General features: G+C 37.3%; 1 protein-coding gene across 1 annotated transcript; it reads left to right on the top strand.

The window, feature by feature from the left end:
• The first annotated feature begins 16,206 nt into the window (after positions 1 to 16,206).
• PCDH20 (protocadherin 20) lies at positions 16,207 to 21,568 on the top strand. Its single transcript, XM_050978864.1, has 2 exons — positions 16,207 to 16,269; positions 17,367 to 21,568. Exons 1-2 carry the CDS (start codon positions 16,219 to 16,221, stop codon positions 20,061 to 20,063), a joined length of 2,748 nt encoding a protein of 915 aa, XP_050834821.1. The 5' UTR covers positions 16,207 to 16,218; the 3' UTR covers positions 20,064 to 21,568.
• The last annotated feature ends 50,521 nt before the right edge of the window (positions 21,569 to 72,089 follow it).

Below are 72,089 nucleotides of genomic sequence, written 5' to 3'. Positions count from 1 at the left end.
CAAACTACCTGATGTTGGGAATTAATCAAGTAAGAGAAAACATTTTGTAAAACCAAATGTATAAATATAATAAATCTTTGTCCACAAATACACCCAGCAATCGCATTTTTTCTAACACATGTATCTTTACCAAACTGGGTCATTACAACTCATATGGTATTCATAGCTGTTATTATGAGCTGTAATGGCCACAAAAACCAAAGCATTCAAATGCACTGGAATTTTCTATTCAGTGATCCAGTTAAAAGTACCTTGAGTCCTGAGTGATTCAGTAAATTATATATGATACTGTTCACTATTGAACATGGCTTTGCCAACAGCATCTACCATGGAAGGCATAATTTTCAGTATTATCTGCATGTAGTCCTCTCCCATCTGAAGTGTTGATGCTGCAAATGGATGGAGAAAATTCCCAAAGGATAAAAATAGTTGCTCACATAGCAAATGCCAATAATAACTATAAAACTACTGCATAAGTAAAAACACTGTTAGAAAATAAAGAAATCAAAGTAAACAAAAAACTGTAGACTTTTTTTTTTTCCAAAAATATTAACATGTTTCATCACTGCCTTAGTTAAACTGACTCTGACATAAAAAAAAAAATTATAGGAAGAATTCATTAAAAAGATTTTCAGGGCAGGAGAATAATATGAACTAAAATGAATATCTGTGCTAGTTTTGTACAGGGTAGAGTTGACTTTCTACACAGTGGCTGGTATGGGGCTGTGTTTTGGATTTCTGCTGAACATAGGGCTGATAACATAAAGATGTTTTTGTTATTGCTGAGAAGGGCTTGCACAGAGCCAAGTCCTTTTCTGCTTTTCCTGCTGGCAAGGAAGTTGGGGGTGCCTGGAAGGCTGAGAGGGGACAAAGCCAGGACAGGTGATCCAAACTGAGCAAAGGAAGAAGAGGGGAACAATTGGAGTAACAGCTGCTGTCTTTCCAAGTCACCATCACGTGAGATGGTGCCTGCTCTCCTGGACATGGCTGAACACCTGCCTGCCCATGGGAAGCACTGAACCAATTCCTTGTTTTATTTTGCTCGTGTATGCTGCTTTTGGCTTTCTTATTAAACTGTCTTCATCTCAAATAATGATTTTTCTGGCTTTTACACTTCTGATTCTCTCTCCAGATCTGCTGGTGAGGCAGTGAATGAGTGGCTGTGCTGGGCTTGATAGCTGGCTGCAGTTAAAGCCACAACACCAGCTAAAACAATCTTTAAGAGGTGGAGAATAAAAATGCAAGAACAAAAGTGTGAATTTTCTATAAGTAACCTAAAAAAAGGCTGAAATTCAAAATAAAATACATTTAGGAGAAGGAAAAATAGAAATATATAGCTATCCAGTTGAGGTATCAAAGTATATTAATGTAAAACATTACTCTTGTTAGAAACTGGTACAGTAAAAATCAGTGTCCTTAAATGAGAAACAAAAAAAAAAAGGGGGTAGGGGGAGAAATTACAGAAGAGAGAAAAAAGAAGCAAAAAGCAGAAAGAAAAGGAACAAAAAGAAACAAGAAAAAAAATAGACAAATAGACTAGATAGCAAAACCTTCCCTGACAGCAAAATCAACTGCTACTAAACTAAATTACATTTATGTCTGAATGATTATTAAATATCACCCATATACCCTATCATGAAAAAAAAGCATGGCATGAGTTTGTCTCACAGAAGAGGAATATTTGCACCCCTTAGGTACCTCACTGATATAACTTGATATGTGCAGAATGTGCTCAAGAAACAGCCTTAGCCTCATGCATCTGAAGAGAAAACTTTCAACTGATATTTTGCCAGAAGAAGAGTTCAGTGAGAGCGTTTATCACTGTATTCATCAAAATAGCCAATACTACAGCAAGGAAAATCTGTAAATCCAAGCTACTTTGACACAGCTGGGATCATTCTGCAGTATAAACTGAGATATTATGCTGAAGATTTATGAGGAAAACATTATGCAATGCATTTCAGGACCTTTCAAAAACATTATACAAAAATTAGAAATGTAAAAGAGGAAGAGTGTGAATTTCAGTCTCTGTATTGAAATATGACTCGGCATTTGGCAAAAGAAAAAAGAAATAATAGACTGTCTCAAACTAAATCTATGCTACTATAACTAACCATTGTTAACTGTAGTAAATTGGAATGACACCTTATCTTTATTTTTGCTCTTCCTTTCTGAGAGCTTCGGTAGAAGGAATGTCTGGAGCAATGAATCTTGATAGAAATCAAACTTCGAAGTCCCATTTCTGTATATTTAAACATATAAACTATCACATATATCTGGCTTCATGTTTGACATCTTTATCTCTCAGCATGGTTCAAGAAAAAGCAATTCTGAGAAATTCTTTGCGTTTTTTAAAAGCTTACCTACACATTTAATTTCAGTATTTTAGCACATGTTAAAATTAGCTATTTTACAGAGGTAGGTGAGGGAGTTATAAGTGTTTCCACCAAAGTAATTATGAAGTTTTCATGGTCTTCTTGTCACAAACAGTCCCCAAAGTGCATGTAGAAAACTACTAATGAAAATAACAAACAAATAACTTTAATTAAGAGAAAAATGGAATCATGGGACAGTAGCTCACTCTTTTAACCCAGCTTTAATGCTGGGGAAGAAAAGTAATTTTATGTATGTATATGTTCTGATTTAATAGTCAGTGTGTTGCTAGTTATGCCACTGAATCCTCAGTCTTCAAATGGGTGGCACTGGCATCAATTCTCTTATCACTTATGGACTCATGAACTTGACTAAACTCACAGGGACCTATTTGGAAATAGGGTTCATATCTTGAAACCTCCATGTTTTTTCATGTGAAACATTTTGCAGAGTTTGAAAACAGTTGAGAGATAAGCCATAGGCAGTACTGTTTAAAGGGCAAATGGAGATGTCAAGACTGTATCAGCCCAAATGCAAAGTGAAGGAGGTGAAGAGAGAAGAATTTTGGCTATATGTAAATTGTCACCTCTCTGAGGAGACTTCAGGCTTTATGTAAGGGAGGTTATTACTTGGGTTTTGGTGTCTGCTGCAGCATCCTGAATAAATAATAACTTTTAATTTTAAGAAGCTTTTCTCTACTATTGAAATCTGCTGCTGTCATAATGTGTCTAAAGGAAAATTAAACAGATGCAAAATACCAAGCCAAAAGTGCAATGAATAATCATGAGTATGGTAACCTGATAAGCCAGAGTGAGGATAATTAATATAATTCCTTTGTAATAGTGTACAGCCTTGGATTCACCACTTGGAAAAAACACATACAAAGTCAGGGAAGAAGCACAGCTCACACAAAAAAAGGGTGGAGAAAAATATACTGACTGATAATGAAAAGGTTTGCCTTCTAATTTGTGTCCAGACACCAGTTCCACGAATGCTTAGAGCTGGGCAAATCATCTTTATGGTCAAACCAGAGAAACAGACAAACACAGAAGTGTGGGTCTGTTTCTAGATGGTTCCTAAGGGTCAAATGGATCATACTTCAGAACTGAAAAGTTCTGAGAGAGGAATCCTACCCCTAGAAGTTAGACATCTTGGTAAAATCTTGGAACAATGCCATGCCACAGTTTCCCATTACTTAAAACAGAATAATATATCATTGTTAGAATAATGCACTAAAGCTCTTCCAGCATGAAGATGCTGTAAACAGTAGAATATTATTAATTGTCTTTATAAATATTAAAAACTGTGTATCTTTCTTTAACCTATCAAGCTCTTTTAACTGCCTTACACCCACTGCACAAATACCATAAGAAAAGAGATGTGGAATGAAATCAAAAAACAATAGGGTGCTAGGTGAATCAAAATATCAGTACTTAGCCTCTGACTCATTATCTCATTAAGTACACTGTTAAACACATGTTGCATGTCAGTAAAAAGATTTAAAATTAACTCATTTGTTGGAATTTCTGCTAAGGTTTACACTGATATTTGAGACATTAAATTTACTGACTTTGATGAACACACAGAATAAAAATGTAAGGAAAATAATAGGCATTTTCAAAAAAGGACTGACAAAAATACAGTGGATATTAAAAATTATCTTTTACTTTAAGAAACTGAATGAATCATAGAACAGTCTTGTTATATAAATATAAATCATATTTGACTTTTTACAAGTAAAAACTGAGGTCAGGAATCATGTGAGCAATTTCTGTAACCTTTTTTAAGCAAAATAAGGTGAACCCAAGCGACACACAAAATATAAAAATGGCTATTATTACATTAGAGTCATCAGAGATATGATCCCTTTAACTTAGAGATGGTTTTTAAGATGGATAGATCCTCTGCTCCAAGCTGTCTGAGTAAAGTGCAAGCAGTCAAACCATTTTTGAATCATAACCTCCAAAGCTACTTTTGTCTTGGATGCCTATAAATAAACACACCAGTATTGTAAGAAGTCACAACCTTTCTCTGAAAATCACAATATTTTCCCTACATGTAACTCAAAGTTTTCAAAAAAGTTTAATTTACTAGTGTATGCAGGTAGTATAGGTTTATCCACCAGAGTGCTTTCCCCCAGTGCAAAGAGGAATAGAGTTCTCCTTCTGGTGTACAGCATGAGTGGAACAGATAAACATGTTTTTTATCTTCATATTTATTTTCAGGAAACGTTGTATATGAGGCTTTAGATTATCTGAAAAATGAATTATGCATGTGACAATATGGCACATTTCTCAGTCAGACAATTTCTAATGTCTACTCTGCCTCTTCTGACATCACATGCTGTGATCAAAAATAATCCTGTTTTTGTGCAGTTACTTTGTTTTGGGGTTTTTTCTATTATCCCTGTGAAGGAATTACTTTAACTTTCTCCTTCTCCCTAACAAATACTATTTCCAAACACAATGAAGTTATATTTAAATCACAAAAGATTAAATGAAGCAGCAGGAGGCCAAGAAAAGGTGCTATCTCTTCAGAAAGCAAGATAACAGCTTGAGAAAGATGAGGAATTTGCAGGCTTTGGATTTCTTTTTTTTTTTAATTTTTGTTTAAGTGTACCAAAGGTCAGAATTTAGTAATGTAAAGATATTTTTTAGTGCCTGTCTTTCTCTGTTTGACCCCTGTGTTAGCTCTGGTGTTTATTTCATACTGGTGATTGTCCTTATGGATGGGTTAATATTGAAGCTGGTCAGCTTCAGCCAACTCCTACTACAGCAGGACATTAAGGTGGCTCTTTTCAGATCAGGCATTTTAACACCATAGCAAATTCTTTAGCTCACCTGACACCAAACCCCATTCTTTGTCCTGAAGCTTTCTAGATAGGGCCAGAGCACTTGTTAACACAGCATAGCATACTGGCAAAGATGGCAGCCTTTTTAATTGGCCTCCTCATGCTTCTAATGAGGGGAGTTTCTCTGCCTGTTTCCCAACATATGAAGTTTCCATCTCTGTATGGAGGTCTGTGGAATAGCACATATGCTGCTTTGAGTCAGCTTAGAACCACTCCTCCTCCCACATGCCCAGTCCTTTGAAGAGGAAGTGAACTGAGTGCCTCCATCTGTGCTGATAAATACAGAAAGACAAGGGAACAATCAAAGTTCTATTCCCCATCATGTAGCACCAACTTTATGTTAATTATCCCCAGCAGCATCAGAGTTATCTTTTCAGTTCCAGTAGCTCAAATCAGAGCCAATATGTTGATTTTAGGGTGGAGCGTTAAGTTCACCCACTGAACCTCCTGGGAACCCAGTAACACCCAGCTCTGAGACTAAAGGCACAGCCATGTGAGGTGCTGTGTTGGGTTTGCAAGGCAAGATTTTGGCAGTGGGCATCTACAGCAGGAGCTTCCACTAAAAGCTGCCAGGAGCTCCCTCCATGTGCAGCAGAGACAATGCAGTCAGCCCCAGGATGGGCCCACTGCTGGCCATCAGTGGTGGTGGAAGTACCTCTGGGATAACAGATTTAACATGAAGGGGAAAAACCTGCCCAACAGCAACTTCAGCCAGTAGAAAAGAGTGAGAATGTGCAAGAGAAACAGCCCTGCAGAAACCAAGGCTGTTGCATAAGGGGGAAGAGGTGCTTCAGGCTCTGGAGCAGAGATTCTCCTGCAACCCATGGTGCAGACCATGGTGAGCCAGCTGTGTCCCTGCAGCCCATGGAAGGGACCCACTCTGGAGCAGCTCATGAAGAACTGCAGCCTGTGGGAGGGAGTCACACTGAAGAAGTTCGTGGAGAACTGTCTCCTGTGGAAGGGGCCTCCACGATGGAGCAGGGGAAGGGTGTGAGAAGTCCTCCTAGTAAAAAGGAAGGTGTGGCAGAGACAACGTGTGATGAACTGACTGCAGCTCCCATTTTCCATGCCCTGGGCTGCTGGAGGGGAGCAGGTAGAGAATTCAGGAGTGAAGGTGAACCCAGGAAGAAGAAAGGGGTAGGGGAAGGTGTTTTAAGATTAGGCATTTATTTTTCTTTTCCTTAGTCTGAATATATTGGTAATATATTAAATTAATTTTCCCCAAGCTGAATCTGTTTAGCATACAATGGCAACTGGTGAGTGACCTCTGCCTGTCTTCATCTTGACTCACAAACCTTTTTTTTACATCCATTTTCCCTTGTCCAGCTGAGGAGGGGAAAGATAGAGCAGTTTTGGTAGGCATCTGGCATTTAGACAACATAAATTCACCATAGTTGCTTAGGTCTTGATCAAGAAATGTAATAATTAGGTGTCTGCCCAGACCATGTGTGAAGAATACATGGTCTACAAGTAAAAAGTTAGGAAACTCAGAAAGGAATCTAATCTGACAAGCCCACTGAGTAGCAAAATTTTACGTATAATTCTACCTAAAATCTACATATAATGTGGAACTAGCCAAATCTAACTAAACAATAACAGTTAAGGCTTTGTTAACTCCTAGGCACTCTGCCTCATACATCCTCATTACATTCCTGTGACGTTTCTCTTGGTTTAAATCACTGTCTCAGAAGAAAGTCCTGAAAGTATATCCTTAGTAAAGCTCTAACATCAGCCTATTTTACAAAAATGGATTGGTAGCTCATCTGCCCTTACTGGAGTCTTAAAAAAAAAGATATTTCCTAATCCTTGATCCCTCAGGTAAAGTTGAGGTCTCCTTGCTGAGTCAAAGGCTCTTTTGATACTTCAATGTCCAGTCATAGCAATCTGTGGCTTTAAGTAAACAAAGCCAGTTGCAAGACATATTTGGTGAGTAAAATTGTGTGATATTTCTCTCAAGTGAGCTTTGGATACTTTGCAGAGACTATGATCATTTTAAGTGACACCCTGATCAATTAACAAGCTGTTTTGAATCCTACCCTTTGGCATGAACAACTTCTCAAGTACAGTAAAGGGAGAAAAAGCATTCATTCTAAGTTGGTGGGAGGTCTTGACACTGTAAGGTTCTCCCTGTAGCTTTCACTTTGAAATGACAACAACCTTGAAATCTGCAGTGGGTAAAAATTACTGAAGAAAAAAGTTCATGAACTTGAACTCCTTTTATAAATTCTAAAAATAGCTTCTGAACAGTGCAAAGCCACTGATGTTACAAAGTTCAGTGACCTGTAATAACTATTATTATTTCCATTGACCCATAGTAATGATTGACCTGCAGTGGAACTGGCAACACTCAAGAGCACATTTTCAATTTTTTTTTTTTTTTTTTTTTATGTTCCATTTTCCAAGACACACAGACACACAAATATCAGCCTGCGTCAGACAGGCCAGATTTTAATCTGGTTATGCTTTTGGTGACAATAAAGCTATAATCATAAAACAAGAAGGTAATGCATGAATGTTAATAACTAAATACAAATCAATAGACCATTGTGAAGTAAAAACAAGGATTATTTTATGTCTTTAAAAAAACAAAAAAAAATCAATATTCATTACATTATTTTATATGGAAACAACTGTTTATGTTTACAAAAACTAGTATCAGGTTGTGCTGAAAGGTGAGAGATGGATGTTACTGTTGCAGAAGGACAAGCATGGCAATCCAGGTCTGAGGAGGAAATTTGCTCACTAAAAATTGTTAACATATGAGCTGGATACATAGATAACATACATATCAGACATTTTAACACTTAAGGGTCTTAATACATCCACACAATGGTTTCAACATTAAAGCATTTGTATTTAACGCAGTGGTGACCATGTCTTTTTCAGAAGCTGATCTTTCTACTTTCACTCATTAAAAGAGTAGATATAATCCTTAAAATTTCAGACTGATCAGAACAAGAAATGAGTTAATATTGGATAGAGGGAAAAAAATGTTTCTTTTCAATTGTTCAGTTTGCAAGTATCTCCTGCTGCATTGCCTAATATTTTAAAAAGGTATATAAATCACTTATTATCAAATGAAGGATTAATTCAGAAAAAGTATTTTATTTTCAGTGACCCTATGCAGACAACTACCTTGAATAACACACAGACAATACAGCAGAGACATTTTAATTTTTCTGTCTTTGCAGCACAATGCACACAATTCAAATCAGGATGTATTCAGTTCCCATTACTGTTGGGTTCCTTGGATTGTTAATTTTTGCTCTGCTTTAAGATCTTCTCAGTCAATTTACTTACAATCCATATTCTATACATAGGTGTTCTATTTATGCACATATCAATTTTTGAAGAGATGTACCAGAAAAGCAATCTCCCATGTAAAAGCTATTCCAGCTAGCAGTTCTATGCTCTTGTTCATTGGGTAGACAATTGAAATTGAGCTTTTTATATCCCTAAGGAATAGGGAAAACACTAATATGCTGGTTATGTTGTTGACACTCTAACATTAGACAGTACATTACTACAATAAAATCTGAAATAGAAATTTGCATGAATTGGTGTTTCCTTCACAATCCCATATTACCATAAATAAAGAGAAAAAGGTTTTACCCTTGCATAGAGGCTGCACATTTTTCCACAAATTATTCATTTGCATTTTCCAACAGAAAAAATAAATTCTTTTTTTTCCTTGAACAAAGTCACTGTATGAAGAAGTAAAGTGCTAGATAATTTTATTCTATGCTGAAGGAAATGCCTTTTGACTTTTATTGAACTTCTTGCTGAGTTTTTGATTTCTTGAACCAAATGATTTTTACATGGAGTCGTAGACATGTGCAGAACTAGGAATAGAGAAGTTGTCAAACATTCGATATTTCAGTGCTGCTTAAAGAAATATAATCTCAAATTAGTCAAATGAAAGTGCTATCTTATTGTGCATTAAAACTTCAAACATCCCCTTCCTACAAATAGTTTTCTTCACTATCTGAGCTACACTGCATAATTATGAAGAAAAGTGATGTCTGGTGAATAAAGCTAGTACTTAAAAATAATGGATATAATGGATTTTACTTTCTGAAACTCTGTTAGGGATAGATCACCTTTTTTTTTCTCAGTCAGATGTAATTATTGTGTAAGATGTTGCATCTGTAAATATGTCTTGATTGATAACTTGTGAGAAGCGAGGTGCTGGTGTCCTACATTTAGGCTTTTTAGACTTAACAGTAGTCTCAAAGAATATTGCTGATTATTTTAAGAGTACGGTTTAAGGTCACATCAGTAATATAACTACTGTACCTGCACACTCAGCCTTCTCTTTCTCCATAATCAACTTTTAAACAGATAAAATTTAAGCATCTGTATTAAAGCTTCTCACTCTAGCCTGAATTTTTAGTTGAGAGAGGAACAGAAAACAATTTGTCTCACTTGTTTTAGACACCTCTGCTTTTCACTTACATACCCTGGAAATGTCTACATCTCAGGAAGAAAAAAATGCCCTAGACTGGATGCCTGATTTTGAGACAAAAAGTCAGAGCAAGCAAATCCCACTCTTTCTAACAAATACTCTCTTTTCACTACATACAAAATTTGAACAAGACAGAAGTACAGTTTGATCTGACTGATGGCTTTTACAAACTCAGGAAAATCTGTATTTGGAAGAAACTCAGAACAGGTTTGGCTCCAACCATTTGTTCAGCTCTGCCAAGGGAAACCAGGGCCTCTGCAGAGAAAACACTATTGTCTCTTATCTCAGGATAGGACCTGAGTGGTCAGAGTGACAACATGAATAATAAAGATTCTATCAGCTGCAGGATTTCTGAAGCATACAGCCAGAATGTTTTCCTATTATCTAAAAAGTAGCTTAAGCATTAAGTTGTTTGGTTTTACTATCTTCGATTCATTACAGACATAAAAATGTGTTAAATCCCACTGGGAGTTGGTCAATCCACTTGTTGAAATAAAAGATGCAATTTGGGCCAAATCCCAGAACACATAGTAATTATCCTGCATTCATTAAAAAACTTTTTGGGTTATTTATTAATTTTGGTGAGAAAGGAATAAGCTAACATTAGGGAATTGAAGCTAACAGCTAATTAAGAATTTTTACCTGCATATAGACTGAGGGAAGATGACAGAATCTGGCCCTTGGAAAATTCATGTAATAATTTATTGTCAAGGAAGCAAACATCCATCACCCTATTGCCAAAGAGCTCAGATTAAGCTACAACATATGGTATGTTTTTCAGAGCAGAGCAGTTCAGAAAAAATGTACATACTGAGAAGGAAAAATACAAGGAAACACACAACTGCCTATTTCATAGGAACAAAGAAAGGCTGAAAAATCATTGGAGCTGCTGCAATCAGAGGAAAAATGCTCTGTATTACTGCACTGTCTAACCATTTCCACCACAGAAAACTGAATGGGATTGCAGACTGTTGGTAGCTGGCTTAGAAGAACTCTGTGACACTCGTGTCTTGATGTCTTGGCTACCTGGCATATCACAGGGCTTCTTCAGTGCATTGTCCTCCATTGCTGTGAGCAGTGTTCTCCCCTCAGAGGTGGCTTCTGGCACTAAAAGGTTGCCACTTCAGCTCAGAAGCCGTGGCTTAATGTCAATGAGAAGTCAATTAAGGAATATCTACATATTCATGACATTCTCATAATTTACAGACATTATGTACACAGTGAGCTGGCAGAAGCTGAAATGCTGTCCCTGAACTAATGTGATAAGGACTGTAACGAAACACTTATGGTATTAATAATTTTTAGGAGTGTCATATTAGTACTATAGCTCAGCTTGTGCTTTGGCTTTTACTAAACAAGAGTTGTTTCATTATTATTTTAAGCCTTACACAAGAAGTCAGTGAAAGCAAATGTTCATATGCTGTATAACACAGTATTAAAAACTCTGGTAAAAAGATGTGCTGGAATATAATCTGAGTTAAAGTCTTCCTTCCTCTTGCATTTTTAGAAAACTATACTTAATTAACAAACTTTGAATTAGGTTTTCTTTTGAAAATAAAGTTGTGATCAGACTAAAAATATATTGAATATATCTATAGATAGATAGATAGATAGATAGATAGATAGATAGATAGATAGATAGATAGATAGATAGATAGATAAATATCTTTCTCACTGCTGGACTATATTGACATTTTTTCAGATAAAAAGAAAAGCACAAAATGAGTGGAGACATATACAAAACATCATAACCAAAGAACACGTACTTCTATGAAACCTCAAAAGAAACTGAGGAAGTTGGTCAAATGTGTCAAATACTTGGTTTAGAGACTGCAGGAGTTTTTTTGGTTTTTTTTTCTCAAGTCTCTTTTCTCTGCCTCTGTTTATCAGTTCTGATTTGTGATACCTCAACACAAATCCCCAACAGGCACTAAGCTAACCAGACGGGAAAATCTCATCCACCTTTGTCAGCTTTCCTTTCAAACACCGCTTTGCCTCTTGGGGTATTCCTTCGTAAGTTTAGAAACTGCTTTCACAAGTTAGCTGCTTTCTTGTAAGGTTGCCATGACCGCAGCAGAGTTTTGTTCATGAAAAGCTGTTGAGCAGAACCTTGCAGGTTCACCTTGCAAGAGCTTCCAAGAAGCAGCCCTTTGAAAGGGTAACTGGAGATTTGAGTGACACAAATCCCAAAGAGTCGTCCACTTTCCAGCTCGACTGTTGCTTTATTCAAGCTGGACCCAGAGTTTCTGCAGCCTCACAGTGACACAAGGGAAAGCACTGCCAGGGTCCCTCTCCTGCTCTGTGCTGAGAATGGAATGATCATGCTAGGTCTGATCTACAGTGACACAGAATGATCACAGCTTTCAGTAAAGCGCGAGTGCCAGATGCTCAGCACTTCTGCGAGAAAGGTCACTATCTAATATTCATAAGAGTCTTTCACACTGTAATCCACCACCCTGCACAGGAAGTTCAGCATGTAAGGCATTTTCCTTACTGAGCAGCAAAACAATAAAACATGTATATTGCTAAAAGTTAAAAAGATCTCTTTTACTTGCCCTGCAACTCCTGCAGTTTAAAATCTTCAGTGAAGTGGCAGTCTGTCAGTCATCTGCTTTTCTTAGAGTTCCTGTGACTAGAAATCAATACTCACACCAGGGCTTTCACTGCAAAATGGTACTGTTTCCCCACTGAAGAGTACCCGTCTCAAAGTATCCCACTGACTGGAATCTAAAAATAATTGTTGTTCGAATCAGTTAATTTTCCCTGACGGGGAAATCTCATGCCACAATCATTCTCTGTACAACCACAGGTTATAGCAGAGAGTTTTTTGCTAGATTGAGGGGGCAACATGTCCCTGGATCCCTGTCTCTTCTAAAAGTTGTCCACAGTTGCCAGCCATGCCAAAAGATACTATTTGATATTCTCTTTCAGGAGTGATGGTCCTGAATGAATCACCTGGGAAGGCTCCCATCTGCCACTGGAACTCTGCACTCTCACAAAAACAAGGCATTTCAATTCAGTATCAATACCTGTGTTCTTTATTCAGGATAAAGTAAAATAAATACTCTATTTTTACCATACCAATAATGTACTTTTTCTGTCTGATCTATTTACCAATAACTATGACACTTCTCAGAGGGCTTGTCACTCGATCGCAGACTTGCAGTTTGTGACATACTTGAGGAAATCAGGAATCCCACAGAAATGGTCTTATTTGCTCCTTCTCAATCACTAATTGCAACATGAATATTGGATGCAGTGATAACCAAATTTTCTGTAGTATGATGCAAGTTAAAAAGCTATGTTTAACTACATGCGGTTGAATGGCTTTAGGCACATAAGTTGCTAACATCTTTGTCTCAGAAAACATAACTCGGCATAGAAACATAATTAAATCAGTTCAATGTTTTCCTGCAACTTTGGAAGGAGTTCTTCCCCCAAAATAATGAGTGAAGGAGTAAGTTTGGTATCTTTTCTATACTGCTGTTTCTCTCACAACCCTCATTTCATATCCCACACACAGCTGGAGTACTTCTCCTTAAACAGGCTGGAGTACTTCTTAACCAGGAGATTTATTAGACACATTAGTCTTTAAGGAGCCTTTAAGACTTACTAGATGATTCTGATGCCTAACAAAATAAAATATTATAGAGGTACCAGATGTTCCACAAAGCTTTTAATTCTACTGATACACCTGTGCTTTAATAAAACAAAAGTCATCAAGTATAATGAAAACCTGAATACTATAATAGTAAAGTCACCATTCACCCTGTCAGTGGCCCAAGGGAACTGCAGTGGCTGTAATAGTGTGAAAAATGGTGTAGGAATAGGTCAGTAATTCCAAAAGCATAAGAGGAAGAAATACCATAAGAGGAAACTGTGACATCAGAGAAACAAAACCCAAAACTTAACGGTAGAATTTTGTAGGGACTTCAGACTCATTCATGAGTAGACTACCAATTTACTAAAACTTAAATTATAGTGTTTATGAATTCTAACTCCACATAAATCAGTGTCAAAATCTGACTGAAATCCAAATGAGTCAATATTTCTGTTGAACTGAATAAAATTAGAGCAGATGTGAATCAACTAAAAGCATCTGCCAGACATGTCCAGTCAAACTGTCTTAAACAGGATTGAGTTTGTGGGCACATTTAACACCAAGCAATGTTCAGAACAGGGCATATAGATGAGAATTTAGTAAAGGACTTGAGTAGTTTGATTTCTTTCTTGAATTATAAATGTTCACTCTGAACTGTATACACTGCATTGTCTGTTCTATTTGTGCTAGAAATGAATGGCAAAGATATAAACAATTTATAAGGGCGGTCCATACTGAGTGGTTTCAAAACCCTAGAGATTAATGAATAATAAATAAACCCAAACCTTTTTTTAGTACCATAATGCTTTACTGTTTAGCTCACATATGATTACTGTGCTAGTGTCATTTTTGGGATGAAGTGGTTATTAAAATCACAGTGTATTTCCAAGAGTTTCACTGAATAAAGCAGAGTCTGATTCCACTGCCATTTACTTTAGCAAGAATGGGGTAAAGCTCTAATTCAGACAAACAGTATTGCACTATTTATATTTCAAGGATGGAGAATATGGGACAAAGGAATTAATATGATTTGTTTACAGTCCCAGAGAAAGTCAGTCTTGGAAGATTTTGTTTCTATTCTGTTCTGTTCTATTCTATTCTATGCTATGAAGTTTGTGCCACAGCTCTCATCCTCACAACACCCGAGAACATCCCAAGAGTTGCTAGTCAATATGTTTCACTTATTATTTTCTTTTGAAAAATGCAGTTTTACAAAAGACCCAGGCATTGAGTCAGTTTTGGACTGGGATTCCAATTACACTGGGTTTTGCTTCTTTGCTTTGGATTGGACATGGAGTTTGTCTCATGGAATTGGAAAAGGAAAAGGGAGAGTAATTTTTCTTTTAACTGAAGGAAAATGTTTTGCTGTGCTCTATGTTTTAGTGCCTAGCTGAGAAGAAATGCCTGCCCGCTGTGCTTGCTACGGAGCATGGAGACACTTAAGGTGGTCTTCAGGCCCTGTGATTTAGTGAGTTTCAACTCCCACACAAACATTACCTTCGCAAAGGACAGCTCCACTGTGCTTGAGAGTCCCAGTACTCAAGCTTTCAGCAGTAGCCTGGATTCAGACCATTGAGTACTTTCAGGCTAAAGATGGACATCAAAAATTCTATTTTAGCTGTTTCAGACAGAAAATGTAAGTAATGCTGGGGAGGTTAGCAATCCTTTTGATAGTCCAACATGTTAAATGAATGTGTAATTGGTCTTGCGCTCTCTAAAGTTTCCTGAGTTTTGATAATTTCACATCTAGTTCTATGGCAGGCTTATAGTCTAGCCAATAGTGACTGGAGACTATAAAATGAAAACACATAATTTTCTGCCGCAGAGATCCTTTGAGTTCTTAGCCAGAAGCAAATCATAGTTGCTGCTCTAATTCAGCAGGACACTCTTTCCACCAATCAAATGCTCACAAATCTCTTCAAAAACATGACTTTCATTTCGTGCAGGAACAAGCTGCTCAATTCACCAAGGCTCCGCAATGCCAATGCAGCCGTTAATTCTCCATTTGCCTGCTGACACTCGCGCCACAACACAGAATCTCAGAATGGTTTGGGATGGAAGCAAATTTACACATCATCTTAGTTCCAACCCCGCCGGTGAAGAGCAGGGATACCCATTAGATCAGGTTGCTCAGGGCCCCATCCACTCTGGCATTGAACATGTCCAGGGATAGGGCACCCGCAGGCTCCCTGGGCAACTTGTTCCAGTGCCTCGCCACCCTCGGAGTAAACAATTCCTTCCCTAACACCTCATTTAAATCTGTCCTCTTTTAGTTCAAAACTGCTCCCCTTGTCCGATCACTATCGGCCCGTGTAAAAAATCGCTCTCCGTCCGCTTTCTACAGACGAAGAACAAGACGAGTTTATTTTCATTTTTAATATCTTTTTCCCGCCTTAGTTTCCAGACGGGTCTACCTTCTTTCCGTGGTCCCAGCGCTGCCCGGGCGAGCACACACATTCCGCTGTGGCAGCACCGCTGGGCTCAGCACGGCGGCCGCTTCCCTCCCTGCCCGCTGTGCTCCCCGCCCGCTGCCCGCTTCCCTCCCTGCCCGCTGCCAATGTGCTCCCTGCCGGCTGCCCGCTGTGCTCCTTGCCCCGCTTCCCTCCCAGCCCGCTGCCCGCTGTGCTCCCTGCCCGCTGTGCTCCCTGCCCGCTGCCCAAGGCGCTGCCGCAGCCTCCACGGACGCGCCCCCGCGTCTCGCCCGCCCGCCCCCCTCCCGGCCGAGCCCGTGACTGTTCCCCCGCTCCGGCCCTTCCCGCGGCGGAGGGGGAGTGTCCTGGGCGGCGCGCACATCCCAGCCCAACCCAGCGCGGCGGCGGCGGCGGCGGCGGCGGCGGAATGGGCAGCCGCGGGGAGCAGAAGCGCCGGGCGGGCGGCGGAGCGGACGGGCTGCCGGAGCGCAGCCGGCGGCGGCAGCGGTGGCCGGGCATGGGGCCCCCGGGCGGTCGCGGCAGCTCCGGCGCCCGCGGCAGCCTGCAGGTGAGAGCCGGGCTGCGGGAGGGGGGGACGCGCCGCGTCCGGCCACCCGAGCCCTACTTCGCACGCAGCAACGAAATTGGCAACAAATTGGCAGAGAAAGCACCAAAAAAACAACCAAACAGGCAGACCGTGTATGCGTGGATATGTTTGTTGCGTCTTTTTCTCTCCAAAGATCAGGGCAGCCGCGAAAAGTTTATATTTGTTGCTGCTGCCGGCGCGGATTGTGGCAGAGAGCCGCGGAAAAGCGAATGGGTGATTAGAAAGACGGGAAGGAGGAAAAATTTCCTTCGTGGAGACGATGCCTGAAGTTACTTTCGGGGAGCTCCTTTCCATCTGTGGGTAGCGGGCGACACGCTCGCCAGCGCGGACAACTTGCTCCGCGCAGCCCCTCCGCTCCGCGGCTCCTCTGCGCAGCTCGCGTTGTCCGCCGGCAGCAGAGCGACCCTGCGGTGTGGCGCGGGGGTGGCCGGGGACCCGTTACCGCGGGGCTGGAGCCACCGGCTCCGCGACCGAGACAGGCTAGGACCCCCCAGGAGCGCGACACCTCCGCCGGGACCCCCGCGGGCTCCGCGGAGCGGGCCGCCTCCCCGCTGCACCGCGGGACCCGTGAACATGCGGGAAAAACAGCTTTCGGGACGGGGCTGGGGGAAGGGGCAGCGAGGGACGCGTTCCGCATTTGTGCTGTGGAAGGGGAAGGGGGCGAGCAAATGTTTGGGGATGTGCAAGGGGATGCCCCGGTTTGGGATGCGCTTGTTGTTGGGAGTAAAGGTGCCGCTGGTGAGATTGGCGAGCTTGGGGCGGGGGCAAGAGGGAAAATGGCACGTCGGGGCGCAAGTGCTGCTGGGGGGCGGGGGGAGGCAGGGTGCCCCGGGGCCATCCTGGCGCTGCGTATTTGCTGTGGGGGATGCAGCTGGTGTTGCCTGGAGGGTACAGATGGTGATGCCCTGGAAGTAGCTGCTGTACTGAGAGGATGGTGGGGAGAGGGAGGACGGCTTCATGTTGCAGATGCAGCACTCGCTGCTCGAAGTGGAAGTGGGGAGGCAGTGGGCGGGGGAATTGCCAGCCCTTCCTTACACCCCTATGCTTCTCTTTCTTAGCACTTGCTCCTCTTCCTGCTCTTCGTTGGGCCTTTCAACTGCTTTGCCAGTTACAGCCGCGCCACTGAGCTCTTCTACAGCCTCAACGAGGGGCTGCCTGCTGGGGTGCTCATCGGCAGCCTGGCCCGTGACCTGCGGCTCCCAACGGCTGGTGGCCAGCAAGCTGCATCTCTGCAGCCCCCACTCTCCTTCACCCTGGCCTCCCATGGCTTGGGCGGACAGTATGTGCAGCTGGACAACCGCTCTGGAGAGCTGCACACCTCAGCGGTGGAGATAGACCGGGAAACTCTATGCGTGGAAAGCAGTGGGGCCACCATCTTCGGGGGATCGGCTGCTGTCTCCTCTTCCTCCCCTTCGCCAGAGTCATGCCTACTGCTGCTGGATGTGCTGGTACTGCCACAGGAGTACTTTCGCCTGGTGAAGGTAAAAATTGCTATCCGTGATGTCAACGACAACGCTCCCCGCTTCCCTGTGCCCCACATCCGCCTCTCGGTGCCTGAGAATGCGCCTGTGAACACCCGCCTGGCTATCGAGCACCCCGCCCTTGACCCTGACATGGGCACCAATGGTGTCCAGACCTACCGCCTGCGAGATAACTACGGGGTCTTCACCCTGGATGTGGAGGAGAATGAGAATGGGGAGAGGACTCCCTACCTGATTGTTATGGGGGCACTGGACAGGGAGACACAGGACGAGTATGTGACAGTCATCGTCGCTGAGGATGGGGGGACTCCTCCACTCGTGGGCAGCGCCACCCTCACTATTGGCATCAGTGACATCAATGACAACTGCCCCCAGTTCAATGAATCGCAGCTCAACGTCACTCTCTATGGGAATTCCAGCCTAGGGACACACGTGGCTACTGTGCACGCGGTGGACATGGACCTTGGATCCAATGCCCAGATCACCTACTCCTACAGCCAGAAGGTCCCCCAGCCATCCAGAGACTTGTTCCATCTGAACGAAAGCACAGGAACGATCACACTCTCCACTAAAGTTGATGGGGACACTCCAAGGCTGCACAGGCTGATCATACTGGGCAACGGTCCTGGCTGTATTCCTGCTGTGATTACGGTGCTGGTGACCATCATCAAAGTCATGATGAGGCCCCCTGAAGTTGTTCCTCGTTTCATAGCTAATGAAGTGGAAGGGGTGGTCTACTTAAAGGAACTTGAGCCTATCAACACCCCCATAGCATTTTTTACCATCAAAGACCCTGATGAAAAATACAAAGTCAGTTGCTATTTGGATGGTGATGGGCCTTTCAGACTTTCACCGTACAAGCCATACAACAATGAATACCTGTTGGAGACCACGAAGCCTTTGGACTTTGAGACACAGCAGCTGTATGAAATCTCTGTAATTGCGTGGAACTCTGAAGGATTTCATGTCAAGAAAGTTGTCAAAATACAGGTTCTGGATGACAATGACAATTCACCAGTTTTCTCTGAACAGCTGATAGAATTGTCCATTGAGGAGAACAATGTCCCCAATGCTTTTTTGACCAAACTGCATGCTACTGATGCTGACAGCGGAGAAAGAGGGCAAGTGTCCTATTTCTTAGGTCCTGATGCCCCTTCCTATTTTGCTTTAGATAAAAACACAGGAGTTCTTACAGTTTCCACCCAACTGGACAGAGAAGAAAAAGAGAAATACCGATACACTGTCAAAGCAGTAGATTCTGGATTCCCTCCAAGAGAATCAATAGCAACTGTCACCATCACTGTATTGGATAAAAATGACAACAGTCCAAGATTTATCAATAAGGATTTCAGCTTTTTTGTGCCAGAAAACTTTCCAGGTTTTGGTGAAATTGGAGTTATAAGTGTCACAGATGCTGATGCAGGGCAAAATGGATGGGTTGCCCTTTCAGTTCTGAACGGAAGTGATATTTTTGTTATAGATACTGGAAAAGGAGTTTTGAGAGCTAAAGTCTCCCTGGACAGGGAGCAGCAAAGCTCCTACGTTCTGTGGATTGAAGCAGTTGATGGCGGTGATCCTGCCCTATCTTCTACAGCAAAAATAACTATCCTTCTTTTGGACATAAATGACAACCCTCCTTTGGTCCTGTTCCCTCAGTCTAATATGTCGTACTTGCTAGTCCTTCCTTCTACCCTTCCTGGCTCTCCCATCACTGAGGTCTATGCTGTCGATAAGGACACGGGCATGAATGCAGTCATAGCTTACAGTATCATAGGAAGAAGAGGCCCTCGACCCGAGTCATTCAGGATTGACCCCAAAACTGGAAATATCACCTTGGAAGAGTCCCTGATGCAGAATGACTATGGCCTCTATCGGCTGCTTGTAAAAGTTAGTGATCACGGCTACCCAGAGCCTCTCCATTCCACTGTCATGGTGAACCTTTTTGTCAATGATACCGTCAGCAATGAGAGCTACATTGAAAGCTTGTTAAGGAAGGAGCCTGATATCAGTGTAGAAGAAAAGCAGCCACAAATATCCATAGAGCCTACACATAAAAAAATGGAGTCAGCATCCTGCATGCCTACCTTGGTAGCTCTTTCCATAATAAGCTTGGGTTCAATTGCTTTAGTAACGGGGATGGGAATTTACATTTGTCTAAGAAAAGGGAAAAAGCATCACAGAGCAGATGAAAACTTGGAAGTACAAATCCCATTAAATGGAAGAATCAACCTGCACATGTTGGAGAAAAAACCAGTGGAGATTTCTAACATTTGATGTTTCTTTGTGTATAAGTCCAACATCTGAAAAACCCTGGAGGACACTAAAACACCTAGCTGTAGGTTGTATTGACGGAGGTGGAAATGAAGGACTGCTAATTTATAACTTAATATTATAATTGTAAATAGCTGTTTACAGTTTTTTAAATTCAATTTCAGTGTACAGCTTTTTTATGAAACGTTAGTAACTAACAGCTAGCACCCTGACTATAAAAACGTGGATGTCATTTCCAGCTTTCATAAATCAATAAGATCAGTGAACATAAAAAGGGTGAAGGTAAGATGATTCTTTTAAACTCAAGTTTTAAAAGTCTTTTTAACCACGAGAGGGCATCAGATGCTCCTGAGCAGGGAACTGTTCAAGGTACTGTCCATGAGATAAACAGAATATATTTTAAATATATTGATTTTAATATAAAATACCCATTGGCATACAGACATTTAACCACTACAAAAAAAAAAAAAAAAAAAAAAGAAAGAAATGTCTGTCCCGATGTATGTATAATAAAAAGAATAAATATGTTAAAATGCACTAGTAATGAAAACCAGAATGTTTATTACCTCACAAGTAAAGCTTGTACAGTAGGATAGAAGAGGCATTAACAAGAAGTGCAATTCCTGTTGAGCAAGAATGCAAGATATTGTAATGAGAATCTGAACTGCTGTGACATATCATTCATTTTTCTCCAGATTCCACTCTCATTATCATTTGCTCCAGCAATCTGCTGGTCATTTCTATGGAAAAATTATATTTAATATTTCCTAAAGCAAATAATGACAGAGCCCCCATCCTCATCCTCATAACCATGCCAGATGCAAGGAAGCAAGGGAATGGCTAAATCCTTAGTTGTCACAAAAGTGGTGGTATTTTTTTGTACTTTGAGCAATCTGTCAATAGTACTCCATCAGTTGGGTTGTGCAGTAGATTTTTGTTATGTGTTACTTCTGAATCTGATCTGCCAGATGAAAACAAAAATCACTTCACATTCTAAGGAATTGTAGGACTTTTTTTGTTCTGACTGTTGCTCCTTTCTGGATTGGTATTTCATGTGAAAGATCTTGTTTCTGACTTTTGGCGACCATTCCTGGCTCCTTTTCATTGGCTTTGATTTTGGATTAGATCCAGAATCTAACTTGTAAGACTGGTGGCATATTTTCTTGATAATTTATTCTTTGCTGTATCCTCTGCAACAAAGCAGCAATTTTATCAGTGATGTATTACTTTCACTTCATTTTAAGAGCTGAGAACTATCTTTTGTATGATGATTGCATCAAATTTCTCTGTGTGAACAAGATAAATTAGTGTTATGCTTAAAAATTATTATTTTGATTTCTTGCATCATATGTCTGTAATGTACCAAAAGTGTTTATATGTCTGCAAATTAAAGCTATATATTTTCATAATAACTTATTCTCTCTCTCCTAGAATTTTAATTATAAAGCTATAAATATTATTTCAGTTATAAGAAATGCATTTTTCACAAGTTCTTAGGTGCTGGCTCTCTCGTGTGACATGTCATAATACTTTCACAAATTAGTACATTTGAAAATCATTAATGACAGTTTATGCTGTGCTTCTTGAAATTACCAGCAAAGACAACTGTAGGTCAGCTGCTGTAAGTGGTGAGGCAGCTCATACCTGTTTTGAAAGTAGGGAATGCAATTTGAGGCAGTTTTTGATTTTTCTCTCTGTGACTGGCACATTACTTTATCTTGAACCTACTGAAATGTTAGGGTTTCTAATAGATACTGGTTGTACTTAGTCAAAATAAAAGTATTAGCATGATACCCATAATTTTGCCATCCTGGCTATAGGATTTTTTTTTTCAAGTTAGAATATTTTCTGTTTGGCCATGATTTGATAACTGTGTTTCATAAAATTTAATTCAGCCTGTCAGAGCTTTGTGGTCAATCACCTCTTTTCCTTTATTTTCATCTTATCAAAATATAAAAATGGTATGTATCCCTGAAATGCATTTGGCGCAAAAAGACTTTGTTACTTATCTCTGAAGAAAAATTACATTATATCTTTGGAAACAGCTTCAGTATTACATATACTGTGCATTGCTGTGGTGCTGAAGCTAGATCCTCTGCATTTTTCTCTTCAGTAAGGAGGCAAGGTAACTGAAAGACAGGATTCTTTTCATTGCTCTTCTCTTATTTCAATTAGCAGTCCAATATATTCTCAAGACAGTTTAAACAGGAGCCAACCCAAGACTTAAGAAATGCAATTAAAAAATAATCCTGATCCTTCAGTGTGTGTTCATATAACACTGGGCAGATGCTTTTATTCAGGTTTGACAAAGACATAGGCTTGACCCTGTTTGATTAAGCTTTGGTCGAACATGCTGTTCCTGTTGCCTTTTCTTTTTTTGTTTGTTTGTTTAGATGAAGCGTGTTCCTAATGCGCAATAAAACGCAATGTTACGAGCCTGTTAAAGCCAAAGCACTGCTCGTGAAGCATTTCACTCATGATTTTCTACACATTTAAAGAAAATGGGTTTAAAATCGCACCTGCAGCCGTACCAACACTTACTTGTACAGAGGAATTGATACTGAATAAGACCTTGTAGAGCACATTTTTTGCCTTCTGTGAGTAGTTTTTCTGTGGGTAATGTCACTGAAAATGGCAAAATACACAGTGGGCTGGATTTTTTACTCCTTATTTTGTGTCACTTAAAAAAAAATATACAGCTATTAACATCAAGCATAATAGTTAAACCTGCAATAATGAGCCTAAAAATGATTAAAAAACCAACAAAACAGGATTCTTACATTTGTAGAACCTGGGAATTTCTTCCTAAAAAATACTTTTTCTCAGCTGTAAAATTCTTCATACTGGCTGTATAGCAAACATGTTTCTGTTTCCAAAGTATCCCTTCCTGAAATTCCTTTCACATGAAAACACATTTTTAACGAGTATAACTGAACTAAATTAGACTCAGATATAAAAGGCCTATTTTATTACCACCTTGTGCAGTGCACTTGCCAAAATGTATGCAAATCTTGTTGACACTGGTAGTTGAGCTGGCACAAAAATAAATGTCTCATTCATTTACAGTATCCACTGATCAATCTTAGAGTGGGTGCCCTTTGTTCATTTTTATAAAAAATGAGATTGTCCTATGTCTTATGTTTCCAAAGTCTCCCGAACTTGCTATGCAAACACTTTTTCATTAGAATTAACAAATTAAAAAATGAAAGACAAGAAATGGGCAGTGAGCCCAGTGGCAGTGGACAGAGAAAATCAGTCTTCTCTTTCTCCTTCATTTTATTCTTTTTAAAGAACTCTTTGAAGTTATTGTTTTGATGCAAAACTAACCTAACACCTGGCTGAATATCAATAAAGGATGAGATGTAAGAGTGTAGAAAGGGAATTAGAGCTATTTCCTTTTTCTTGTGTCAAAAACTCAGAAAACATTTAATCATATGGTCATTTATTTCCATTTTTCAGTATCAGGGTTCAAACATGCAACTGTGCCACAGTCCACTGAGAAGAATGTACAAAGCTGCCACTCTCTTAGCAGGACATCCAAGGAGAGGTGCAATAGCATTAGATTTCATCTAATCTAATCATGATAAAGCCTTGGAGATAAATGAATTATCACCTTTTATTTTATAACAAAACTGAAAAAGGGTAGGTTTAGACTAGATATCTGGAAGAAAATCTTTACTGTGGGGATGGTGAAGCACTGAAACAAGTGGCCCAGAGAAGTTGTGGAACTTCATTCCTGGAAGTCTTCATGGCCAGGTTGGATGGAGTTCTGAGCATCCTGGTGTAATGGAAGGTTTCCTGTCCACACTAGAGGGTTTGGAAACAGGAGATCTCTAAGGCAATTTGCAACACAAACCATTCTATGATTCTAAGATTCCACAATCTATGGTGTATTACAATTTGAAACTCTGAAACTCTTAAATGGCTACCAGGCCTAAGGAAATCTGGGATCAAATTAAAACAGACTCCAACACAGCCTTGGAGGTGCAATCTCCAAGGCTTTATCATTATTAGATTAGCAAAACTTGGCCTCCCTGACAGCAGTGACAAACCCTTGATTACTGGCGGGGGTGTCATTGCAAAGTTTCTGCCCCTAACTGCTGCTTTGGGAAGATTGCCTTAAAGTACTCAAACACATGAATTTGGTGGGTAGCCCATGACTATTTCACCTCCTGGTTGAAAGCAGTGAACTTTCTGGGAGCAGTGGCCTGTGTCCCAAAATACCTTGCAGTTTGGCACAACTGCAGTTACAAGGCACCTCTGCCACAAAGAAATCATCAGCCTAATATGCAGAGTGTTTATTTTCATAATTAATGTGCCTTATCAGGGCCATGCTGAAAGCTGACTGCCACCTTCCCTCTACTATGCTTCTCACCATCTTCTTGCAGACATTAGTTTCTTTGTACATTCCTCTCATCTGTGTAATTTAGAGAGAAAAAAAATGCAAAAAAAATTAATCTTTTAATTAATTAGCCAGCTGAAACTAACAACTTTATTTAGACCACTCTTCTTCAGAGCTGGAGTTTGAGGAGCTATGCATGTTTAGCTGCATTACTGAAATAATTTGAGTTTAAAGAGATGTCTAGTGAAACTTAGAGTGGAAATAAACGTATTTGGCACCCTTGTTTCCTATAGGTTTGTATAGTATTAGTAGTTGCCCAGTGAGATAAAAGTTTCAGAAATTAATTTTATGCTCTATTTTAATAGTGTGAGAATTATTTTTAGGAAACTATTTGAAAGTTATTTGCAACATGTCATAATTTACAGTTTCCTGAGTTAAAACATGCAAAAGTACTTGTGCAGGCAGCATTGCTATTTCCTTTCCACTCTCTGTACCATACTCTACCAGCAGATAAGATAAAACTGTCATCTGCATTCTGAGATGGTGACATTCAAGGATTTTAGCTCACAAAGACATATGAAGTTATACAGCTCTGTTTTTCACATTATGGATGACAAAAATACTTTATTCTTATATGCAGATTGCTAACTAACATAATCTTTCTGGTATGTTCTATCTGAATGTTTCAGTGATTTCTGCTATATTTGCATTTTAGTTTCATTACACAGTGAATTTTAAAGGCCAAATTTCAACTCTCATTTTATTTCTGATGAGAGTACTTTGAACAGGTGCTTAGAAAACATTGTTCTGAATGAAGAAACGTTGAATCATTTATAATGCATTCAGTCATTTATTCCGCTGCTTGTAAAAACAAGTACAGGCTTACAGGTTGAAGTTGCAGGTTTGCATATTGCTAGCTAACACTGCTGCTAAGTAGCAAACACTTTAACTGAAATACATTGTTAGGGATTATTTCAACTGTTCAGATCAAGAGGACTCGCATTTTAAGCACCAAGTTAGAAGTTTGTCTATTCCCAGCAGCCCTGGCAGCATTAATTTAATGTAGTGTACTAACTATTCTGACCTATTTTCCATCTTCAAAGTTTGGGTGAAGTATTCATCCTCAGAGCAAGACAGTGAGATGAGAACTCATCTATTTGAGCATAACAGGAGTGACAGCTTGATTTCTGTATCTGTGTGCCAGAATCTAATGCTACCTGAGATGCCTTAAGGTATCCCCCCTGGCCTCGAGCTGCTCCTTGGGAGGAGTGCAGGCTTTCTCTCAATGAGCTGTCATAAATACCAGCTCAGTGCAGATGCTTTGGCTATTTTAGAAAGTGTTCAGTAAATGCTAATGTGTGTTGAATTGAGTCTTTGATGTGATTCATCTCCATATTTACGCATCTGTCTTGGCATGTCTACAGACAGGTATTGACCACTGAGCTCAGGGTCTGAGCTTCCACTATAATCTGTGAGTTTCATCAGCACAGGCAATAGAACTGAGAGTGCTTCAGTTTGTGCTAAAGTGGGAATCCAGGCAAGCTTTATCTGCTCTGAAAATCAGTATCAAGTGCTATCTAGATTGCCCTTGTGCGTCTCAAGATTCTGCACAGTGCTGTCAGGGAGTCTTGTGCCTTTCTAGAGTAGCAGCGAGGTGCCAGGAGAGCAAAGCAGCTAAAGATGATGTGAGAAAACTATGGATAGGCATGCATATCCCACATATGGTGGTGACACAGTGAGTGTATCACCCTTTCAACTCCACTGAGCAGAGCTTGACAGACTATAACAGGAACATAAAACATAGATCGGAGACATCTGATACTTAGTACCAGAGCCAAAAAAAAAGACCTGCAAGCCTAAAATGTAACTACTATCATAACTGACTGATAACTTCTGAAACCTAAATTCATCCCATGTAGTATTGCATGCAAATCACTCCTACAGGACACTGCAAAAGAAGGCGTACCTTTGATTTATATGATGGCAGAGCAGTCAGTGCTGAGGAGGTAAGAAAATTTTGTTATTTTTCAAGTGTTTTCAGTTGTGTATTTGGAACTGATGCTAGCAAGAACATTCTTTAGCCTTCTTTTGGAAACTGAGCTATTATTTTTAATATAAAGACTCAAATGTCAAAATCTTCCAAGGCTGAAGAGACAATCATGCTTTATCTACGAGAGAAGCATTGCATGGAAATGGAGGTACTTGGCCTTGAAACACCTCCAAAACTTTTCTTTATACAATCAGTGAGAGTTGAGGGGTGAGAAAACCAGGGAAAACACTGTTCTGTGCATTTTCCTCCTTGGCAAGCAGACTCTGGCATGCACACAGCTACACAAAAAATTGAAAATGTTAGCTTAGATATTTTTCAGACATAATAGTCTCCTCAATGGTCAGAATTTTTCAAACCTATTACCTTTATTTGTGCTGCCATCATATGAAAATTACAACCTCAAGACATTTATGGGATAAAGGTTGGTCATCCTCTGTCTAAGGTTCTATTTTCTGAGGAATGTGTTAATAAAAGGTCTGGCTGACAGGGTATGAAGCAGAAATGCTTCTCAGGATGTGTTCAGGACAGATGGAAATAGAAAAGAGCAGAAGACAGCAAGAATAAATAAATGCAGTCAAAATGAAAGGGTCCTTTTCTGAGATCGCACATGAGAAACAAAACTAAGTGGTCAGAAACAATAAGAAGAATATTTCTGGATGTACTGGATTTACTGAGTATCAGCAGTGTTAACCCTCCCCTTTCAGCAATTGCTCATCCTTTTTCTTAACCTCTAAGAATGAGAGCTTGTTGCAGAGCTTTAGGACCTCCTGACACAATCTACTAACACAAAGTATATTAAAAAGTGATTCACATTGTCAGCAGGCCACAATTGTATAGAGAAATCAAGGCTTTGAGTAGGATATCTTTAAAGGGTCTGTTTTATAATGATAACAGCATTCCCTTTTCCTGGTGCTTTTCTGTAGTGTTATTATATTGGCTGCATTCATTTTTGCTAACTCATGACTAAGCCGTATTATTACAAACATTTGCGTCTTCTCAGCCAATTTGGAAGCTGATACTGTGACAAATTTTTTCCTGTGAATGCCATTAAAGTAATGAGAACTTTTTTTGCAACAGTACACAAATAGCAGGTGTGCTTTTGTCCACACTTTCCTAAAGTGCATAATCATAGGGTAACCTTCTTCTTTATTAAAAGAATAAACATTTCATGACAATAGGACAAGAGGGTTCTGATATCACCCTGTGTTAATACACAGGTGTACATCCTGCAGATGTTTTTTTCAAATGGTTCCTTTGCATATCTCTGTAGAACTTGTAGAAGTCATCTTCTCATTTTGAGAGTGTCTTATTTTTTTGTTATAAGTGATAAGAGAAAAGCAAAGGCCACACAATTATACTGGTGTTCTCTTTTATTTGTTTCTGTTCACCTAGGTAAGTTTAGCTGGACTAAAACCGCAAGGATATTGTATTTGGGTTGCACCCAGATGAAGGAACGTAATGATGAATCTGACTCCATGTTCTCAGAAGGCCAATTTATTATTTCATTATACTATAGTATATTAAAGAATGCTATGCTAAACTCTACTAAAGAATATAGAAAGGGTACTTACAGAAAGTTAAAAAGATTATAATGAAAACCCGTGACTTTCCAGAGTCTGACACAGCTTGGCCCCAATTAGCCATTGAGTCAAAACAACTCACAGAGGAAGCCAATGAAACAACCACCAGTTGGAAAACAATCTCCAAACATATTCCAAAGGAGCAAACCACAGGAGAAGGGAATCAGAAAATTATTGTTTTCCTTTTTCTCTGAGGCTTCTCAGCTTCCCAGGAGAAAAATCCTGAGCAAAGGGATTTTTCCAGAAAATGTGAATGCCACACAAGGATGTTTGTCTTTAACTGGATTATCTTTGAATTTGAATTTTGAAACATCGTATAAAAAATTAGGCACCTAAAAAGTAGATTTGCAAATGTCTGAGAAAGCAGTAAAGGAAGGAAGCATGCAGGAAAAAAGAAATGTTTTGGAGTCACATTCAGTCTTGAAATTTAACAATAAGGTAATTAATGTATTAATCTCCTCAAGGATATTTTTCAGTTTTCTCAGACACAACGAAAGCAATTCAGTCCCTTCAGCTGTATGTACATGAGGCACACCCTCAGAGTCTTTGCTGCAGTCCTTTCAGGAGGTGAGTAACCTCATCTCTCACTAAGGTAAATCCAGCTTAAAAGTGTTCAAGTATTCATATTAAACTATAGTTTAATATAGAAAAATCAAACAAACTGATACTGTCCATCCCCATTACAACTACTTTGAAGACATCAAAAATATTTCAGAGTTGGAATATTTGTATTGGTTGTAAGTTCCATTTGCTATTGTCTTTCATATTGATTATCAACATCTATCCACTAGTAATTTTGTTTGAATGAATATACTTGACAAATAGTTTAATCAACAATATTTTTGTCAGTTACAAAATATTGAAACAAAATTCACATTTTTTTCTTTTCCCTATTTTATCTTCTGGAATAAAAATTACATTTTTAAAAAGTGATACTTATTTTTGTGTTATTATCAGCTATAAGACAGAATTGTAAGACCATTACAGAGCATTCAAATCTTTTTCTCTTAATATTTTTTTAGAGCCTGGTAGTATTTTGTCATTTTCCAAATAAGCTTTTAGACTTTGACTTGTAATATAATGAAGTTAAAAACTGCTAGAGGCTGGGATGTCAGTAGTAACAGCATCGGGAAATGCCAAGTCATGAGTGATTCCCAACACAGATTCATGTAATCCAGACTTAATAGATCTGTATAGGCTATTTGGAAGTACACACATCTCAGATTGCTTCTCTAATCAAGGCGACTCTACGAGTCTCTTGTTGCAATGTGTGTGGTTTATGACATAGCTCTGCTCTCAGTTCACAGTAGAAAGACATTAGAGCAGAGCCCTCTCAAAGGCACCTTGCTTAAATATCTGAAATTAAACAGAGTGCATCTAGATTATGTACTAGAACAAGAGAGAACCAAGTGTCATATTTCCCTTTCCCAGTTACAGGGGATGGGAAACACTCCTAAAGTGGTGCCACATATAAAATCTCTATGCTGAGACAACTTCCTTTTCCAAGTATGGAGAGTTTTTGTGTTAGCATTTGCTTGGTTTTTATTTAATTTTTATAGGTGTGGAAGTAAATTTCTTTGAAGTGATAGGGACAGCTGCATTTGATGTCTCTAGTGTCATTTTTTGAAAAAATGAAAACCCACAAATCATAAAAAGAATGAAATATAGCAGGCCTAGAGGCAAGGAGGAAAGGAGTCTCTTTCCCACTCTGTCAAGTCTGTGGGTGATAGATGGCAGTGTGCTGAGTGTGCAGTTCTTCAATGGAAGGTGTTTGTGTGATAAGAAATACTATGTGGGAATTACAAAACCAATATGTGTAAATCTGCTCAAGGGGAGTGAAAGAAAAAATCCTTCTAGCCTAATAAAGATGCACAGATTACTGGTAAGATTTTGAGCTGTTGCGTGGGTCAAATAGAGCACAACAGCTTATACATCATTGCCTCTTCAGAGTGTGTCAGAAAGCAAGAGACAAAAATATTTTTGAGCCATTTTACTTTTATAGCAAAGCAGTGTTTAGGAATAATTTACTTGAGTTCAGGCTACTTTTGAATCAAGTGTTTTGCAATGTGATCTGGGTGAAAAAACCCAACTTGATATGTGAAATCAGTTTGCAAAAGACATGCAGTTTTTACAGATTCTTTTGAGATAGTGATTAACAATAAGCTACTCTAAAATTAAAAATTTTTTACACTATTATGGGGATTTCGGCACTTTCCATCAACTTTCATTAACTAAAAAAATAAAAAAAAAAAAAGTGGGAATAGTAAACAATTCAAACTATCTGAAATTCATTAAAGACAATGAAAGGAAGGGGGCCTTTCAAACAGTTCCACTAAGGGTCAAACTGAAATTACTTATAAGAAATAATAATATGCATTAGGCCATACTAAATTGAAATTTGGATTCACGAGTACTTTGCAGATGTTTTAAAGGAGCTGTCAATAATTTTTATTAAGCCAGATACACCTCTCCCTGTCCTCCTCTCCTCTCCCCACCTAAAAAAGAAGGGGAAAAAAAGGAAAATATTTAAAAGAATACCAAGAAATTAGATTTACCTGGAAGAGATGATACAAGTCGCTGTAGTGGTTAAAAAAAAAAAAAAAAGAAGAAAAATATCAGCAAAAATTAATGGAGAGAAGGTATCAAAACCTATCAGATGAACAATTGTGGGTGAAATGAAACACAGAAACGAAAAACTTGAGTTTTTAAGAATTCATGTGTAAGAAAAAGAGAAAAAAGCCTAAACATTATACAACCAGATGTGTGTGGATTTGTTCCTTTTTCTTTGCTTTATAGAACTGCTGCCTGAGACTCTGAGTGAATATCACCTCAGTTCCAAGTGTCCTATATGTTAGTTCATTATTATATTCACCTTTCTTTGATTTCACAAAAAGGATTTTTTTCTTTGATATAGTGGTGCGATTGCTCATCATTTCTTAATGAGATGATTGTGACCTTTTGCCAGCAACAAACAGAGGGGAAGACTGAAAGGTAAATATGTGTTGAAACTTCTGGCATATGTATAAGAGCTGAAGATCCCAGGAGAAAAGAAGGTAACATATGGGAGAGTTCACATAGGTAGAGATGAGACATATAACTAGAATAGAACAAATATCCTGCTGTAAGAATTCAATTAATTAATAATATTGGACAATTAATAAAATTGCAGTAGACCATGAAATGAAAACAAACTAACAAAATCATGGTAGAAAATTACTGGGTCCAGCAAGATGCATTTTCCTTTGAGAATACCGCTGCTAAATAGTGAGTTTGGAAACCCAACTGTTAGTTCAAACTTGATAACTTCAATTTAGATCAAATTTGTAAAACAAATTAGTCTGAAAAGTAGTTTTTAAGGCACAGATACAAAAAACTTCTGGAGGACAAACTGGTTCTCCTTTCCACCAAAGAGCACAGAGATACTCCAGGGTACTCTTGTACCTTTTTAATAATGGGTCTCAATTTCATCTGCAGTCTTTGAACATAGTCTCTATATCAGGGATTTGAACCACTGCTTTTCCATAAAAGGATACTTTATCTATTGAAGTGTATTAAAGTGGTGAGAAAAATCCTCATTCATCTGGTAATGAGTGAGTAGGAAAGAATTTATATTCTTTACTTCATAAGGATTAGACTTTATTTCCCATACCAAACAGAACACTGAGCAACAGATACCAGAGCTGAACCTTTTTTTCTAGATTCATTGGTGATTAATTTGTTTAAATTGCAGAATAACTAGAAGAATACAGATGTTATACCAATATTTAGAGAGGTTAGACGCGATGACCCAAATATTTACAAGTAAAATAATACATAAAACAGGTAAAATTAAGAAAAAGCTGTTGTGCAACTAACACGATAGTGAACTGGGGCTCTAGGATAAGGACATGGACCTGTCCGAGTGGTTAGAGAGGAAAACCACCGAGCTGATCACAGGGCTGGAGCACCTCTCCTGTGAAAGCAGGCTGAGAGCTGAAGTTGTTCAGCCCAGAGAGGAGAAGCCTTTGGGGAGACCTAAAACTGTCTTTCAGTACCTTAATGGGGCCTACAAGAGAGTTGGAGAGGGACATTTACAATGAAATGAAGCAATAGGACAAGAAGGAATGGCTTTATTCTGAAAGAGGGTTAGATTCTAAATTAGGAAGAAATCCTTCACTGTGAGGCTGGTGAGGCACTGGAGCAGGCTGTCCAATGAAGTTTGGATTCTCCATCCCCAGAAGTATTCAAGGCCAGGTAAGATGGGGCTTTAGCAGCATGGTTGAGTGACATTTGTACCTGCCTGTTTTAGAGGGGTTAGGAGCTAGACAATCTAAAGGGTCCTTTGCAACCCAAACCATTCTAGGATTCTGTGAATTAAAAGATAAGAATAGATATCAATCAATCAAAGTAGAAATGATCCTGTGCAAAGCTCCTATTTTCAACATAGTAAACCTGAATTTACTCTTTGATTAAATTATAAGTTTTGTGAAGTCAAGCTGTAACAGTCAAACTGTCAGAAGTCAGCATGTGATTTCAATAGAACAAGTTTAGCAATTTCTAAAGTAAATGCAGTTATTACCCCTTAATGACAGATATGAAGCAAAAAGTCTTCAGTTGGAAAATGTCCTTTAATTTTAGGTTTTATGGGCAGATTCTGTGGATTTATGTTTTAATTTTATATCCCTAATAAAACTGGAATGAATAAACAAGTCCACTTGTCCTCCAATTTAATGCCATAAAAATATGAGATAAAAAAAGAAAAAGCAAGGAAATCCCCTAGGTTTTGGGGTTTTTTATTTCTGTTCTTGTTCTACAAACAGAAAAGTAAAAACTGAAATAGAGAAATAATATTATTCTCTACAAGACATTAGTTGGAATAGTCCTGAAACATTGCATCCATTTTTTTGTTATATTTTAAAAGGTCATTTTAAAATGGGGGATATGTAGATAAGTCACATTTTTTTTAGAAATTAAGAGAAAATTAATTAATTTGAGAGATTGGAGAGTTAGTCTATTTTATTTTTCATAAAGGAAATAATGAACTGATTCCATTGGAAAGGAGTTCTAAACACAACACACTTCCTATTGTAGAAAGAATAAAGGAGTAAAAGAAGGCATTTGGTATCTCTAGATCAAACCTGAATGACATTCTGAAATATAACCTGAAACAGTCAGACATGATGAACTGAAATTAAAAAATACCTAGTGCATTAAATATTGTGTGTTTCAACTTCTGGTGAACAAGGGGCAGACTTGACGTAGTCATGTGGTGCTAGATCTTTTGAAACTATGAAACAGATTGATTTTATATTACCTTGATTCACCTCTTTTGCTCTCTTCCCCTCCCCATATTAGTGGAATGGTTAGATGAACAAACTAAAGTTATCTGTTAATGTATCTGAAATCAAATACAAGGGATATTTTTAAAGAATTTCAAATAAAACCACTTTATTACAAGGTGTCTGATAGGAACTTTGAGCTGTAGCAATCACACTAAAGTCTATGGTTATCTAGACCATGGGAACAGATTTTAAAAAGTGGATGCACTTTATATATTCACTCATTGATATGACTACTAGCTAAACAATGTTCTATCACTGTAATTATTGAATACTTACAGTAAAAAAGTAGGCAGTGAGGAAAAAAAAAGATCAGTCACTGAGAATACTCCTTAGTATAAGTTAAAAAAATAGCGAAGGACATGGTTTGTCATACATGTGTAAAATGACCTTTTCCCATAATCAGTCTCCTTATGTAGAACTACTTCTAGAGAAGGAAACTGAATACAAATGTGTCAATCTAATTTTTCACATTATTAAATGTGAAAATTTATTTAAATTTCAATTTATTTAATTTTTTAAAACAATAATCTCTTTCTCTTCTCACCCTGCAGTATTAGCCAATGGAAAGTACAAGCACAGCTGCCCAGTGAGCATTAATGTGCATGCATGTTTAGTTGTGCAGACAGAAGTGCCTACGGATGTGTGACACATATGAAAACTATATGGCATGAAGCCTAAATTGTAGACATACATTTCAACCCTGCATCTAAATTGTACAACTTTAGTCTAGTCTGTCTGGAAGCCTTAGCTCTTGCACAAATGACCCCCCTACTGCTAACCCATAGTTTAATCACTTTTTCTGAACAGCCTGGCTATCTGGTAGTTTCATCTACCTTGGTTAAGCTGGGGGGAACCACTCTTTGAAATTCAAAACAGGGCCATTGCAGACTCAATGCAGAGCAGGGAGGATCAGAGCAAGGATTCTCGCCCCTCATTCATCTGGAAGCACCTCATACAGGGCTTTTCTTTCTCACTTCTGCAGGTGAAGTAAACTGGTGCATTAGATGGTAAAACAAGTCAAGATAGATTGAATTAAATTTCTACTCAGCTGCATTTAATTGGACAGTGGATAGCACTGAAAAGTTCAGTGGAATCTTAACAGTCAGCAATTATTGGGCAGATGACTGCAATGAATGGGTGTATTAGGCAGAGGAACAAAAGCAGTGCTCTATAATTGTCCTGGTTGGCTTGAACTAACTCAGAAGTGCTATTGCACCTGTGGGATTGTCATTTCTCCAACAAGCAGTACTGTCACTGGTTATATAGTGGCCTTATCATTGTCCCTTTATCTGTTCTGAAATACTTTGACAATCCTCAAGAGTTTCAAATGAAACAAATGACTGCAGTCATACAATAAAATTTTGCTCCTACTCACCAATTATCCACTGCAGATAAATCATAGTTTTAAATTGACATCAAACATAGCCAGGTCTTCTTTTTATTCAGCTATTATAACAATGATTTAAAATTTAATAAATTCATTGTAGAAGGCCAGCTTTTAATTATTTTCATTTCAGTCCATGCCACCCTCATGGCTGATCTATTTAACAGGCAATTTACTTGCCTTTGTGTTGTAGGTGATGACCAGTGGGGGTTTAATTTTCCTAGCAGATGTGGTGAGAACCAGAGGAAGTAAGGTGATAAGCACTTTCAAACGGAAGTGTGTATCTTGCTTTATCTTGGGTCTGTGAAGGACATCAGGCAGTTCTGTGATTTACAAAAATTGCTATGCATTCTATAAATTGCTCGGATTATGGCAGGGTTTACTCACTGTATTATTACTTTGGTTTAAAAAAAATGGGATGTTGCAAAAAAAAAAAAAATCTAACAACACAACAAAAAGCTAATATAAATCACAAACCAACCAGCCATAAAGTTGTCTCTCTTCTCCCACACACCCTGTCTGGAGTAACTGTGTATATCCATTAAGAATGCCTGAAAAAACTTGTCAGAAGCACCTTGGAGGGAGAGATGGGAACATCCCCATGTAAATGCCAAGAATTTCCCTGTTCCTATAACAATAATATAGCCTCTAAATATAGAGTTTCAATAGATTTTAATAATGTTTTTGTCTTAGTCAAAGCTTTTTTTACTCTGAAAATGAAGCAATATAAATTGGTTTGAGGGTATTGCTTTACTCTATTTATCAGTAATCACATGCTTCCTAAGACAGGTCTTAGCATTGCTGAAAGCAGTCATGCTGCTAAAGTTAGTGTATCCACAACACATCATAGACAAAGACTTGGTCTTTCAAAGGAAAAAAAATCTCAAAGAATGAATTAGCTGGGGAAAAATGCTAGAAATCAGAAAGGATGCATTTAGAGAAAGAAGATAAGGAACAGTCAGTTCCATGCCTGTGGTGGTAACAGCTGTGCATCTGCCTGACTTGAAGTCTTACAAGGCAAGCTGAGGAAAATATAAAAAATGATAAAATTTGTTTTGCATTGACCTACAATTAAAAGGCAATTTACCACGCAAACATATATTAATAAAATAACATTTATTTCAGAATTCATGAAAGATTGACATTTTGATTTCTTTCAAAAAAGTTAGGAAGCAAGGGAATACTAATGGAAGAGAAAATGTTACAACATTCTCTTTAATTATTTATCCTATTTACTTATTTTTCTCCCTCTTTGTGGAAGACCAGTATTCACATTCTTTCGTTGCATGGAGACATTTAAATCCATATCTAAAGAAAATATCCTAATGCCCACTTTATTTAGTATAGCTGGGTGTTCTTATTCTCTTGTACTGTACTGTACTTTGAATAAACTGGTAAATATTAAATAGAGTTTAGATGTCTTATCTGCTGGGAAAGAATAGCAACAATGAGGTGCTTTATTTGCCTGTCCATTCCTGTTCCTTTGTTTGATGACAGTAAAAGCTCCTAATATGCTGCTAATTTTTGTATCAAATTAGGTTCTTCCTTTGTGGTTGGATAAATAAAGGAATATATTTATAGTTACTATATTACAGACTGGAATACTAAGTGATTTTTCTAAATGAAGGAATAATGAAAACATTAATTAAAAGGTTAAGATAAAGAGAGGAAGATAAAAGGAAATGAGTAATTAAGGCCTAAATAACAGTAATAACTAGCTTTTACATCAAATAAACATATCTTTTGTAATCAATAAACCCCACACATGGTAAAAAGTCAGAAGGAAGCAATCTCACAATCTCACACGTCTGCCTGCAAATACTCTGGAGTGCATCACCTATTGTTCTGCATGTATGAGTTCTTTGTCAGACACTGTATGATCATATGTGTGCAGGGAAAAATAAGTAGAGAACTGCTGAGGACTGCCATAGTTTCTGAGCCCTGACATCCTCTGCAGTGTTGGGTGGGCTGTAGCTGGGTTCTGCATTCATTTTCATTTAAGTAGTTAACAAGAAGTGTACCTTTTCTTCAGCTGATAGATAGACTTATCAAAAGTTTTTATTCCCTTAGTCTCTGTTTAGCTATGAAAATCTAAAATGTATGCCTCAAATGTGCTGCCCAAAACTTTGTGATACTTAGTATCCCTCCATTAGATTTGAAAATAACTTTGTTTATGATGTAGATCTTTAATCATCATAAAGTGAGTGATCTGGCCAATGGACTCTAAGAAGAATCTCTCATACTTTCTTTCATATAATCATAGAATATGCTGATTTGGGAAAGGCCCACAAAAATCTGGGCCAAATTCTGATCCCGTTCAGGACATCACAAGAATCATACTATGTGCTGCAGAGCATTGTCCAGATGTTTTGTGAACTCTGCTAAGCATGGTGCGGTTACCACTTCCCTGGGGAGCCCATGCCAGTGCCCAAACACCCTCTGAGTGAAAAACATTTTCCTAATATCCAACATAAACCTCCCCTGACTCAGCTTCATGCCATTTTCTAGAGTCCTGTCACTGGTGTTGAGAGTGAAGATATTGGTACCTGCCCCTCTGCTTCCGCTCAGGAAGATGCTGAACACCACAGTGAGGTCTCCCTCAGTCTCCTCTTGTCCAGGCTGAACAGACCAAGTGACCTCAGCTGCTCCTCACAAGGCTTCCCCTTCACCATTCTCATGGCCCTACTTCCAGGGATGAGTGAAGACAAGGGGAGGATTTTTTTTTTTTAAACCCATCATTCTGATCAGATGATGCAAACAATGGTATGCCTCTTTACATTTTAGTGTGCCCTGCTATTGAGATCCTGGTTTTCCAGCACATTCAAGAAACCTAGAGCAATGCCCTAGTTTCAGGGAACTGAGCAGAGAGGCTCAGGAATGGATTGTCCCATGTGAATACAATGGATTTAAATGTCCTTCTGTGGATTTATTTCATATTTCCTCCCAAACAGACCTGTGGGCTAGAGAAAAAGTGAAGCCTACAAGAGAAAATGATGTTTTCCTGTTCTTCTATAATTATCTAGTCATAAAGTTAGAGGTAATCTCTTTTTATGAGTTCTTCCTTCCTTTCCCAGAGGGAACTTGGATCAAAATAGTATGGCACTCTGGTTTATCAAAGCCAGAAATTATAAATACTAACAGAATTTTCCATTGCTCACATGAGAAAGAAAAAACAGTGAAGATTCTTCTTTAAAGGATCTTTTTCCCCTTCTTGTATTTATAGCTCATAAACCTGATGCCACTTAAGCTCTGCCCTACGACATCACTGTCATCATCAACAAGCTGTGCACATAATCCAAGTTATATCACAGTGTTTTCATACATTCTTTCAGTTGATTAAAATGGACCATTTTGCTTAATAAACCACCATATTTCACTTAATTGTAATTCAAGTCAATATTTTCAGCATAACTTAGTTGCTAAAGTATCAGCTACTTATGTATGTACTATTTTATATATGTTAAAAGTTTTCAATTAATGATTTTAAAATGCAGACAATTTTTGAAGAAAAGGACAGATGTAAACTATGAAACAATTTTGGTAGGTAAAATGTCTAGTCTTGTTAATCTTGAGATTTTTCACAAATATTATTTTAATCTTTAAAAGGAAAAGAAAAAAAAAAAGAGGGGGGGAATTTTCCCAAGTATGCCCATTTTCAATCTTGAAAAGAGTGCAAAAATGCTTTAAAATCACATTTTCTTTGTAATTTTTTTGTTTGATAATGAACTTTTATCAACCAATCAATTTGAGATTAACAATCTCAATGTATTGTTAATGTAATAATAGAATCATAGCATATGCTGAGTTGGAGGGACCCATTGGGATCACTAAGTCCAGCTCCTAGCCCTACACAGGACATTCCAAGGATCACACCATGTGCCTGAGAGAATTTTCCAACACTCCTTGAACTCAGGTTTAGCCTGTTCCAGTGTTCAACCACTGCTGGATGAGTGGCATAGACTGGAAGGGACCTTAAAAATCCCTCTGGCATGGGATACTGATATTCTCCAATTACTGAATCAGCAGAGGCAGGAATCCAACAGAGAAAAATGAAGGTGCAAGATAAGGCATTACAGTGAGGAGGTAATATCATAAAAGCTTTAGAGGAAATTAAGTTTTGAATCTTACCCTTAACAGTACTTTCCTTCTGTAAGCCATTAACAGCCAGATGACTTACAGCCAGTCCATTCACTCTAACCTCTATTTAAGACTAATTAGAAGTGAATGAATCTAAGAGTTGGACAGGACTAAGGGTGACAGAAAAATCCATTCCTGTCTAGCCACCCTCTAGTTCTAAATCATCTGCTCAGAACCTCTGAGTTAGGCAAAATTCTAACAGGAGTGTCATTCAGCTGAGGGACATGATGCTAACTATATTTAGAGATTTACACCTCTAAATGCAAACTTGCAAGTTAAAACATTGCTGTTCAATCTCCAAACCATCTGCAAAAGCAACCAGGTAGCTCTCTTCTGATTGGAGAGCTCCCTAAAATTTTTTTCACCATGACAACATCTCCAGCAGTCTAGATTCCAGTATACTTAAAATGAAGAGGATTAGGCACATATAGGGTGCAGTTTACCTGATGAAGAAGATACCAAGAATAGGTCAGTCAAATCACTCATTCAAATGGTCTGTGTGTTTCTATTTGCTATAGAGGGAACTCAGCAACTAACTCAGATGAGATCTCTGCAATTAGAGTCTGAATCCTATTCCCAAATCCCTTTGTTTTTTCTACATATTTAGAGAATTTTTTTCTTATTTTTTGTTTGTTGAATGTTTTGCAAGTGCAATGACAGATAAGCCCAAAAAAAGGAGATACTCTTTAACAACAAAATTCCTACTGACTTTAATGAAATCAGTATGGAACTGATACTGAACTAGGACATACTAAAGCCTTCCATTTCCAATAAGCTAATCTTATACAGAAGGAATGAAACCTTCTACTCAGTGGATTAAAACTTCAGAAATTCAGGCAAATTCGTCATCTTTAAGGGTTTTATCCTGTGGTTATTATTCAAGGTGACTGTTTTTATTTTGGGTGGGGTTGTTAGTAAATCTTGCTACTTGTCTGAGAATTAAAAGTTTAATTTCTCTCTAAGGGATCAATTTGCAGCTGAACTTTATTGCTCAGCCCATTTGGAAAGTTTGCATCTATCATCCATCAATTCTATTTTTACTCACTAGTAGAACCAGAAGTTTCAAAGGAAACAGTATATCCATGTAAAATTAATTAAGCTCAACCGTGACCTCATTACATTGATGGAGTGTAGTGCTGCTACCTGCAACCAACACAAATTTATTCTGATTTAATATACTTCAGGTTATAAAAACAACATATCTCACCCAAGTCATAGGATTTCAGGAACATACAGGTTTTGTTCTAAAGGTATCACAACAAGATAAAATGAGAGATTTCTTCTTTCTCTTGTTTTTTAAGGCCAAGGTGAAAATATGTGGTTTGCACAAAAAACCACTGCATGATCAGTTCCTTGGCAGAAGTTTCATATGATCAGATTTAATTTTAAAATTCCTCTGTGTTTTAAAATACATATTAAATCCATCAGAATATGGTCTACTGTCACTTTTAATCTTCTAAGAAAATTTACCTTCATTCCTCACAGGGAGGAATGAGAAGGAAATACTGTTTCCAATTCACCAGAGCGTTTTGAATTTTAGAAAAATTCCTGGGTGGTAAAGATACATTGCACTGTGACTCTGGCCTCTGAATAACTAAATTGATAGGACACATAAAGTATGAAAGTATTAAATCCCTTAGGGAAGGAATTTAATTCAGGTCTTCTACATCAGTTAAATATCCTTACTACCTGGTCACTTATTATTCTGGGGTATCACTTGTCTCTTCCTTAGCAGATATTCTATCCAAGATTTGCAAAATCTTTCCTTGTGTGTTTCATTAAAACCAACTCATCACAGCAAAAGGCCTGGTTTGGGGAAAATGGTATATTCTGAGAACAAAAATCTCATTACTAAAGTTTTCCTAGTGGATATTTGTCACCATCTCCTGAGACTTATTTTGATTATTAGATGATTAAATTTATTATTAGCTTTCCATACCCACGAGTACAACCAAACCAAACCAAAAAACCAAACCAAACCAAACCAAACCAAAAAAAAAAAAAAAAAAAAAAAAAAAAAAAAAAAAAAAAAAAACTGAAAAAAAAAAACCAAACAAATACCAGAGTGAAAAAATCCACAGGGAAATCAGTAGTTCTAGCAATACTTTGCTCATGAACAAATCTTGCTGAAATAAATGTTGTCTCTGGTTCACAGTGCATGCCTCAAGTTATTTTTATAATTTTAAAAACATTTAACTTGATATTGAATCATACACTTAACATGATATGCACATAAATTCCTTTTAAAATCTGGTTTCTGACTACATCTTCTGAAGAATGAGAACAATAAAACATAGTCTGATGTTTCAAAATGGATGAGGAAAGATTTAATTGTGATCCTAATCCTGCTCATAATTTGTTGCTGTGTCCTGAATAAATTACGGAGAACTTACCTTATCCTTCTGAGAGAAGATGATGATAATACAAAACACAGAGAAAGGGAGTGAGATGGTTCATTCACTGATATGTCTTTGTGCAGGAAAATATTTTCCTGCACAGCTCTGCACATATGTAAAATGTTATTCTAAAATAATTGTATCAATTATCAAATAGTACTAACATGGAAGTTTTTCTGTCCTTAAAAAGATATTTTAGTAACACAATTGCATTCACCTCAAAAATTTCATTTTTTTGAACTAGGCCTTAGATTTAGATAGGAGGCAATCCAATTACGGAAGGTGTTCCATCACACACAAAATCCGTCATCATGTCTCTTATCACAAAGAGACATTAAAGTCACAATTATTGCATTGTAAAACTAGTGCTGAAGAGCATGGTGAGAAAAGTGCTTCTCAAATCGAATAATTACTATAATTTGCATCAGTGTTCTTCCAGCAATCATACTATATATTTATAGACAGCAATGAAAATAAATGGAGTGCTGCTGTTACTTGTCCCATCAAAAACTTTCACAATGGCAATGACAAGAACATTACATTCCTCTCACTAGCAGAAAATAAAATGTACACCTTGGGACAGATGAATGCTCCTTACTATATGTTACTGTGTAATTCTAGCACTCACCATATTTCAGCTTTTCTGTTAACACTTGCAAATTACGCCAGGACAAACTGGTATTCATGTCTAATTTGCTGCTTATTTGCAAGTTGTCTAAAAAGACAGCTTTTATTAAGAAATTCGCCATTAGTTTTAGAGGGAATATAATATATCTGACAGCTGAACAGTGGTTTGGTTTTTTTTTTAAGTTTTTTGGTGTTTTTTTTTGAAAGTACAGTAAGCGTTAAAAGAATTAAAGCAACTTTATCTATTATTGCTCCAAAGTGGAATATTTTCTTCTCTGATTTTGCAGAGCAGTTAATATTGTCTTACCTCTGACCAAACCATTCTGGAAACTAGAGTATCTGATATTACATTTAATTATTTAATTGTGTGGACAGCAAGTAGCTAGCATTGCTTCTAGACTGCTCACGTTTCTAGCTGGGCATTCTTGTTCTCTCTGTGGCATGAACAGAAACAATTACCACGTCAATACAGTAAGAGGTAGCGTTACATGGGATCGAAATCATGGTTAGAACAGTGACCTGGCTATGACACAAATTAGCTTACCCTCCTGCTTTTCTTCTTTTTAATAATTCAAGAATCCTTTCTCTGTGTATCCTGTGTGTGTTCTGGCTTTGCACTCTTTGCAGACTTCATTTGCTATTGTTAATATGCTCTTTCTGGCATTTAAACAGTTCTGTTAGAAAGAGATTGTAAAAACTAAATTGAACCATATAATGTAAAACAAAATTCTCTAAGCATATATGTTGTATAACATATTAAAAATGTTTCTTCTTTCTTTTGAATTTTTTTCTTTCTTTGCCTGATTACCCTCAAGTCTTTGATAATGTGATTATTTACATATAAAGGAAATTAAGTTAATTGAACTGCTTTGGTTTTTTCTATTAGGAAAATACTGAAATTCATGAGTATTCACAACAATGCTTTCCATACTGATAATCAGTCAATATAAACCATGAATATAAAATTGCAGGAAACTATGAAAAAGGGTACAGAAATGGGGAAGGAAAGGAGGAAAAAGGGGAAGACGGAAAGGCAGAAGGGCTGAGAGGTAAATTATCTGAACAGAAAAGGGATTTTTAATTATACTGTAACTTACATAGAAAAAAGTGTTACAGAAATCTGCAGTAAGGACATATTCTAGATGTATGTGTTGTAAAATATAGTATACTGTATAGGGATCATTACATTCCTTAAAAATAGAAAAAAAAAAGAGCTTTCCTTAATCCTATGACTTTTGTTCTACTTCAAACCTCATTTCTTGTTTCCCTTTCTTCTTTATATTTTTTCCCACTCTTAAAGTCTTGGTAGAATTTACTCCTTTCTTTTTTCTTCTTTTTTTTTATTGATTTGGCTTTGAGCTTTCTGTTTATACAATCCCTTTCTTTACAGATTTCTTAACTGTCCTTTACTTTTAATGTTCAAGGCAGGTTAGTTACCTCTAGCCCAAATCAATCACCTCTCTGTCATCTTAAAGCAGTTCATTACCATTTTCTAAATAAGTTTTACATACTAGGTTTTCATGCTATCATACAGCTCTAGTTTGTGGTAAAATCTGAAAGGCCATGTAAAGATCATACTTTTTCTTTACCATATACATTCTCAGACCTGGGTGTCCATAAGCTAAACAGAAAAAGCAGAAAAGAAAGTACTGTATTGTGCATTTCTAGAGGGTGAGCTTATGAAAACAATGATTAAATACTCTGGGTTAATATTGCTGTTAAATAAACAAGTCTCATGGGGTAAGTGTGATTCTTTCAAGCAGAACCCTGAACAAGATGAAAGTCTGTTCACTTGAAATCCAAAGTAGTGAGTATTAAAACTATAGAATGTTAGAAGCACTGAATTCAAACTCATATATAAATATATATCTATATATTTAAAGGATTTTGGCAAGGTTAATTCTCATCTTACTTAACTTAGGGGAGGAGCATGAGTGGGTCTGGTCTCCCAGGGAGGATGGGCTGAGAGCCAAGGTTCCTGGGTTTCCCCAGCACAGGCTGTACACTGCCTACACTGAGAGGAGCAGAACAGCAGGGCCTGGGCAGGGCATCCCTGGGGACAGTGACAGGGGCCATCCACAGAGGCAGACAATCAGTGTCAGCACCCACATCTAGGGTCCACCCAGGGTGACCAATCTGGACCAGCTGGATACGGGGCCGGAGATGGGATTAGAGGCAAGGCTGCCTGTAACATAGTTCTGTGCTCATCTGTGGGACAGTAGCAGAGATAGGACAGGATCTAAATTACACATAAGGTAACCCCAGGGCCCAAGAGGCCTTTCTCATTCCTCTGTTCCTCTAAAGTAATTTTATATTAACTTCAACATATCAGCCTACAGGAAAAGAAGAAATGGCTCGTAAAGGCCATCATTAAAGATCATGTAATATGCTTCTTATGTACTAAAATAGTGAGTTTGTCCATAATATAAAGAGGACCAGAAACTATAATGGAAAATGTTGAAAGCTCAAAATAAACAGAGATCTATATTTCAAAGATTTATATTTCAAAATCATGTCATAATACTAAGGGTAGGTGGAAGGAAGCAGAGGATATAAGAAAACAAATGATTTTTTTCTAAGCCAAGAAAAAATGCATTGACCTCTTTCTGCAAACTCTCCATGCCTCACAAAACCTTTACTCTATAGTCATAGAGCTATACATTTCATTCTTGAAGACACTATACACAGATATCACTCCAAAAACACTGAGTCACTGAGAGACAGATTTGTCACGCAGGCAGTGTCAGAAAGAATTGAGAGGGCATTTAAGACCATAAAATATGGGGATGTATGTACTGATTAAGCCAAACAGCCTTGTAATCACCTTTGTCTCACAGTGGCAACATAGCAGATACCAGTGGAAAAAAAAATGAGATTAGGACAAATATAGATTGTTGTTTTTTGGTTTTTTTTGTTTTGTTTTTTGTCTGATATACCACCTCTGCTAACAATGTACGTTTCTGCAAGCAAGGGATTCCTAAGATTAATGTGTTTCTGTCTCCTTGTGCAGAATAACTTTTTCCTGCATTAATTTTTCTGACACTCCTTTTGATCTCCCTTGAGGGTTTTGGAGTCCACATTTTGTATCAATTACTTCAACAGTGTAATTATTTATTATATGGAAAAGTAATTCCTGTTCTTTCTTCAAAACCTGTCAGTTAACTTCATTTGATGAAATAGTAATTGCCCCCAATCCATGTGCTATTCATTGCTTTCATACCATTCATGATTTTACAAGTCTTCATCATAAAAGTCTGTTCAGTCTTCTATTTTCTGGGCTACACACTCCCTGCCTGTTTAATTGTTTGTCATAAAAAAAAAATTTCTATATCTCCTATCATCCTTGCCAAATCACCTTCCCAAGTTTCACCTGTTTTGAAGTTAAGAAAGTGGGAGCCTGAATAGACCTTCACAGAAAGTTGTAGATGTGTACTCATCATGGGATTATCTACTGATATAATGCTGTTTTCTCTTGTGTTCTTTAATCTTTTCATAATAATTCTTAGCATGCCTTACTGAGTGCCAGTGAGTAGTGAGCTAACATTTACAAAGAACTATTCACCATGACAGCAAGAGCTCTTTTCTGAATCATAATAGATAATTCAGGTCTCAGTTTTTCTGTATAAAATAAATTATTTTTTTACCCCAATATTCATTATTTTGTAGTTGTTGACACTGAATTTCCACTCATATTTTATCTTCCAGCTATTCAATATTGCTTTACTTTTTATCCCTTTTCCAGATAATTTATGAATAGCCTGAATAGGAAAAAACAGGAAAAAAATTTTTGTGATGTTGTTTTTTGTTTCTGTTTCTTTGTGCCTCTTTCTTATTTTTTATCTAGCTAGTTATCCATGGGAGGATTTAACATTTGACAGCTTCATTTCTTTCAACATTTCATATGAGCCGTTGTCGTTACAGAATCTTACAATCATAAAATACCAGGTTGGAAAGGACTTCAAGGACTCCCTGGTTTAAATTTCCTTGGCAAAAGTACAGGCCAGACAAGATTACCCAGAAACCTGTCCAGCTGAACTGTAAAGGTATACAACATTTGGGAACCCATCGCTTCCACCGGAGATTTTTACAAAGGCTGGGCATTGTAATGTGAAAAAAAAATTCTCTCCTGTCCAGTCAGAACGTCCCCACAAATAACTTATTTCCATTATCCCTTGTCTCTTCTTTGTGACTTCTTGTGGAAAAGGGAGTCTCTGTCTTCTTTGGAGCCACCCTTGAAATACTGGAACATGGTGAGAAGCTCTCCACTAAGCCTTCTTTTCTTAAGACTGAACAAACCCAGTTCTCTCAGCTTTTCTTACATCAGATTTCTGAGGCCTTTCATGATCTTTGTGGTCCTTATCTGGACCCCCTCCAGCCTGTCTGCAGCTTTTTTTGCATAGCAGGGATCAAAGGTGAAGAAGTTCAGATGCAGCCTGACAAAAGCTGAGTGGGGTAGGATGAGGACTTCTTTATCTCTGCTGCTGATGCTCTTTTTGACACAACCTAGCATCCTGTTGGTTTTGACACTTCTGGCCAATTTCAATTCTAACTGAGCTTTGATGTTTCTAACTGCATCTCTGGACATCCTGGTAATGTCCTTGTATCTTTCAAAAGGTATTTGTCTGCTTTTCCATTTCTGGAACACTTCTCTTGCAAAGCACTTCAATGCAATAAACTCTGAAACAGTCTACCAGCACAAATATAAATTCTATCTACTAAAAAGGAGGTAACATGAGAAAAAAACATGACATTTCCCACTGTGAGTGTATTTCTTGAGACAATCATCTCTGTATACTTAGTAACATGCTGAAGGAAAACTGTGCACAATAAGAGAGAACCTCCCTGCTCCCCTTCTGTCATGACTCACAAATTTGCAGCTAGCATTCCAACCTGGGAAAGGTGATTTTCTCTGTAACTTCCTTTCTGAGTAACGAGGATTGCTCAAAAGATCAGGTTAGCCAATCCATCCTATGCAGAAAGAGAAAATAGGAGATGACCTCAGAGGTGAAAAAGATAGGCAAGAAACTGTTGCTATACTGTACATCAAGTGTTTACCACAGCATCCTCCAGATATTGCAAGATGGTTTTAGATCTAGGTTCTCCAGGTCATTAGGAAGAGAAGAGAAATAAAATAGAATCAACACCCATCCTCCATAGAAGAATAGGGGAACATGAGGTGATCCAGGTCCTGGAAGAGTTTGATCATGTGCTGCTATTGTTTCTACTGATGCAAATAAGAAAAGGTCTGAACTGCAAGAGATCCATGGCATAGATCTGACAGGAGGAACCAAAGCTACAACCACTCAGAAACAGGTGAGAAACTGAGCTGTTTTCAACACATACTAAAGAGCAAACCAGGAAAATGTTAAACCACCACAGCAAAGAGTCCTTCATGACTAGACAGCCTAAGGAAACCCAAACAATTTGCAACTTTGTCTTTTTCAATCCAGCACTTTAACTGCTACAGTTCACTTTGGTCTTCACATAACCGGTAGCAGTCTGGAGACTGCAAGGATGTGCAATTTTTCATTTTAGTAGAATATCTCATAATATATTCCATGACCACAGACAACAGTCTATTTGTTCAGGGGATATCTTTAGCTTTGCCCCCAGCCAGTCTCTCAAATGGTACCGAGAGCGGGAGTCAGAGAGCAAGATCAAAGAATATTTAAATGTGGTTAACAAAAAAATCCTGGTTTAGGTGGCTTGCATTATTTATCTCATTCTTTATTCAGTCTGATGCAGCTCCTGGGTCATGGCAAAGTGGTTTTACTTTTCATCTTCATGTAAAGTGAGACTAAATTCTTACTTACCCATTGGCAACAAAGTACTGCTATTTAGCCTCGCTAATGAGGGGGAAAAGCCAAAGTGATAATTTGTTACTTGATGATAAGAAACACTAAGGGATTCCTTCTTGGCTTTCTTTTCTGTGCCTGTTGTTTTGGATTTGACTTAAATTCTTTATGTTCCTCTCTTTCTTTGTGCAGAGTACGAACAATGTAGACATATGACACTGGATATAGCAAGACACAAAAATAAATACCAGGCACTTACATTGATAGTACCAGAAAGAATTTACAAGAAGACAGGATGCATGAAAAATAGTGTCACCCTGGATAAAAATGTCTATAAATACACATGTTCAGACCTGACATTTTATCCCATTGTATGACTCAATATAATCCTCCAACAATGAATGCCCTTCCATTAAAAAAATGATCAAAACAGTCAGAGCTGAATTCTGATGTGCTTATTCTGACTTAGTTGAAGTCTACTTTGAAGAGAAATCCATTAACTTAGAATATCTTGAGGAGTTAGTAGCTCTTCAGAATAAATGAAAGCATCATTCTATCAGCTAATTGCACAGAAACTCTCTCTGGTTTTTTTATTCTTTCTCTGGTTTAACGCTATGTTTCTACCTATTTCAGAATAAAATATTAGCATATCAATGTCTCCACATATCAGCTATAATGGCTACATCTTCTTTGAAAAACAATCTTTATTGGAAATATATGAAAAAAAAAAATACAACTTTCAGTTCCGACAAAAGACCTTTTAGATCTTGCATATAATGACTTTTACAGTTTTTTATGTAAGTGTGTTGTATAAATTTTGTATAAATTTGGTTGGTATTTGGATGGGTTTTAAACATCATTTCAAAGAGATGCTAAATGTGATTCAGTATGACAAAACAGGTGGAGCATAAAATGAGTCAGAACAGAGCAGATGACAGGTCTATCAAAACCAGGATACTTTCTCCAACAACTTCTTACACCAGATGTTTCAGAGGGCTAAAAAATAAATAAATCTCTAGCAAAATGTGTGAAATTTGAGAAGTGAAGAGAATGTAATTTTTAGAGCTAGCATATTCTGTCATATCCTGACCAAAATGGATTGGTGACCTTTGGAATATCATCTGAAGCAGGTTATTCACAAATACTCTTCTTCAGACGGCTGCTTTTCCCTTTCATAATTTTTTTGTTTTGAAAGCCTTTGGAAACAACAACAACAAAAAAATTTAAACATTGTCTTACTCATTGAATCTTTCATATAGGGTAGTTTCTTCCATTACAGAATTATTGGCTCTGTTTTGTGCTCCAGGCAGAGTCAACATCTCTGAATTCCACAGTTCAGTTAGAATACTCAGACATTTACAAAAATAAAAGCAGAAGAAAAAATGCAATTACAGGAATTACACATGCTTATAAAGAAATTAAAATTAACTTGTAGTACAGAATTAGAAACACAAATTTTCATTTATTAATAAGTTCATTTGCAAATGACTAAATAAAAAATACTTATAGCTTTCTCATATTGTGGACTAGAATGGCCTATATTTACATTTAACATTTCAGTATTTTCTTTAGCATCCTGCAATGCAATATTTGGAATAAGAGATCACCACCATACCAAAACAAGGCTTTACTTAAAGAACTCAGCAGATTTCATGAACTAGAAGCCAGAAAGCTGAGTGGTTCTTGAAGTGCTGCAGAACTCAGAGGCTGTGGTGGGAGTCTCTATAGCCATTTACAACATATAAGAAATTGGTGGGAGTCTCTATGGCCATTTATAACATATAGAAAATTATTTTCCAATTCTGTAAGATTTTTCCAAAGGTAAAAATCACTACATCCCATTTCTATCCTGCAGAACAGTAAAAGATAGTCAAACAAGGGTACTGATGGCTTCTTTACAAAACTGCATTAATGACAGAGAAAACAGCATGGTAAGTGTGTGAACATACTAGGTGTATAAGGAGGACATTGCCTCAGTACTGGATCCCTTTGCATATGCCAAGAGAGGGTAAGAAAGGTCTGAATGAGCAATCATTTAATTTTCCTTGTTGGAAAATTAAATTGACATATTAACATCTTGGAAAAACCCTGAATGTTACTCACTTGTGGACTTTATTCTTATGAGTTCCAATTAAGTTCAAGCCTACTATATTTGCATATTGCGACCATAAGACTCAAATTTTTGCATCTCTGATGAACTACTGCCTGTAGCTGGGAAATAGCTGAAGGCAGAGACTCCTGCAAAGTATGGCTTCTATCACTGAAAACGATTTTAATTTGTTTTGGTTACAAAACATTCTCAGTCTTCTAGATGTATTTTAAAACTTTGTTGTTTTGTTCCTTTCCTACAGTCCACATACAGCAGTTCACTGTCAATCCAGGCTTTTACTTACATAGCTGAAGTTAAACCAAGGTCCAAGACTTCTGTGATTTCCTTACCACACTCAAAAAAAGGAGTATCTTCAAGTTAAGTTAGGCTTGAAGTGCAAGCATTTAAGCATGTGGGATACCTATTCCACCCAGGAGGTACAAAAGACACATGTGGCCAAGAGTTTTGGAGAATCTGCAGGTTTCAATATGTGCACAACTACTCTGTCCCAGCTGTCTCCAAAGACAGAAACACTGGCCATGCTTCAGAAAATCTCTTTGAATTTTAGACTTCAGAGAAAACAAGTAAATATACTTTATTTCTTACTATTTCTTATTATTTATAAATTATCTTTCTTTCTTAGTTTAAAAAAGTGCTTATGACTCTAATGGTCCATTTTGTTTCTCCATTTTGAGGATGTTCTTGTACTGATGGAGCATCAAAAGAAGTAAATGGAGAGAAAGAACAGATAGTTCCCATCCCACAGCCCCTCAAGAATGGCAGAAGTCAATTCTATTTGTATTTTTTCAGTGTGAAACTCAATATTCATAAAAGGAGTAGGGTAGGTCTGTGGGGAAATAGTTTCCTCAGAAAAATTCTACAGACATCCAAACTTTTGGAATTTCTTTTAAAAGAACATCCAAACATTGAAAATTTTTGGACTTCTTCTGAAAATTGAAGGAATCATTGTTTTGTTTTTTCATTCATCTTTCTGTGAGTATTTTTTTCTGCTACTATTTTCTACATAATATCTTAATTTTATAAGGGGGTTGTTGACGGTTTCTGAAGTTAAATACTCTAATCTTATCAACAAATTCTATGAAAAGTAGTAATGTTTCTTCCTCTAGAAATTTAGGATTACAGAAGAATAATCCTTTGCTACACATTACAGAAAAAAAAGTGGCCACTGTTTGATTATTTGGTGGCCCTTTTGTGCACAGTATGTATGATATTGACTGACATATTCCTTAAAATGTAGAGGTGAGATGTTTAAAGAAATTCAATATGCATGAAAAAGTATTAAATACTTACGCTGATTTTAAAGGTTTTTATGCAAAGCAAATTAATGATGTTTACTCTTCATATTTCATATGAAACGGGCATTAATTACCCATGCGTGCTTTGCTGATTTGCAGTTCACATGGCAATACTTATAAATAATCTTCTGAAAATGCTTGGGGAGATTCATTCATTTGACAGAATGCATCAAAAACTCTGCTCTCAGCTGATAACTTAGGCAAGAAGTACATCTGGGAAAAAAAAAATGTCAAAGGCTGGAGAGAAGGAAAAAATGAGCATTAAAAATTATTCGCAAGCTGGAGAGCTACTCTGTAAGGGGAAAAGTTAAGGAAATTATTCTTTTTAGGTGATCAAAGACAAGGGAAATGTCTTGATTATAGCAAGTGAAGTATCTCTGGAGAGGAAAAATACTGAATACTGAAGTAGTCTTTATAATGGCCTTAAAAAATCCTAAAATGACTCAAGAACTCGATATTGAAGTAACACATATTGGGTATTTATTTTTTTTTAACATTAAGAGTGATTAACAGTTGGAAGAAATTGAAGTAGTGGCTTTGTCATCTCTTAATGGCACCAGATCATGAAAAAAATAATTTCTGGAGTGCATGCTTCCGTGAGAAACAGCTAGGAAAAAAGCTAATAATAAGACAGCAGGTATATTAGGATCAAGTTGTATAATTTAACAGTCAACTGTGATGGTAACATTTAAACATCTAAATTAGTATCTTGATCGGTATTGTGAGCATCTTGAGTGTGATGGGTGATTCATCAGAAGTCATTCCTTCTCTTCAGAAGGCTATGTTCATATAAAAGTCTGCTTTAGAGTTGTCTTCCATAACCATAGCTATTACATCTTGGGGCCTCCCTACTTTCCAAGGTATTACACTTGCAACCATGTCAAAAGAAATGTGGTTCAATCACCAAAAAATACTTGAGGGTAAATAAATATTGACTATTTCCAGTTAGGTATCTGGGAGAGACTGGACTATTAATGACCAATGACTCCAAATATTTGCTCATTTGTTGAGGTTCCTGGGTGCTTTGCTGAGCCAGGTTTGCATCCCTCCAGGGAGGAGGTCAGTTTTTGGATGTCTAAGGACTAGCTTGCCTTCAACAGAGGGGGGAACCATCCCCAGCTGGAGGCCACAAAAGAGAGGCAAATCCTGCAAGGCAGGAGGATGGTGACTCTTATCATGCTAATGGCCCTCCCCTACACAACTCAGTTTTGTACAACTTCTGTCCACCTGCCGCCAGGGAAAGTCTGATGGGGCATAACTGGCTTAACTACCCTGACTGAGGGGCAGCTGTCATGTCTTAGAAGGGGTCATAAATCATTAAAGACCCCTGAAATGGCCCCAGGCTAATTTCTGAGGCTTTCCACTAGGGGACTGAAAGCTCCTCCCCAGGGGAGGTACCTGGGCATTCCCACCGAGGCTGAGTGAATTTTATTGCAACACACTCTTTGTTTCACAGGCTTCTTCCCTCACACCCAATGGATCACAACAGGTCAAGATCATCACTTGGACCAACAGACAAACTGCAACAATCAAGCCTTGTCACAGATACATGGGTGATTATATGTCTTTTCCTTCCTTCCTTCCTTCCTTCCTTCCTTCCTTCCTTCCTTCCTTCCTTCCTTCCTTCCTCTTCCTTCCTTCCTTCCTCCTTCCTTCCTCTCCTTCCTTCCTTCCTTCCTCCTTCCTTCCTTCCTTCCCTTCCTTCCTTCCTCCTTCCTTCCTTCCTTCCTTCCTTCCTTCCTTCCTTCCTTCCTTCCTCCTTCCTTCCTTGTGGTATTTTTATTATTTCATATTACCATATCACTATAGATAATTATAAGCAAAATGGTTACATACCTGCTTTTCATTGCAACCAGATTGTTCTAAAATAAACCCTAAACATATATTTCTACAAGCAAAGATCATTCAATATCATTTCACTCAAATCTGGCCCAAGGGATTTACTAAGAAGAAGCTGCGTTGCCCTTTCCTTATGGGGCAGGTTGCAACAGTGCCATATAAGCTTTATAATCAGGGTTAGATTTATTTCCCCAAAGTTGTTGCCTGTATCAAGATTATAACATGGATATAAATTTGTAATGCAAGTTGTTTTTTCAAAAATTAAGTAATTACATCTTAATACCTAATTATAAAGACAAGCAAATTAGAGAATCAGAAGGAATACTGGAAACCTCATTAATCCCACTCAAATTTAACCAGCTAGAAGGTAAGCACTTTGTACATTCTCATTAGGTTCTTTCTTTAGCTAGTGCAAGCAGGCAATTCCAGAGAACATTTTATTCCTGTGTTTTAATACCCTTGGATAGGATGACAGCCTCTGGAGTACACCCTTGTTTCCCTCTGTCAGCTGTGAAAACTTTCTATTAGACTAGATACCTGATTTAAGCAGCTTAAGTTAGGCAAGATGAAAAGCATCCCAACACTTTTTACTCACTCTTTCCCTTGTATTCCAAACAGTTTTGACAGGGCATGATTTAGGTGTCTCTCAGAAAAACAGATCCTGAGGCAGAAACTTCAAGAGCTGCCCAATTACTTTTTCTCACCAGGAGAGGAGAAGCCTCAACTTCACCACACTGTTATCTCAGGCCACCTACCTACTTACTTCTCTGCTGAGATGTTGGGGATTTTGGACAAGACAGTGCATAGACTTAGGAGGGAAAGGGAGAAAAACACCCAAAGTAATGGAATGCTTTTACCAGGAATAAAGAAAGGAATAAGTAAGGAATTTCCTTTTCCCCTTCCATCCTCCCTGGGAAACCTATACCATGTATTCCTGCCAATAACCATCATGGCCAGGAGGGGGTAGGACCCAGCTCAGACACACAAAGAATCACCCCATGCTCTATGTCCTTTAAATTCTAAAATCTGAATGCAAAGTCTCTCCAACAGTACACATTTGGCACTTGTAATTTCTTCCCTCAGCAAAGGTAAGTTATACTAAAATTTATTCAGCAGATGACTCTGTTTCTCTTAATACTGATAAAAGTCTTACTAAAGGAGATACCTGAGTTTACATAAGTGGAGAGAGAGGTGAGGAATTACATATGTCCAAATAAAGTGATATGAAAATGAAAAATAAATGTAAGTAAAAGAAAAAAATTCTACCAGTACAATACAAAAGTGTATGCAAGAATTGCATAATTCAATGAGTACATAAAAAAGAAAGTGAACTTATATGCCACTCCTCTATTGACATGAGGTAACCAGATGATCATGACAATCTTTGTCCTTTTCTTCCTTGCTGAAGTGTTCGGAGACAGGGTCTTTCTAAGATGCAGCCTCCTCTTTCATTAGCACTTGGTGTCAGCCAGTGCCCTACTGGCTTGTGGTGTAGTTTGTTTCCCATTTGCATCACAGATGTGTCTTCCCTTCTTTACATAACTTTATTTTCCAGAGGGTACCATCTGACTGCTGCTGCAGTTCTGTGCACGGTCAATCAGAGAAGGAAGCAGGACTGAACATTCTCACTGATCATTTGATCCATAAGTCCTTGAAGGGACTAGCTCTCAGTGCTTAAAAAAAGATCTGTTTTTCCTTACTTCACCAAAAGAAAGACCAACTTTACAGATGACACATAGGGTGGTTTAGTGACTTATTGTGACATTTGTGAGAGGATAACAGGGGTAACTGCAGTCAGGACTGATGAACTTGCTTTGAAGGATTTCTTCTTGATAGGACCCTAGGTAACTTGTCAGTCATGATTAACACATTGTTGAGATTCAGCAGGATACCCAGGAATGCCTTTGCTCACAATAGGATTGGGAAAAATATAGTTTAACAGACAAACTTGTATTTTATTCAGGGCTTATCCATACAGCTTGGAAGGATGGTACTGTTGGGGCTGCATTCATGCCAACAGTAACAAGCCTGTAACTTCCCATTACTAACATTAGCCATTGAAAACAGGCTTGCTAAGGCTTTTTTTACCCTGACCTGTCCACACTGATCCTCTCCAACATCCCAAACCACTACAGGTTATAATTTAGTCCAGTGACTAAGAAGCAGCCAATTGTGTCTCCTTCTAATAGAACAATCTAAGGAACAGTGGCTGATCAGAAACTTCTTCATGTTAACAAAGCCATGTTTCTAGGGAAGCAAAATCAAGGAAGGCAGGTATTAGCCATTCTATCCATCCACATGTAACATGCAGTTCAGTAGGAGCCAACACAGTAAGAGATTCACCTACCCTATCTTAGATTTTTTTTTTTGTTTAAATTGTTTTCTTAAATCTTAGCAGCTCTTATTGTCATTTTCAACAAGTGATTGAAATCACCCTGTGTTGCCAAGGTCAGCAAGAGAAACATTTATACAACAATTCACAGTACCCAATTAAATTAAACTCCCTCTCTCCATCACTGTTCCTTGGTGTATGAGATTATCTTGCATCTGAGGAGTAGGAGGAAAAGAGATCTGTACTGTCTTCACAAGCATCTTTTCAAGCAATATTTAGTCCAGAAATTTTCCCTGTGTTTTCTGCAGAATTATACATGTATAATTAGTATGCAGGTCTGAAGAGAATAATATTATGTAAGCCATTTTTAATTTTTACTTTGTTATGTTCTACAATAAACTTGAAAAAACCAAACCCTTTTGATGTCTCTGAGATCAGTTTATTTTTGTTCCAAGTGCTCTCCAGGTGCTTGCTATATTTAATAGAAAATGCTTTAAAAGAAACTTTACTCAAGTGGAACAACAGTGTCTTTTGGAAAGCCCTGAGGTTCAAGAATTAAATAAGTACATTATTCCTTTAGGTTATATTTAATTTTTATGTGTTTTTCATTAAAATAGTATATGATGTTTGGACTGACACATATTTATAACACTTCAGTATTATTTTTAGGCTTCTTAGGTCTTTCTGAGGGAACTTGATATTACAAAAATTAATCCTTTTTTTTTTTTTACTTGGTTTGTTTTCTTCTTTTTGTTTGATGAATAAGTGAAACCACTTACAAGACTTGGACCTTAAGTATTAATAATGAGTACAGTATGCCCTTGACTTACCCTTCTCTCAGCTACTGAATCATATTAGCTACATTCAGATGCATTTAAATTGGCTTGCCACCTATTCCTTTTATCATTATTTGTACTGTGATGTGAAATAACTTCATCTGTTTCTCCTTTCTTGTTTTTCCATTTGAAGTTAAGTGCCTAGCTTTTATTAAAAAAAAAAAAAAAAAAGCTGTGTATTTGCTCTGCTTACCACATGTTAAAAAAGTTGCAGATGACCACAGTACACTTTTGAAAGAAAGTTCCACTATTATAGAAATAACCTTGATAGAACAGGAGCATATAAGAGCAGCTATGTTATGGAAAAGCCGTTACTGAAACTAAAACGAGGAGGTTTTGAGTGTTTCATTGTGGGTTACTGTGGTTTCCAAGCATAAGCTGTTAAACACAAAATTTTAGTATCAAACAACAACAGTTCAAAAACATGTTAAGCAAGTAACATTATTTGAATTTGGTCTTTCATCATGAAGGTTGTTAACAATGGACAATGTACGGTACATTGTCCACACTGAAATATTTCTCTAAAATACAAGCCTCATCTGAGGTAAAACTTTGCTACTGCTTAATGTATCACAACAGTAATACAGGATGAAAAAGCCTAAATTGTCTTACATGATGAAAAAAAGCATTTGAGTAGGAGGCTAATAATTATCCTAATTAGATTTGCTCAGTACAATCTGCTGAGTAGTCCTTGATGATCACAACTGCTCATGACCCTGATTCTATTTACATGTCTCACCATCACAATTAAGACAGGGATCTAAGCAGATCTGTACTCCCTTCATTTTCTATATTTTTACAGCTGCTACTTTATATGAGACACTGCATTTCACAAATTAAGTTAGCTTCTGAGCTGGAGCTGATTCATGACTGAGCAGCTCAGTGTTGGAAGACTCAGTAGACAACCGCTTGTATCTGGGTACATGGGCATGTTTAAGCAGATGAGCACCCTTAGCCTGTGGCAAATATTCTCAAAGTCACACACAGTCAATCAATTCATGTTTTCATTGTGCAGTTTCTCTGCCACAGTTCCAGAAAACAAGGAAAAGAGATGCCATGAGAAGCCCACATCTTCCAACACATGACACAAACTCATATTTCCCTAAGAATGCAGCTGCAAGCAAGCATGGTGAAACAATTTAAGTTATGTTGTTCTGCCCCTGAACTTGCTTCCTCAGTTTCAGAAGTAGTGGCTTAGTTATCATTCTAAAGAAATGTTATCTCAGTTATCATTTCTAAAGAAAGGCATCTGCATAACAGAATTCATTCATTTCATGGGGTGGCATAAACATCCTCCTCTGGCAGCCACCCCTGTCGTGATCATGGGCATTTTGAAGATTTAACAAAATGGTAGCCCTGGTTGGTTGCAATGCTCTCCAGCAGAGAATCACCATGGTTCTCTCCCACTGTCATTCTCTTTTTTGGAGAAGTACCACACTGTGAAAGAAAGGATTTCAAGAATTGCTATCTCAGCATTGTGCAGTTTTAAGGGAAAGGGTTCTATTCTTCAGTGATGACAGTGGACAGCTCTTCAAAGCATAAATTTCATGTCTTCTAAGAATAAAAATAGCTATATTAAATTGCATTTTTTAATTAGTCTTTGCTGTAAGTTGGTTTCACATGAAGTTCTGTAATAATGTATTCATCATTATATTATATTAGCAATTTTTTTTTATTTCAGAGAAGCAATTTTTGATGTAGTATTTGAGAACAATAAAAGTGAGGGAGGAGCATTGTTTCTAATATTGCTGGACATATGTGTCATGGCTACATCAGGCTTATTAGTCCAGTAATCCCCTGAAAAAATTATTACATAATAAAAGTGAAAAATAAGTCAGAGGAGAATTTAAAAAAATAAACAAAAACAGTTGCAATGGACAAATAGGATTTGCATGAGTGTTTGCTAGAGTACCTCAGGATAAGGAAGACATCCCTTAAAAGCAACAGGAAGCAAATTACACCATCTGTTCAAAAAAACTGAGCCTTTTTAAAGTACCTTTAGGGCTGCACATAAACACTGTCTTGAGTGCCTTTTGCAGTATGCCTATCACTGCCTAGAAGTGTCTCAGAAGAACTGCCCACAGAGACCTATAATCTCTAGTCAAAAGCAATTATTATAAATGCGTCTGAAAACATAGCTGAGCTTTCAGAACCCTACCCCATATGTTTTACTGTGCTGCAGAGGTTTTGCTTTAGTGCTATGACCTACTAAGCTTTAAACAGGGGCTTTCAAATACTTTGAAGATATCTGACTATTGCTAATCACATATAAGGAATACAATAATGCCAAGATAAATTCAGTTATGTTTTTTCTCAGTTTTGGCAAAAATAAATTCTTCCAAGTTGCAAAACAAGAGTTGAATTACCTACATATAAATATCCTATCTGTGTACGGTATATACATTACAATCAGCCATAAATTTGAGTCTATACTTGAGGTCTAAACAAAAATAAACAAACAAATATGGGAGACAGTTTTTGTACTGGATCCCACAGGAAAATATCAGAGGGTGGGAAGCTGTATAGGTAAAAAAAAAAAAAATCTATATTTTTTGTTATTTATATATTTTTCTCTTAGAAGAAGATGTGTGCCTAAAAGAGCTTTTCACTCAGTCAGAAACACAACTGTTTTATCCTTGGCCTGAATCAAAAGGTCAAAATCCTCCAAGTGTACTTGGCAGATAGTATACAGGGGGGGAAATTATATATGGAAATATATAATGTGTACATGCACATTAAAACAATCAATGCAATGATATTAAGGTCTTTGAATCACTCCATCCTACCTCTGCTTGCATGTTTGGCTTTACCCTTGAAATTATTAAGCATCCTAAAATTTAGGAGCAAAGAGGTGTAACCGTGTAGCCCTGTAATACTGCATTGTCAAGACTATTAGCAGGCCATAAGCTTTATACTGGGTCTCAGAACTGAGGCTTGTCTGATGTGTTCTCTCTGCAGTTACCTTGACCTGCCTACAGCTGTTTTATTTAGTTTAGCTGTGATAGAGGCTTTTCAACTGAGCTGGGAAATATTTTTTTTTTAATCTTTGTATAGTGAAAACATGAATTTTTATAGATAGCAGTGTTTTTCTATAGAGAATGAGATATTTCTGACTGCACCATAGAGATGCAGGGTGGAGAAACTGGGATCCAGTGTGTGATAGCAGGGGCCTTGAGAAGTGAGGACACGGGAGGCAAAGCTCCGAAGTGCAGGCACAGATTGATGAGAGAGGTGGCACAGGCACAGCCTGGCACTGGAGACCCCACAGCTATGCACATCTCACCCACAGTCAGGTATGGCAATGCAGGCCTGGAGCTGGGGCAAACCCAGGGGTGACACACAGGACAAGAGTATCTAACATACCTAAGGGCACCATGGACAGTGTGTTTGGAAATACTATGGTGCTGCATGCGGACTAATTGTGTAAATGAAACAGAAATGTGTTAGAAAATGCATGAAATTATCCCAGCTGGATTCCACAATGAAGAAGGAGAAACCATTAATGTGCACACCCATTCACAAAATCACAGAAGAATAGATTGAGTTAAGCTGGAAGGGGCACTCATCACAATGTCAGAGACATATTTTATGAAATATCCTTTCCCCAGGATCTTTTCTCCTGAGAAGCTGGGAAGCTTCAGCTTCTCCATGTTTTGCTGTTTTGGAATGTGATTTGGAGAATTGTTTACCCAGCATGGGAAATCATTTTTACGTGGCGACCAATGACAGCCAGCTGTGTCAAGGCTGTGAGCAGTCACAAGATTTTACTATCATTCCATTCCTTTCCTTCCTTTGATAGCCTTCTGATGAAATCCTTTCTTCTATTCTTTAGTATAGTTTTAATATATCATTTTCTTTTAATATATTATATATCATAAAATAATAAATTATCCTACTGAAACATGGAGTCAAGGTTTTCATCTCTTCCCTCTCCCTGGGATCCCTGCAAACATTACCAGATTTCCGGGACAGAACTTTAGACTTTCCAGAGACATTCCACATGTTCTGTGACTTAAAGGACAGCTGCACGACTTTGCTCTACTGGCATCTTTTTCCTAGAAAAACCATGTAGCCATGAATTACAACATTTAGTCATGCAAACCACTGGGATTTAAAGAAAAGCTTCCCCTGGCGGTACATATATTGTGATGCACTTAAAGCTAGGGAATTTTGCATCCCTCATTTCAATCAGACATCCTTTGCTAACAACCTCTTCTACAGAGAGGAAGGGTCTGGCTCCTTCAGTTGTTCAGATATTTCTTCCTATACCATATGAAACAGCATCACTGACTGAATTAAACCAAAAAAGATGATGCACTGGACTCAAGAAAGAAATGTATTTTAGGAATATGTGTGAGGCCTAGCAAAGATACAATGACATAATGACATTCTTCATTAGATGATATTCTATTACATTAGGTCTCCCAGATTTTAAGTACAATTCTTCCCCTCAAAATAATTTGCAGTGTCATATGTTTTGACTTCTCATTGTAAAGATGGGTTGGAACAATAACAAGATATCTCTGATCTTGTCCCTGATTTTGAAATTAAAAATATCAGATCTATTTCTCCTGATGCTGCTTTACAGGAACTACCTGTAATTTCACAATTTTAGGGTGTGATTTGTTTATGGAAACTGTGTCTGTTGTGCTACAACATCTGTTTTTCAGTCAGACCCTGCTAATATCCAGTTTTCCAGCTGAGTTGATTGAAGCACTGAAATTCAAATTCATTCAGTAGTCATCTGCATTTAACAGTTCCAAATTCAAGCTTTTTACCTTGTCTCAAAAGGTAATCACAAAAAGAGAGCACAATTTGCTTTTGGCTACTTCTCATAAAGAATGCCAAACCAGTATCCACATGTCACCAAAAAAAAAAAAAAAACCAAAAAAAAAGTGAAAAATATTTAGCTTAAAAAATATTTATTCCTCCTCAAAATATATTTTGATTACTGAAACACATAAGCCTCATAAAAATTTTTAGGCTTGCAAGGAAAACGAACTGCAAGATTTTTCTATGCTCTTGCACATAAACAGGCTGCTGGCAGCTAATCTCTCTGATTATGCAAAGATGGAATTATAGTATGAATTACTGATGGTCTTGTAGGCTTGGATTTCCTGCTTCAAAAAGACTAAATTCTTTTATGCTCTGTGACAAATGACCTACCTAGCTGTTCGGCCATGCAGTGGAACGAGCACAGGAGCTTGATACCAGTGAAACCTGATTGTAAAATACCTAATCCACCCTGAGTGCTAGAAGATTGTCTCAACATAATTAATGTTGTTTCCTTTGTATCAGCTTTATGCTTTGTTTTCATTCTTCACAGCCTTAGAACAGTAGAGGAATGGAGAAAAATAGGACCATACTTCAGTGAAGAGCCCGCCAAATCACCACACAACATGTGCACAAAAATACTTGTTGACACAGCTGTCTTCAGTGAAATTTAATAAAGTGTCCTTCATTAGCCTCATAAACTCATATGCTTTTAAATTATATGCAAGACTCTTTAGGAGCCACAGTAAAAATATTTCATAGAATTGATGTGTGTAGAGACCATGATCTCAAGGTATCATAAGCCTCACAGATGTCTATGGTGAACTAAAAACAGGTCAGATCCATTTAATATGAAAAGGAAATGAGCAACTACTCACAGGAGTTCAAGCACCACTTCTGCTAATAACATAGTTGTGTTGGTGGTTTGTTTTTACAATAGCTTCCCATCTTCTTCTTTCAGAGTGGAATTGATTTCCCTCTTCTTGTAACAAAGAAATAAAAACTAAAATTTCCAAAGAACCCAAGGTTTCCATATATTCACTGAAAATTTCTTCCACTTAAGCAACTTGATCACTTGCAGTTGATCAGGGAGAAATTTTGAGATGGCCTCCAAGTAAAAATGCAGAATATTCAACCAAAATTCTTGATAATTAGAAACTAAATAACTGGGCCATGGCAGATATAAATTTACTTCTGCAATCTGAATTCTTTTTTTTATCATCCTCTTCAAGAGCAAGGAGCTGGAGAGGGGAGGAAGATGCCCAGGAAGACATTAATCTTGTTAGATATATTAAATTTATTTATATGCAAGAGGTGATAAAGCTGCAATTCATAGGATAGATCTATTTCTTCAGAGTTGTCCCTGCATTCCATACCACCTTTCTTCAATATAGCATTTTTGTACAAAATCTTTTTTGAGTGAAAATTAACCCTACACACAAGTTGACTTCTGTTCAGCTGTCACCCCCATCGCTCTATTGTTGGCAGGAAGCACGGAATGCCAGCTCTCAGCACACTTCTTGAGGAATTGATTTCCATGAGCTTTTGGGAGTGTTGCCACAGAGAGCACTGGCCTTTTGTGAGTTTGAAAATATGAGATTGCCATTGATTTAACAGGCCACAGGATATATTAACTCTGTAAGCCTAGTGACTGAATAGCCTAATATTTGCTTTGTCTGGGTTTATTTTGGGGCTTTCTGGCACTTTAGATTGCTTGGCTGCAGCAACCATTGTCCAGTTTTATCGTTTTTGTTTTAGTTTTTCTAAGCTTTGTGCAATTTTGTATAGCAGGCGCAATACCTAGTGTTACAAAAACATTGATTAATTTCTGTTACATTGATAAAAGGTATTTTTGTAGAACCTATTATCCTAAGGTACTGTTGGCATGCAGAGGAGTGCAAGCACAGGATGATAGCAGGAGCCTCGTAAGCACGTGCAGAGTACAACATCAAAAGCCTCAGGTCTAAGAACAGGTCAGCAGCTGTTGGATAACAAATATGAAAGGGATGCAGCCTTGTGAGAAGGATGGAATTTGTTTCAGGGGTTAACAAAGAGAGCAAGAAAGAGGTAGATCATGTAAACCACAGCATGTTAAAGTGTGGCTGTAGTGTGAAGTCACAGAGCAATGAAGAGAGAATGAGGTGTTCTCCATGTGTCAAAACAGCTCTCAACAGTGAAGAAGAAAGCCCCACTACCAATATCTGGATACCCACATCAGGATCTGTACCAGGAGAAGGAGCTGGTATGTTACAGTTCCCAATAACACCCTCACAACAGCATTGTTTGTACAAGCAGAATTCCAGGGAAACAGAGTTATACAAAACTTTTTTACAACAATGTTAAAGATATTAATAATTATTTATATTTTTTATGTATTCATTGGCTAATTTAAAGTAAAACCACTAGTATCATTACAGAACTACTAATGATACCTATTGCATCTTGAACATATTTATATTTTAAATAGATTAAGAACAAATTTCCAGCTTCATATGGAGGATGTGCTGCTTTGGCCTGCAAAGACTCTACAAGTATTAAAATAAATCTTCTTTTTGATTGGCTAAACAAAGTTCATGGTTCTATTGTGGCAGTTCATGAACTAAGAAAAAATGCTTTCTTCCCTTTCTAGCTGCAAGATTTCAGCAGTCTGTTTGATCAAGAGAAGTATCAAAGATTTAAAAAAAGACTGTGTCAGAAATCATTAAAATGTTGAGCAAAGCAGATGCATATATCAGTCATTCCAACCCAAAAAGTTCTTTTTAATGGTTATTCTAGACTGTCAATGAATTATTTTCAAAGCTTTAGGGGCATGATCCTCTGAAAATTAATCTCATATAATGATAGTGAAACTATGTCAATTTCCACCATGTATTAACTACCCAAAATACATATTTTGTATTTTGTGTGGAGTACTAGCTTTACACAATTTGTACCTCTTTCTTTGGATCTGTGGGTCTTATGATAGTCTTGAGGAAAGGATGGAAGCTCTTTAAGGTGACAGCAGGAAATGATCAGCCCAAGGACTTTTGGATAATGAAATTGGCTCTTAAATAGAAAATAAGCAGATTATTTTCTGACTGAAGAAATAGGAGTGTCATAAATAAACAGCTGGAAGAAAGTTTCTTGGCTCTATACAACAGGTTTTCATTTTCTCCATCACTTTTACAGAAATAAATTGCACTTGCCTGTATATATATTTATTTATATAATTTTGCTCGTGAATAGTGAGGTCATATGCCTTTGACTGCTTCATTTGAATAATTGCTTCAGCAGCATATTTTTGGCTAGCAAATTTTATGATCATTGTCCCATGCATTACTTGTAAGTAAAAATTATAAAATAATAAAAATAAAAAAAAAAAAGGCAAAGGAATGAAATATGGAAGGGTGAGGTGGTGTGCTTGAGGTAATCAGGAAATGTGTTACACAGCCAGAAGTTGAATACTGATCTCTTAATCCAGTTTCTTAGTCTCAATCCCATCCAATCATATTTTTTCAGACAGTCTTCTAAAAGCAGATTCTAACACAACAAATTCCTGTTATGTATAGGGATATTTCTTTGCACACATATGCAGAGTTGCTTCTTTCTTATTTATTCTTGTATTTAGTTATAAACACTGTATACCAGAAATTAAATGCCTTGGTATTTTTGGTAGAGGTATGGAAGACATATGGAATATGTATACGAGACAAATCTTAAGTGAAAACTCAAATAATTCCATGACCAAGCTTCACCTGATATTAGCTCAAAACATGGAAATTAATTGCAAGTGATTCAAAAGCCTGCTTTAGTCAAATACACCAAATCATGCCCAAGGCAGGGAGCTTGGATCTAGATGGTCTTAAAAGTTCCTTCCAAACCAAGTCATTCTATTATTCTTTGAAATTCATTATTTACTATCTCTGCTGCTTCTTTTCTGTGAGTTTGGGGTTTTATTTAATTGGATTTGAAGGTGGTTTTTTTCAGCTGTTGAAGATACATCAGCAAGTATCAACACTTTATCCAATGCTTTTTCAAAAGTTGTCTGAAAAGGGAATCACAGAAACAAAATGTGGGACACTATATTGCACAGCTTGGTTTTTTATTGCCCTTGAAGAATACCAACACAGATCCTAAACCCTAAATAGATTCAGGCATATTCTCTATGTTTTCAGTCTGTACTGTGAGTATTTCACTAAGATACCATAAATATTAGCCATGATTCACTGACATTAAAAAAAGCTCAGCACTCTGACTACCCAGGGAGTCTGTCAAGAGCCCAAGAATTCTGACATTTACTCTTCACTCAGAAATATGGCTATATTTCTGAAATATAAACATATATTTAATATATATATTCTATATATATCTAGAATATATATATTCTAGAGACATATATATATATATATATATAATATAAACCATAAAAAGTTCCTCAAGTAATAGGGTTTTTTTTTGAGAATTTGTTAATAATTCATAGTATCATAATATTTTACAATATGTGATATTTGCTGCTTATTAATTCAAACATTAGGGTAGGCAGAAATACAGATTCTAGTAATGTCACATATCACCACCCCTAGAATTTCCCTATGGAATCCCATGCAAGATGGAATGATGATGGCGAGCTGAGTGATAACAGTGGGTTTACTGTGGAAAGTATATTAGAATGATTTGTATTGATTATTTAGTACTAATCAGGCGATATTACTTGTCAATCTGATGTAATTCAGTTCTGCAGAAATTAAACCTGATATTTAGCTGTTTACTTGACATCTTGTCTTTCTCAAACAGAAGCTACATCTTAATCACACATTGGAAAAATTAATGGCAAAGAAAAGTCTGGAAAAGCAAATAATATCTCTGATATTGATGATACTGTCTTAAAGGGATTCCCTCAGGAATTTTTTACTTGAGGTAGGACATAAAGTTAGCTGAGGCATTTGTTTAGTTAGAGTACAAATTTTGTTAAGAAAAGAAATTGCAGTACGGGGGATGGGATCTAAAGGCAATGCTAATCAACAGCAAAATTAGAGATGAAGTTACCCAGGTTCTTCTTTGGCTTTTCATAATAAAACAGGTTTTAGTTTCTCCTGGAATAATCTTGGCTTCTAGATCCAAAGAGTAGCAATCACAAACATCCCTTATTTTAAACTATCATGAAAAGCTTACATTCTTTTCAGAAAGACATGAGAATAACTGCTTTGGTGCTTGATTCTCTGTGTTGTGACATTGCAAATTATTTTATCTAACTCTGGAAGACATAGGTGGAAAAGTTTATCCTGTCAAAAGCCCTCTTACAGTAAGTTCCATTGTCTAACAGCAGCAAGAGAGTCCACATGCTCAGCGAGAAATCCCGATTCATTCTCACTAGCACCTATCTCCAGAAGAATGACAAAATTTTTCTGCATGAAGTATGAAGAGACCACAGTTTCAAAGAGTCTGTAATGGAAAATGACTACATTATATACAACTTTCCTAGAAAGCTTTCTCTGTACTTTTAAAAAAAATAAATTAAAATTACAGACAGACCGTCTCCCCCTGAACATTTGACGGATTTTCAGAGAAATTTCTCTGTTTATTATCTGATGAAAGTGTTTGTCCATGGTTATTAATTTTGTGAGAGGTCTGAGGCAGCAGTGCAGAAAGATGAAGATCTGCTCACAGCAGATGGCATATCTTGGGGTCTCTAATTCCACAGGGCCCCTATAATTCCTTGGAAGTCCTAGAAAAGTATGTAAAAACAGTGTAAGAACTATTTTCAGTCAGAAAACAGTAACATTACTTTGAAAGAAATTTTATTAATTAGTTCTTTTTTTTTTTTTCATGACTCTACCTGGAAATCCTAATCCCTTATACTCATTTAGGTTAACACTAAGACCAATAGAATTTTTTGCCTGAATAAGAAACATAAATTTTGGAGAGAAGATAGTATTCATAAGTAAGAGAATAGCTTCTTTGTGCTGAGCTCTGAATCATGCAACAGATTTGCTGAATAGAACACATATTGCCTGCAGCTGAAGAGCTGATTATTTCTGATTATAAAGCAGATAATATTCATCTGAGGATAACTTCAGATTTCAGAGATCAAAATGTCATTAGGGGTTAAATAGAGGGGTTAAGATACAGTAAATTAGGTACCCAAGCCAAGCAGAGACTGGATTTTTATTCCAACAGCAATAATGTGACAGACTGGAAGCATTTAGTTTTTAAACCTTCTTAACCTGGTCTGGAAACACAGTATATATTTGCTGTCCTCCATCACAAAAGACAGGGAAAGTGTTGCTGTTAATGCTACAAATCACACCCATGTACAAATGGAAAAAAGGAAGATACCTGTGTTCTAGCTTCTGTAGTTTAGATAGCAATAGGTTTTCAAGGGATTTGAGAGGAAAATTCTACTCACTGTAAGTAAGAGAATTTGTTAAGAATATCTTTATTTTGTTTGCTTTTAAATTCACTCCACATTCCTTGAAGCAGAACAGACTGGAAATGCAAAACAACCTCACAGTTATGTAAAGAGTTTAAATGTTTTAAAAACTGGCTGCCTATTTACAAATGATCTACTGCCAATTGCCCAGATACTGATGTTAGTGTTCCATTCTACTTTCCTATTGCTGAACTTTTATTTCTTTAGGCTACCTGTGCTTTGCTTCATTGCTACCACCATTCATAATGATTGCAAAAGTCTTTAAAAGAAAGAAATAAATGAGAAAATTTGCTGTTCTAACAGGATGCTCTTATTCTCACTCCATCAGGGCATAATTTTATTGCATTTGATCCCTTGTATTTACCACTTCTCATGGCATAGCTGAATATTTTGGCATAGAAAGTTAGTTAAAATTATTATTAAAATCTGGATATTGCAAGCCACAATATTTCCCTGACTAGTTTCCTACTGTCATGTCTATGCAACACAACTATGTTGACTTAAGGGTTTGCAGCTGAGCATGTAAGCCACTTCTTTCTTGCCTGTTTCAGGCACTAGACAGCACTACATGATTTGTGCACTTGCTTTTTCAGACTCACACCACAGAACTGTAAAATAACCATATTTCTCAGTGATGCACTTCCTACCATCTCTCACATTTTTGAGTTTCTCTTTTATATTCAAGAATTCACACCTGCTCATGTCACTTTCTGAAATTTTGCATTGACACATCTAACATGCATAAAGCTAATTTAGGCTGCCATTTTCTGTATATTATTCTGGATAATGAAGCAAATATGATCTCCCAAAAACATAGAATAGGAGGATAATGTCATACCTATGACTACAGGGTTGACCCTTTCAGTAGCTGATTTTTTTACTATTTTATGGCATTATTTCTTTTTTAAGAGAGGAAGTCTAAGCATTCCACAAAAAATTTTGTCTACAAATGTGTGCTTAGGATACTGTAGGCCTATAGCTCAAACTACTATAGACTACAGATGATCCAAGTGTGTCTCATGCCATATGCCAGCTTCTCTACTTAGTGTGTGCTAGGGCATGGATCTGTGAGAGATTAAGTCCTCAGAAAACTTTTATCGGATTATGGTGCGATGGCCATGCCACCCTGCCTTCATGGATGCAAGAAGAAAAGATAAAACACAACCTTAAAATTACTTTGTTTCTCCACCAACTACAAGGAGAGCTCAGGATGCCTAGACCAGATATGGTAATCTACATTCAGTCAGAGTAAATCTATTCTGGGGGCCCAAATTAGAAGCCCTGGCTTCACTGGCCACCTATAGAGAGAGCCATGGCAAGGTATTGATTTCATACAGAACAATAAAACCCAAATTCAGACCAGGGTGTTCTGATCCATTTCATTCTTTATTCACTTTACAGAAAGACTCATAAACTTCAGTCTCCATCTCCCACATTTCAAATTGAGTCATAAAGGCAAACATTGCCTTCTTCACCCTCCCAGAAAATCAGAGAGTGACAGCTGAGTTAATCTGACATTGATTTACACAACTTTTATGAGTATAAGAACCATAAAAATACAATAATTATCCCCAATGCTTGATCAAACCTTTGTTTGTTTATCCAAATCCAAAAAACATACAGAGACTGTAATTTCTCAGCTTGGTTAGGAAATCTGGTCTCGTGTTACATTGCAGTTGTAGTCAATATGTTTGTTATTATTGGTCTCAAACTGATTTACAGTATTTCAAAATGAGAGCTCTGGGGTATGAATTGCTCATATAAATAAGGAAGAAAAGTCATTGGGTCAGTTGAGGCAATAATAACCACATTGTATTTTTAGAACACCTCTGCTTTGATGAAACAAGGTGATAATAATTATGCAGATAAAAAATAGATTTATTTACAGCATGCAGGCTCCACAAAGCTTTTAAATATCCTTCAAATCCTAACGCTAGTGCAAGATATTATTTAATGTATTTCTATTCCATTTTCAAATATTTGAACATTTGTTGTCATACTTGAGGAACTAATTATTCAGTTTAATTAGCGTCAACAATAGGATTGTTTCTGACTTTCAAACTATTTTTTCTTTTATTTATTTAGACCACTCATCTGAAGCTCTATAGTTCACAATAATTGTATCTTTTGTTTCTCTTTCACAAACTTCTCATGATTTTGAACTCCACAAGTGCTCACATTCCAAGATGATAAGCCTGATTAAATCTGATTAGACTAGATTTTTCTTAGCAGTAACCAGGGGTAAATTTTCTTTATATATCTTCACAAAAGAGGGTAATTTTTTTTTTTTTTATTTTCTCAATAAAAGAGCAATTAGTATTTGGAAGAACCCATAAGCAAATGGCTAGATGCTTGGGCATTTTGGCTCTAACTTATTCACTGAAACAAATTTGTCTTGGGTTTACTAAAATAAAAAACCATTTCCCATGCATGTCATCTCAGGAAATAACATGTAGAACAGTTCTATATCTGTGTGGACAGAGGATGTATAAGTCAGAAGCAGCAGCTGCTCCCTTTGCTGGCCAAACCATTTGAACAACATTTGCTCATCAGTTTAATTTTTCTTAGCATGCTCCAAATAGACTGACAGAAAACAATAAGTGTCTTGGCTGACAAAGCCCTGGCTTTAGATCTAATCACACTCTTCTGCCAAATTTAAATGTTTATACCAAGTTCTGGTTTTGGCTTTTCTATTCAAGAATAGTTCACAGAATACAGTTCAAAACAAAGTGCTTACAAGGGTATTATCAAAATTGAGAAAGTTATAGATTATATGGTTCTCTTTCAAGGACTAAAGGGTTTTGTAGGTTTCTTTGACTAACTGCAAAGTTTAACTAACTACTTAAACTTACTAACTACTAATTTTTATTAAACAGTCATTTTTAAAGAGATCAGTCTAATGAAAATAATAGCGTTTCATAACATCTTCTGTGTCCATTTTGGTTTATGAGCCAAAAATGTTCTTAGGCATTAATGGCCCTCTCACTGTAGTCAAAAAGAAATAGAATCATCATGGATGTTAATTGTAATAAGATTCATTGAGTAAAGCTTTTAGGACTAAGGACTTCTATCAAAAAAGGAGAAAAAAGAATGAGGAAAAGCTGAGGTTTTGAGTGGAAATATTCTCTGTAGTTGATGCAGCTCCCATCTCTAATCACAGACAAGAAATAGTATATCAAGAAAGATATCAAAAAGGTGGAAATAACCACATGATAAAGCAAAACAGGAACATAAGACATTAGAGTCAAATCCCAGGCAGGACATATGCCTAGTTGTATAAAAGAGCTTTAAGGACCCTCACCACAGGTGCTTTTTCCCTCTTCCATCTCCTGATAGCATCAAAAAGTAACCTGAATGCAAAGAACAATCAAAATGAATTTGGTTGTATTATCTGCTTAACTGGTTTCTTGCAAAAACTTATACAATGTTTATAATATTGAAAAATAGTTTTCTATTAAATAAAAAACAGCAGATAAGGCATATTTAATTATTATTTAAGACACCTTAGTCTCTGTGATTAGAACTGTGAACTGTTTATTCATCCCGAATTCCTGGTCTTGGTATTTACAGCTTTATGAAATTTTATATTCATTGAACAGAGGTTCCATACATATGGTGCAGCTTTGGGGAAAGAGACTTTGCCTATCTTTTAGTCAAGCTTCATAAACGTAGTGATCAAGAAAGACCTGTGCATGTCTCATCTCACCCCCAGTAAAATATATAGTTTCAAACAGTAATTCCTAGTTTCAGAAGAGTTGCAATTGAACAGCATCTTCTCTTTAGAAAAAGTTATAACTCCTACAAGTACATTTAGTAGCTGCCAAATACAAAAATATACTTTTCTGCTTAGAAGGAAAAAAAAGGGGGGGAGAAGATAATTTATTTTAATTTATCAGCTTTGTCACTTAAAGAATTAAAAACAGGACTCAGAAATTTGGAGGAAATAGCTCTTTCATTAAATCCCTTAGGAAATTATGAGAAACTTACTCCAATTTCACAGGAGTAAACACTTTTTAAAATGCATGCAATAGCCTCATTCTAGCTCTATTTCCCCAAGGTAAAACATAAAGCAAAGCAGTAAGGCACTCCTTCAAGGAGTAAGAGTATATGTAGTTGGAGAGCAAAAAAGTTCTAGGAAAAACTGTTCCCTAACAGTTTAGGAAATATGAAATATAAATGAAATTTTTGTGCTGACATCAAATTGTAGAGATAATTCTCAAATAATGAAGGGGAAATAGAAAAACCCAGCTGAAAATGCTGTGTGAATCTTGCCTCCCTTCCCAGTACAATTGCCCAGCATTAGAGGTCCTGTAACAGACTAAGCTTATTAGGCATCAACACCTATATATCTGTATTAAAGGCATGTTGACAGGAATTAAAGTGCAGCTGAATCTCATCATTCTATGTCTTTATTACTTGTGGGCAGCTCTTAGATATTAACATCCACTTCCAAATGTTAATACTTTTTAAAACACAAGCTCAAAATGTTGACACCATTGTTGCAGAGAAGTCAAGGATCAGTCCCTAGAAATTATGGTTTTAAAAACCGCTCATAAACTGTGACTAAATAATGCACTGCAGGCTAAGTAGGCTATGTATAACAATAGTGAACAGATGCCAGTGGCAATGGGCTAAATAAAAATCTCAGTGAACAAATATCTGTATTTTCTCTGGTGAGTTGAATGTCAGTGGGAACATGGAGTAAGTATTTCTTCTCTGTAAACAAAGTGTTTTCAGAATCACACTATTAGTTTTTTAGTTAATGGGCATCACTTCTAAAAGGTACCTAATAAAACTAGCACT

The sequence above is a fragment of the Serinus canaria genome, chromosome 1 (assembly GCF_022539315.1).
Source record: "Serinus canaria isolate serCan28SL12 chromosome 1, serCan2020, whole genome shotgun sequence".
Classification (NCBI taxonomy): domain Eukaryota; kingdom Metazoa; phylum Chordata; class Aves; order Passeriformes; family Fringillidae; genus Serinus; species Serinus canaria.
This window is presented reverse-complemented; position numbering and strand designations above follow the sequence as displayed.

What these genes read in the sequence shown, in the direction of transcription:
- PCDH20 (XM_050978864.1), top strand. Translation starts at nt 16,219, where the DNA reads ATGGGGCCCCCGGGCGGTCGCGGCAGCTCCGGCGCCCGCGGCAGCCTG. An exon ending in GCGCCCGCGGCAGCCTGCAG is followed by an intron (nt 16,270 to 17,366) that starts GTGAGAGCCGGG and finishes TCTCTTTCTTAG; the next exon opens with CACTTGCTCCTCTTCCTGCT.